A 50,573-nucleotide genomic window follows, 5' to 3' on the forward strand; every position below is an offset into this window, starting at 1 on the left:
ATGGATCTGATGCCGGAGAGTCATTTGTCTGATCCTTAAAGATCGTCAGGCCCATTAAACTTTTTTCTGCGAATACGTGACAATAATCATAAAAACTCAAAAACGATCAGCTCCCGACCATAAGATACCTGCTAAAATTGTTTAACATTTTTCAAACTAAGCATAATATATGTATATAACGAGTCCATCTGAAATTTAAACACCTTTTCCTATTAACTAAATCGGGATTGGTTTTTAGATGATGATCCCTGTTACAGAGTTCTGCTCGAACACAATATACCCTTTGCGCCAGGAAAAGCGGGTGCACGGTCGTAATGCAATGAAACCGGTCGTAAAACTGAGACAGAAGGTCGTAAAAAACGGGCAGGGAGCGTGGGCCTCTGTAAAAGGAAAGTGGACAACAAACAGGCGCAAAGCCAACTCCAAAGGCGATGTGAAACTTGAAGAGCTGTCGGCATGTGCTTGTGTCTTACTTTGTTATGGGATGGGAATAATGTCGGGAGCCACAACTGCGGATGCAGTGTTGGCAGCATAAAATAAAGGATACCAAGGATTTACATTAAGCCGGGAATGCCAAGACATCCTGCCGGAGGGTGCAAAGTAGTTTTCGTCTGTAGGCGCTGCTGTTGCGGTTAGCGAAGCGTAAAACTCATCAAGCCATAATAAAAATTGCAAATTGAAAAGTTTCCCATTTTAATTGAAAACTACTTCCCTTGCCAGCTGTCGCCTCTCATGGGGAAAAGCAATTCATCAAACGTCTGATAAACTTGATATCACAACGCCTGAAACACTCATTTTACAAATTTTGAATTTCCTCAAACCACCAACACATACTATCGCTCGCACAGCTGAATGTCAATTGCGGCTTTTTCCAGGGAAGTCAAAGCAGCCACAATCATTTATTAAATTTTTTACCCACGGTAGTCCAGAAATGGACAGCTATCAATCAAATGGGGTCCTTTCCGGGTTAGCCAGCCTTGAAGAGGTGGCTCAGATCGAGCATAGGATACCCCTCGAATCGATTTCGAGCGTAGGTCCAAAGGGAGGAGTCATTTCTCCTGCCCACTCACTTCAAGTGTCTCTTGGCACCCAAACCCAAGCTAGGCCCCGCCCATTTGCTTATTCTCACAGTGCGTAGGAATCTGCATCTGCCTCCTCACTCAAAACAAGTCGAGACACTTTAAGCAGTGAGCGGAAGTCGACTTAGCAAGCTTTTAGGCGCCAATGCCAAGAAAATTGTTGACATTTTCTTTTGGCTACTCTGCATATCCAAGTGGGGCGTGAAGGATGAAGCAAAAGAACTTAACAAAATTTATGTTTGCAGTATTTTCATTTGGATGTTTTCGTTAAGGGATTTGCTTTATTCCTTGAATTTGTTTGTAATGGCCTTTATAATTTTTCAGTTTATTAGGATATTGTACTTTCTTCTTGAAAGCACTGTTGTCCCTGTTCCCTGATTCCGACAGTAAAAGCCTCACCTGTACTACCTTACTTTCCAACATCCCCAGCTAAAACAACTTTATTAAAAAGTGAATTTCATTATACATTACAGAGAATTCACTTAATTTGTACTTTTTTGATAAGCATAACCAAACGAGTTTATATCGACTTCTGAATTAAATTTTTTACATTTTTTTGACATTATCATAAGCTGCTATTGCAAAATTCGGAAAAATAGCAAATCGAAAATAAAAGATACCTTAGACAATTAAATAAATATAAATATAATTTCAGTCAGAAGTTTGCAAAGCAGCACCTCAGAACCAAATATATTTATTCCCAGTATATATATTCTTGATCAGCATCACAATCTGTTCTCCTATCGGTTTCTATGAAATAACAGAAATAAAATAATAATAATAAATCTAACAGAAATAAAATAATAATAATAAATCTAACAGAAATAAAATAATAATAATAAATCTAACAGAAATAAAATAATAATAATAAATCTAACAGAAATAAAATAATAATAATAAATCTAACAGAAATAAAATAATAATGAGAAAAAATATGGTAAATTAATAGAAAAATCGTCATAACTTCGATGTTGTTTAACCTTTATGTATTTTGTTCGATATATTTGATGTCTGCAAGGATACGAGCATGATTTTAAGAACATCGTGTTTTTTAACTACGCTTAAATTCTTTTAATAAATATGTCAAGGTCGATATTTTTCCAATAAAGAAAGAGGTAAAATGTCTGCTTTTCGGGAAATAGGGATGACTTTAGTCGAAACTGTAGCTCAGATGAATAAAAAAAATTCTAAATGATTGCAAAAATCTCGTGAAAGAACTCGCACCGGTCGGTCTCCGTGTCTTCAAGACCGTGATGAACGACGCCTTGCCGTTAAAGAAAACCAAGGTCCTGTCCTAATTTGTCGCGAATTCACTATTCCCATAATAAAGCGAAAAATAAGTTTCTAAACGTTTTGTGCGATAAAAAGTTTGAAAAATGTCAGCTACTACCTAGACATCAAGTTGTGAAATTTCACTTTTTGTTATATACTCAGTATTCGGGTCTGAGGTGTTTCAATCTGACTGAAATTGTAATATCCTCTGCAAAGATATACAAATTTAGTTAATTGTGATCAATTATGATCAATTTTTCTCAATGTGCAATCCTGGAAACTAACTAACTGATCGATCAGTCAGTCAATAAGTGCGTCAAGAATAAACCACTTAAGCGAGTGCGGAAGTCTTAGTCATTCAATTTGTATGCAATTTTGACCGCAAACATTTGGTAATTAACCCCATTCGGGGAAGTAAAAGCAAGGTGAAGAACGTGTGCAAGCCAACTCGGCCCACTTGCAATCGCCCACGAGCAGCAAAGGACACACTCTCGAGAGCACACACAAATAATTAATTATGTACGCTCAGTTGCATTTGGGAGCTGCAGGAAGCGAGGCTCCGCTCCGACGGCTTTGCTGCCAACTAAATGATGCCAGCCAGCTTGTCCCGCAGTCCCCGGCGCTCGTCTCCTCCAACCTGGCCAGCACTTCCGCTCCGTTGGAGGGCGCCACGCTTAAGTGCCGATAATTGCTCACCTTTGGCTGTCCGGCAAACTGGGAGCCCGAGCTGCGAACCAGAAACTGACGGAGGCAATCTGCTCGATCCCCGAAATCATCTCCAAGCCTCAACGTAATCAAATGACATTCCAGTGGCATTTAGAGCGTGGCGGTTTGCGGACTGCAGCTTGCGGCGGGTAGTTCAATTGTTGTGTGTCCCTACGGGCAGCCAGCATCGGCACACTCATCCGCTGTCGGTAGGTCCGATTTCCAGCCATATAGCTGACATTCACACCAGCATGAATATATTCTTAAAACGTGGAAAATACCTTTTATATTTCTCCATATCCACAGAAAAACAATTGTATAATGTGTTTTGTATTACATAATTTTGGTAAAGATTTGAATTTCTGAGTATAACGGTATTCCAACAATAAATATGAGAATGCTAAATATGTTACATTAAGTAATAAGATTCTATAGCTTATTATACTACACCTATTAAAACTTTCAATCATTGGTTATATTTGCACAGAGGAAAACACATCACTGAGAGCACTCTGAGTACTCCGTAATTTAGCACAGCAGTGCAGCTGCTTGTCAACGCCTAGGGACTTGACACTTCGACAACCGTCAGACTTCTCCACCGAAGCCGTACCTTCCAGTCAAATTTTCACACACCTTCAATAGCACTGGGTGCGAGATTCTAGAAAGGTTTCCCAGCGAACTTTCCTAGCTTTCGTTTCTCCAGCCTTGGAGGGCGTGCCCATAAAACCATTTTCTAAGGCCACAAAATTGACTTTCAAAGCCACACGTCAGAAGCTGCCTTAAATCAGAAGGAAAAAACAACCGCCCAAGTCGGTACTAAAGAAGCGTTGGCCACAAACGAAATTGATTTTCGGGCAATTTGCTCGTTTATGGATTGTTACCCAGACAAGGTGTCCCACCCCAATCTCCCAGCTCCTTCGCCAAATACTCGTAGAAAAAACAACGATGGACAGCTGGTTTTATTTTGTAGCGGATAGGGGATGCTGGTCTTATTCTACACTTGCCAAGGGTATTATAATTTCAGTCGGAAGTTTGTAACGCAGTGAAGGTGACACCTCAGACTCAATAAACTTTATATTATCTTGATTAACATTACCATTTGAATCGAACTACTACTACGTCTTTCCAGCTGTCTGTTTCTATGTAAACTAGTTAATCAGTTGTAAAGCTATCTTGCTGAAACTTTTCCAAAAGTTGTGTAGTTATTGCACGCAGTATTTAAGTCAAATCGAACGACTACATCGGATAGCTCCCATAGGAGAGTTAAAAAAAAAAACCCGAAAAAATTTGTCCGATGTGGTTTTTTATCGTATTGGAATGAATTCTTCCAGATGGTGTTTTTTTTTACTCTTAAATTTTGAATTGAATTTCATGAAAATCGGATGACGATATTACACAGCTGCTATAGAAAGATAAAAAAAAAAGGGTATATAAGCCGAAGCTTACCCTTGCTTACCATACCCTTGCAGTCATAAAATATATCGAACAAAATACATTAAGGCTAAACAACATCAAAGCAATGACGATTTTTCTATTATTTTTCCATATTTTGGAGTATTGTTCATATGGCAGCTATATGATATAGTCGTCCGATTTAGATGAAATTTAATTCGCTATTTAAGAGTCGTTAGAAAACTCTATATTCTAAAAATCATGATTGTTTTATGAAAAACAAAGGTATTATCATTTTATTTCTGTTAATTCTTATAGATTTTTCTATCTTTCCTACGACAGCTATTTGATATAGTTGTCCGATTTTATGAAATTTTTTTCTCGGTTCAAGAGTTGTTAAAGTTGATGTTGTAAAAATCATGCACAACGATGTTATAATATTTTTTCAGTATTTCTATATATATTTTTTGATCTTTCCTATGGCAGCTATATGATAGAGTTATCCGATTTTGATAAAATTTAATCCGAAATTCAAAAGAAGTTAGTTAGTTCTGGAAGAAATCAAAGCGATCAGATCAAAAACAACGGACAGAGAATTTTTTATTTCATTCTCTCGTATGTGAGCTAACCGATATAGTCGGCCGATCCGGGTGTTTTTTAGCACACTTGAGTTTCGAGTTTCATTTGATGATAATCGAATGAAATAAGAAAGATCGAAAAATCTATATAAAATTAATGATACCAAAATTAACCTATTTTTAATCACACAAGCATAATTTTTTGGAAAACAGAGTTTTTTAATTACTATCAAATCCAGTACAAAACTCATAAAAATCTGACTACGGTATTATACCATAGAGCCGTCATAGGAAAGATCGATAAATCTATATGAAATAACTACAACAAGATGCTAGAATTCATCGTTGTTATACCCTTGCAGAGCAAAAGGGTATTATAATTTCAGTCAGAAGTTTGCAACGCAGTGAAGGAGACACCTTAGACCCCATAAAGTATATATATTATTGATCAGCATCACCATCTGAATCGAAATATGTATGTACGTCTGTCCGTCGGTCCGTCTGTCTGTTTCTATGTAAACTAGTCTCTCAGTTTTAAAGCTATCTTGCTGAAACTTTCCCAAAAGTTGTGTAGCTATTGCACGCAGTATATAAGTCGGAACGGGCCGGAGCGGCCGACTATATCGGATAGCTCCAATACAAGAGAATGAAATAAAAAAATCTTACGCCGTTGTTTTTTATCAGATCGACTTATTTTCTTCCATATGGCATTTTCTAACTACTATTGAATTTCGGATTAAATTTTATCAAAATCGGACAACTCTATCATATAGCTGCCATAGGAGAGATCGAAAAATATATATAGAATTAATGGAAATAAATTTATAACATCGTTGTTTTTTATCCCACGAGCATGATTTTTTTAATATGAAGTTTTTTAACAACTGTTATATTGAGAAAAAAGTTTCATAAAAATCGGACAACTATATCTTATAGCTGCCATAGGTAAAATCGAAAAATCTATATAGTAATAACGGAAATAAAATTATAACATCGTTCTTTTTCATCGGATAAGCATGATTTTTGGATAATAATGTTTTCTAACGACTCTTGAATTACGAATTAAATTTGATCAAAATCGGACGACTATATCATATAGCTCCCATATGATCTATAGTCGAAAATGTGGAAAATGAATAGAAAAATCGTCTTAACTTCAATGTTGTTTAGCCTTTATGCATTTTGTTCGTCATATTTGATGACTGCCAGGGTATATAAGCTTCGGCATGCCGAAGCTAGCTTCCTTTCTTGTTTTTATGATACAATCGTACTTTTTTGGATATTTAGTTTTCTGGCTCCTCTTGAATTTTGAATTGAATTTATATTTTCTTTATATTTATTTATATTTTATTTACTTATATTTACATTTTTCATTTCGACTTTACACTTTATATTATAATATCTGATAGATTTTATATCATTTTGTTCGACAATTGTGATGACTGCAAGGGTATATAAACTTGGGCACGCCGAAGCTAGCTTCACTCCTTATTTGAGTATACATTTTTTTAGATGTCTGTTTCATTTACTGCAACATTTTGACAAAAAGAAGATTAGTGAAACCTATGAAAAAACAGGAGTCAAAAAACATTGTATACCACCAACTATTACTCTTACCCGCCTTTAATAATATAAAGGACAGTCTGTAAAAGTTGAGAAAACCGAAAAAACTATCATTGTCTATATTATGTAGTAGTAGTTGTAGTATTATTAAATTCATGAAAATCTGACGACTTTACCAGATAGCTGTTATAGCAAAAGTCGTTGAAATTATAGAAAATTATAAGAAAAATCGTTATATAATGTTATTAAAATCTATAAATACATATATCTTTATAAAAATTAAACAAAAAAAACATTGTTGAGTTTTTTTTTTATTCTTGTATTTAATCATTGATTTTATTTCAGTTGACATCGCAACCTACGGTGGAGAAATAACTTTCGGCCAAAAACCCGTCCATTAATCAAAACGCTGTAGATAGGCGGATAGCAAGTCTAGGAAAAACGCAGTAAAATTGTAAGCCAAATTGACAGAGTGATTGCCTGATTGCCTGCAATTTGACATCAGCATCTGAAGCTAATGCCGGTAGAGACTGATGCGGACCAAAAACAACGTAATGTGATTTTCCTACTGCCAGCACTACAGTGACTGTCGCCGTAATGGAAGTACAGGGGTGGAAAAAGGAAGTAAAAATTCTAAAAATTCTAAAAAAAATATCTTAAATGAAAAAATATGAATCTACCAAGATTCTTGCTTTAACAAAAATTTATTAAGTATCCTACGATTTTTTATACCAGCAATGATTAACATTTTTTCAAGCCAAACTTCTTCTTAAATTTGAACAACTCATCTTATATTTTTTTTCAAACAAAGCTTTTTAAAGTTTAACAACTCGTCGGATAACAAAGCTAGAAAGCTAGGGCTCCCTACTTTTGAAGGGCGACAAGCTGTGGCATACTAAACTTTTAGCAAACAACCAAAACATAAATCAACAAATAGGCAAATAAATGACACAAATGTTATTCTTATGGCTGTGGGGCGAACTAAGCGTTCAAAATCAGACGGGTACGGAGACAGAGTGCATTAAATTTTCTAATTAATAGCGGCATTAACTAAACATAATGAGGACTTAAGCGCGCATTTCCGTTGTCTCCAACCAATTCAACCTTCCTCCCAGCGCGACAGCTAAGTGCCCACTGAAGAGCCGCAGCCTTGGACCGTCCTTGGGGTTCAAACTCTCTGTGGTCACAGGGCTCGACTTCCTTCTGTGACACGCATGGCTTCACAACTGCTTTAAGACTCTCCTAATTTACTGCAAATGCGAAGTCAGTAATGGTGGAACAACAAAGCCGAGTCAGGTCAAAGTGCCTATGCTCTATTTAAGATATGCGAACCTGAGGTTCAACAATGTTTGTACGAGTATATTCTATAGCCGTTTTCCATTCTTTGAACACCAAGGCTGTTAAACCGGAAATATCATTCCCCTCTCTGTGGTTTAAGACACGGACAATTTTCGTCAGGGCTTCCATTGCTCTTTAAAGCTATTTGGACATTTCACGTGACCGAACTGTGTTGCCGCCTTCGGAGGCGTAACTCATACGCCCCGTCGACCATTTGTGCGATCATCGTAAAATGAGTAATTGCCAAGCATGTTTCAACGCATTTATCGCTTTTTCTTTCTGCCGCCCTTTTTCCCATTCAGCTTCGTGTCGTCCTTAGCTCGCATTAATGAGCTCTGTGTGTGCGAGCTTTCATTTTGATATGTGCAGCGTTTTTATGTTTAATCATTTCTGGGCGCCTGCCTCGCTTTTATTACTTTTACATCTTCTCTCGCTCAGTTTCGTCCGTTTTCAAGGATGGCGGTCACTCAAGAGCCATCGTCAATAGCGACAACAAACAGTCGCAAATTACAAAGTCGTGACTAGCGTAAATTTGGCGTTTTGTGGCCCATAAATTTTTGGCATTTGTTGAGAGTTCTGCTTAGTCTTGTTTCCCTACCAGCTTTCTCAGACTTTCATGCGCCGCATAAGTAGTCTGTATGTTTGAAGCGACTTTTTCTTAAAATAGCGGTAAAAAATGATGAGTTACCTTAATTGATAGGCCTAGTCTCAGCAAATTTCGTGTTGATGGTGCCTTGATAGGTTATTGACTGCTTGATTCTTCTCAAAACATTTGCTTATCTTTCAAGTTAAGCCAAGTGAGTTGTGTAATTTTTTGAAAGAAGTATCTATCAGCAAGATCTCAACCAAATATACTCACGCGAAACTTAAAAACGAAAAGGAAATAACTCTGCGTTGTTCGGTGTACACGTATATGGGTACTGAAGGTGCAGGATAAATTGAAACAAAGATTTCGACAACATTCGACAGGAACTAGCTCAAAGCAGCTGGAGCAGAGACAACAAATGAAATCGAAACCGGAAGCCGACAGACGGCAACAGGAGAAGTTTCGTGTTTTCCCCACTTGAATTGCTGCTCATTCAACATTCATTCACATGTTTGTGGGACCGAGGAAGAATACCGGCATCGAGGAACCGGAGAAAGAACCTGACAGGGTCACGTCATCGTCTGTGGCGGAATGCAAACATCCCCTCAGACGACTCACCGTCTCTGCCTGTCCTTGTCGATATTCAAATATTTTTCGTTGACAGATTTCACAATTTTCCACTTTCATACCTTTTTCGCTCTTAGCCACAGCCAAAGACACAAGGAATTCCTTTTACTTATTGCCCATTCATTCTGTCGCACCTCCCTGCTGTCTTTGCCCTCGTTGCTCCGTGCTTTTGTTAGACTTGCTGCCACATTTGTTTGGTGGCCAAATTGGAAAACTCATTGAGATCTGAAAGTTGGCTCAGAACAATTGATGTGTAAACTTTGATTAGATTTGTGAAGTGTGGCCAACAACAGCAACGAGACTCTCTCCCCTAGTCATTTAAACATTTTCAGCTTAAAGTAATTCTTGGGACCGAGGCTGATTTATTCGCTGACAGCGTGGGAAGTCGATCTCCACGAGGAACGGAAGGCAGCTGCCACATCTTTCTGTACTTTCAACGCACCCGTCCAAAACTGTAGTGGTTACAATTCCTTCCATACGTTCCGCAATATACAAGAGTGGAGGTGCCGGTGAGTGCGGAGGGGTACTATCCCCATAATTTCCGTTTTGATTAATGAATGTTGAAATGTCGAAAATTGTTTGCTGACAGTGTGGGCACACACAGAAAACTTTCGGGAGTGCGAAATGAAAGGGTGCGGGGCTAGAAGGGGCCAGGTAGGTGGCTGGCCTTCGAGTCCTAGCATGTATGTGGGAGGTGGAGCGCATAAACGTCAAATATCAATCAAAATCGCACATAAGCAAACAAGGGATCATCGGACACCGAACTCTGGGTATATGCCGTGGGGCAGGGTAATTGCTTGCTGGACTCATTTAAATGCACCTCCAAGCACCATCAAACGTAAAATATGCGAATTCGAGGGCGATGTCTGCTCCTTGCGTAGATCCTGCTCAGATCAACCTGCAATTTATTTAAGCACTACAAGGAGGGCTTTCCACGGTCGGCCAATAAGTAAATGTGTAAAAGCGCATTTTCTACACAAATTACAGTCCATGAAGGTGGCTTTAAATGTGGCACATGGGCTACGGTTGGCTTTAGTATTTTGGGGCTGGCATCGCATGTTAACGTAGCTCCCCCGTGTGCCACACCCGCAAATACTGCCCCTTACCACTCCGAGCATTGTCTGACATGCCAAAAGTTTAAACTGTTTTACCAAGTTTTTTCCTCGAGTTTTGTTCCGGGTTCATGTTGTACTGGTTACTGTCGATGTCGTTGTTTTTCTGGCTGTTGTATTTTGGCTTTTTGGCCAGAAGTTAATTGAACAGCAAACGCCCACGAAGTTTACACGGCAAATAGCTATGAGTTTTAAAAGCTTTCAACCTGGGAATATCCCGAAAATCGATAGTCCAGTCTTGGAGGGAGTATTCGTAATTTATTGTATTTAAGCAGAATACCTATTGATCAGAATAAAAGACAAGGATTCTCCAATGCCCCATCAACAAAGTCGGAGGTAGAATTAAGAAAAAGTAGCATCGGCTGACTGCCCTCCACAGCCAAGTCGCACTCAAAAATAAACCGAGTTTTATCCAGAGAAGGACTGCCTGCAAACATGATGCAAGCCTTAGACTGAAAAATAACTGCAGGCAGATAGGAAAATTATTTTAACGAACGGAGAGAGAAACAGTCGTCCCTATGTGACGGCCGGAAAGAACCCTGGTCATGAATAAAAGAACATGACACTGGGAACCAGTCGGCACGGCATGGGGGACGATCGGCCATGGCAATAGCCATTGCCGTTTAAATGTTCATCAAAAAGCCCTAAAAATGTTTTTATTTTCACCGACAGTGCTCCAGCATATGCATATTTAAGTGCAGTTGCATTTCTCCCAACGGTTTGTCTAGAAGACCTGGCCAAGGAAAAAGGTCCCAGAAAAACTACAAAACTTTATCTGTGGTTCTTCATTGTATGCATATTGTTGGCATTGTGTCCTCGTCCACACACCATCCCCCTCCCACCACAAGAGGAACACGCCGGTCTCGTATGCTTAGTCATTGTCTTTGCGTACAACTTCCGCCTGTCATCCCATCGCGCTTTGGCACTGTCCCCGCCCGTTCCCCCACTTCCGCTTGCGAGTCAGACTCCCCTCTCGATTCCCGCAGAGGTCTGGTTAAGGCTGGAACAAAGCGCCCTTCGGCAAGCCCCACTTTCTATACCCTTGCAGTAACACGACCACTAATTTGCCAGCTTAGCTCTCGGCCAGGTAGTTCTAATATGGAACAGCAGTTTCGTTAAGTCAGCCTTTTTATGTGCACTAGAATTTAAAAAATATGGCTAACTACGCATATTCTATTGACTATATGGCAGGTATGTGATCTTTAGTTTTACCTCGCTACTATTAGTCTCTTTGCAAGAGTGTACACATTTCCATGGCACTTCGTTTTGGAGAATTTAAAAAATTTTTCGTTTTGCTGTGTCGGTTTTAGAAAAAAACAAAAATGTTTTCGCTATTTGCGGTTGTGTCAGGAGGGGACCTGCGCAGTCTGGGCTCCTACGGCGCAAAGCATTAATGGAAATGGTGGCTTGGAAATCCTTATTCACTGGACATGCAGGATATGTAATGTGCTCGAGGTGACTAAGCAGCGCAATCAGATTATGGTTGGGGAAATTGCGCAAAATGGCAAACCTGCGTTTTTTTCCACGCGCGTTAAAGCTGCGATTGGCCGGCGTTATTCCTTGTACGCATCGTTAATCAGTCGCCGGTCAATCAAGCTAACTGCTGATGTCACGGAGCACTGTGGAAAACAATTAAACTGTCCATCACATGTATTTCGTTTTTCGCACCTCTCTGGCTGATGCCTGGCCCATAAATTAATAATTGTCAATACTACACAGAAAGTTCCATGTTCACGTAAATATATATACTACCATATATGTATATTATTAATATTAATGCGCTTCGTATTAACGTGCCTGCTTAATAAATTAATTATGTGAATCCGCCCACTGAGATCTTTTGATGATTTCCCACACACACTCGCAATTTCACGGCATGCGCCACGCCCTACGCCAATGAGTTTCCGGCAAGTAATTAAAAATCGCTGCAGGACAATAAAATCGCAGTAAGACTTTGTAGAAAAACACCAAGCAGCGAATGGGCAAATGGGAATTTGAAATTCATGACTTTTAAGTATTTGTGTTTATGGCACTTAACGAAGAAAAATAGTCACGATTGATAATTTCGAATATGTTTTCATAAAAACTCATTGTTTTCCTGCCTTCTGACTGCAGTTGCCCGTAAAATATGAAAGCAGTAGTTATTTAGTACCATAGTGTTCAAAGACATAAATTGTTGATGATTAGTTAAGAGTAGGTGAGTTATTGACATGAATAGAGTTTTATTTCTGCTTTTTAATAATTCGTATTGCCTCTTTCTAAAAAAAAAACATGTAAAATATTTTGAGACTCAGCTTTTTTCCGCACAGGCGGGAAAATCAAGGGTCCAGAGGCCCGAAGATGCCACAATAGTTACTTTTATTGCAAAATGCGGAAACCGAGGCAAGCCAGAACTGCTAGATAAGCGCAATATTCAGCTGTAGAGCTTCCCGCCCGGCCCTCAGAATTGGCCGTAGTGCTGGACAGAATCGGGACAAGCTGTAAATATGAGTGCGCTGGGAGACGGATAGAGGAGCACAAAGCGAACCATCCACATCGCATCCGAGCCCCAGCCCAGGCCTCTGCCCTTCCTATGCAGGCCATTAATAATACGCTTACGCGCTTTTGTGTTCCCGGGACCTTTGTATCTGGATCGGGAGGAACGAGAACGGAATCTGGGTTCTGGGTTCTGGGTTCTGGATAGGGGCACCACACCAGACACCAGCCACCAGCCTGGTGGCGGCACTTTAAACTCAGCGAGCAGCACCAAGCCCGGGGCATTTGTTGCGGCCTGTCACGAGGTCGGCTGCACCCGAACGTCGATATTGATGCTTTATGGACAATATGCACATATAGTACATACATAAATACTGTGGCTTTTTGTACGCGCACTCTAGTAAACAAGAATGTAGTCTTTTCAATTTAAAAGTTATAGGTTAAATTAGTCGTTACACGTTGTTATATCTTGAAACTGCTTTAAAAGCCCCAATTGATTCGAAATTTCTCAAGTGGATATCCAAAGATAAAACTTGGAAAATTAAAGGTTTTGGTTCCGCTCGGAATTTTAGTTCTTAAAAAACTGGATAAGTAATTTCTCCTTTGGATTGGCGCCTTCATTCTTTAATTCGTCAAGACTTAGTTTTTTCAAATCAAAAGATAAAGTTGCGTTTCATTGAAAATCTTTGTTTCGAGACTTAGAATTTGTGAAGATTTTGAAGAATATAAAGAAATCCCAAAACTTAAGACCAGGGACTGAACACACACATTTTTTGCAGAGGGCATAGAATTTGTCCACATCTTTAACAAATTCAGCCTAGTTTTCCTTCTGCCGATTTAGTGTTTTTCGACCTGCGTGCCAAACTCCATCAATCGATTTGCATGAACAAAAATGTGAAAAATTACAATGCATAAAAAACAAAACTGACAAAAACGGAGTGGGAGCAGCTTTTCGATTTGTAGCAATTATTGGTAGTTGCGAAACACGAATTCCCTCGTTCATGCAACTGCGCCTCCACCCAGTGCTTCAATTATTGCACATTTAAGTGAAGTTTCCCTGCCGTTGTGATCCTGCACGAAACGGTCTCCTTTCTGCCCTTGCGAGAACCTTTTAAGTATTAATAACTGCTATTGACATGCAAAAACACCACTAAACGAGAAAAGACTTCCCCCGCGACCCAAACGACCCAAAGTGACTAAGGGTAGTCAGGGGGGCAAAATAGGACTTTTTTAGTATTCTTTTCGCGGCCGACCGTAATGACTCGTTGTCTCCTCCTACTCCAAGTCCAGTCACACACTTTTCCCAATTGTTTGAATAATTTTAATTGTCGTCGTGGGACGACACCGCAATGTTCATTAGTGCACACCGAATAGTGCTTTAATTTAGCTTTGGACCATTTTAATTTTAATTGAAATTCATGTTGACACTTTTATGGGTTTTCAGCTGTTTGTTCTCTTTAATCTTCCCCAGGCCAAATGTATTGTTTTATTTTTCATTCTGAATATTCCGCTGTTTTTGCATTTAAATTTTTTGAATTTCAAGGGATCGATCTAAAAATTCATCGTTCAAAATTGTTTATAATTTTAGATTAATGGTAAATAAGTTCGACAAACCTTAATCAAAATTCTTATTAAATTAAATTGAAAAACTGGAAACACTTTTCAACTTGGATACGAGTTCCAAGTGGAGTTAATAAAACAAGGACAACGATATTTTAGTTGGCGTTTATTTTTAGATTTGAATATTTGCGTATTAATATTATGTGTTTTTCAAAATACACCATCAGAAATATATCAACAAGTTTTCAACGAAACAAAAACTGAATTTAAAAACCACAATTTCATCTATACCGACGGATCCCAACAAAATTCAATTACGACATACGCAATCACCACGGAAACTGAAATTTTAGCCTACGGAAGTCTACCTCCATACTCATCTATTCAATCAGCGGAAATCATAGGAATCTTAGAAGCAACAAAAATAATTTCAAAAATGAATGGAAAATTCACTAGGTGCAATCGAAGCAATCAAAAACCCTCAAAACAACAATCTTTACCCTACTCTAATCCGATCAACAATCATAAATCGCTACCCAAAAATTAAAATCTTATGGACCCCAGGACACAACAACATAAAAGGAAACGAAATGGCCGATAAAACAGCCAAGTCAATATTAAAATCACCACTAGTTTACACAGAAAACCTTAACACAAAAGACATTAACAAATTCCTAAAAGAACAACTAAACCAAGAAACACAAAGTCTTCTCACAAAATGCAACACATGGTACAAAAACATAAACACCAACAAATCACACACATCCTACCTCTCAAACATAAAACAACAACACATAAACAGACAGGACCAAATTAAATTCACCCGATTGAGATTGGGCCACACCAACATTACCCACAAACACTATATGGACACTAATAACTTAAGAAACTGCCCGATCTGCCAATCCTATTCCCCAGTCACTATCGAACACATTCTTACCCTATGTCCCGCAATAGCCCAATTTAAAAATACTGTTCTTAAGAACAAAAATGCAACATACTACCTCAGCAACCCATCACAAGAAAACATAAAAATAATAGTTGAATTCCTTAAAATTACCAAACTATATAACATCATATAACACATAAAAAAAAAAAAAAAAAAACAAATTGTAAAATGTAAAATAACAATGTAAAAAACAAGAAAGGAAGCTAGCTTCGGCAAGCCGAAGCTTATATACCCTTGCAGTCATCAAATATGTCGAACAAAACGCATAAAGGCTAGACAACATCGAATCTAAGACGATTTTTCTATTCATTTTCCATATTTTTGACTATAGATCATATGGGAGCTATACGATATAGGTGTCCGATTTTGATCAAATTTAATTCGTAATTCAAGAGTCGTAAGAAAATTCTATATTCCAAAAATCATACTTGTCTGATGAAAAACAACGATATTATAATTTTATTTCCATTATTTCTATATAGATTTTTCGATCTTTCCTATGGCAGCTATAAGATATAGGTGTCCGATTTTTATGAAACTTTTTTTCCAATATAAACGTTGTTAAAAAACTTGATATTCAAAAAATCATGCTCGTGGGATAAAAAACAACGATGTTATCAATTTATTTCCATTAATTCTATATATAATTTTCGATCTCTCCTATGGCAGCTATATGATAGTGTTATCCGATTTTGATCAAATTTAGTCCGAAATTCAATAACAGTTAGAAAACGCCATCTTGAAGAATTCAAGTCGATCTGATCAAAAACAACGGCGTGAGAATTTTTTATTTCATTCTCTCATATGGGAGCTATCCGATATAGTCGGCCGATCCGGCTCGTTCCGACTTATATACTGCGTGCAATAACTACACACCTTTTGGGAAAGTTTCATCAAGATAGCTTTAAAACTGAGAGACTAGTTTGCGTGGAAACGGACAGACGGACAGACGGACAGACGGACAGACGGACAGACGTACATGCATATTTGGATTCTGATCGTGATGCTGATCAAGAATATATATACTTTATGGGGTCTGAGGTGTCTCCTTCACTGCGTTGCAAACTTCTGACTGAAATTATAATACCCTTTTGCTCTGCAAGGGTATAATAATGTAAGTGTAATTGTAATTGTAAATTGTAAATTGTAAATTGTAAACCATTATATCACATAATATAAGTACAGACAGTCGATGGCCTCAGCAGCTAGTACTGCAACTTCCATAGTTAGTTCTAGTTTTATAAGCTACTCTAACTACAATATAAATAAATAAAAAAAATTATGTGTTTTTCTTTTTAATACCTACCCCTTTAAAAATTGTAAATCAAACATTTCACTTAGATGTTTGCTAGTACATTGTGAACACACGGGATTGGAAGGAAATCATTGTCTTACTAATTCTTTGTAATGGCTCAAGCTGGTTTGAAAATTCAAGTTATAAAGGCAATACTGACAATACGTACGCGGCTCGTCCCATTGCGCCTCTTGGCATAATTCCCGCTCGCATTTCTGTTTCTCAATTTTCATCTTGCGAGTCAGACAAAAGCATCTGCAGTTTGTTGCCAGAGCCCTTGTGTTCTTGGCTGTTTCTTATTGTACTGGTCGCCGGAATCTTTTGCCTTATTTTCCCTTTCTGTCTGGCGCTTTTCCACTTGAGCAGTGAGCTATTCTTTGGCCGCACTCAAACGGCGCCTCAATTCGCACTTCACCTGAAGAAGAGCACTTGCCACGCCCCACCTCCGCCTGGACTAGCCCCTTCCCTTTCCAGCCCCAAAGGACCAAATGACAATTGATGGGGCTGCAGCTTGAACAAAACACGCATTTCGAGGGCTTCGGCAATTAAAAGTGTGCCAAAAGCTGGCAGCCTTCGTTCGTCAGCTCTCCCTGCTCCAGGCAATAGTTTTCCTTCTGAACTCCCTTTTTATTTGTGTTTAATTAAAATTCTTTTCGTACTTTTCGCACTTTGTGCTTTGTTTATTGTAATGTAGCGAGAACTGTTGTTTTTGCTTGCTGATTGACTGAACGGCTCCTGACTGACTGACTGGCCAAATAAATTGCCAAACTTTTCCCAGTGCTTTTGTGCATTCCGAAAAGATCTGCATACTTTTCACTGCCTAACAAATATGTACATTTTAATACTGTCTGTGTGCCTGCATTTACTCTATGAGGTGATCAAATTCGCATTTGACCTGCACTAAGCTTAAAAAAGAATATTAAACGTATTTAGAATGAGAGAACTCAAAATCGACAACATTCAAAAACACAAAGGTTTATCGTAAAGAAAATACATTTTCAGCACTTACCCAATATTTCTGGACTGCTCTTTTTGGGTCTTTAAGAATCGATCCTTGCTGAGGTCATCTTCCCCGAACCGGAGGACAATACTCCACACTAGGGTTGGTTAATCAGAAATGTACTTTAGGTACAACTTGTTTCCATACGCGTCTCGGTAATTATGGTTCAATGAAATCTATTTATCCCTTTTATATTTATTTTATGCCAATGATACGCACCGCAGCTTTGAGTTTATTTTTAAGAAATCCAAGATTAATATTTAATGGAGCAGTCAACGAAGCCCACTCCCCTACCAGGATTATAAACCCATTACCATCAATCTGAACAATTATTACCCCACCGGCAGCACCTGGATGTGAGTCCGCAGGACTGTCAAAGTTAGGGCACGTGCCATAACTTTGCAACTAAAAAACACAATCTTATGGCACTTTGCCGAGTTCAACTCCTTTCCCGTTTTGAGTTGAAACCATTCGAATGAAAACCTCCTTTGGTATTCTGTCCCTTGTGGGTCCCTGCTACGACCGAAAAGAAAAATCAAAAATTCTGATCGAATTCCCCGTGCTAAGCGAGCGTGAGTATGCTTAGAACCGCCGAGCCCCCGCGCTTTCCAAAAAGTGTCCCTTTTCGGAGTTATTGGGTATATTTTCCGTGTTCCCGTTACTTGGCGGGGCAACGCGAATCACTCTGCATCCACAGCAGCTGGCGCTCACCGAACGAAGCCGACACTCCAAACCGGATGCAGGCACGCGGACGGAATCGGCGCCGTGGTCGAAATCGAAGTGGAGCCGGAGGCGGAACCTACTGCGCTTCAAGGACTACGGCCCTTCTATTTACGCCTGCCACGATTGATGTACTGCAGTTTGCACTTGCTGCCCGAGCGAGCTTCGAACTCTGCGTCTGAATCGTCCTTTTGCAACTGAACGCAGCCCCGGAGGTCGGCAAGTGCACGGCTCCTTTACAGCGGCTGTCGGGAATCGAGTCCTCCGTCGGAGTCGGGCGGAAAGTCAGCCCAGCACTCTTCCAATGGGAGCCGAGCGCCTATGCAGCCGGAAGCAGGGCCAGAGAGAAAGCAGCAGAAATAGCCAGAGAAGGAGCCGGGACTCGGCATACAATGCCTTTGGCATGTGTTTCCGATTCTTTGGCTTTGATATTAAAGTCGATGAAGCACTCGAATTGTCCCTAACACGTAAAGAGCCCGGCAAACGCGAAAAAAAAGGCCAAGTGCACTGGCCAAAGTGCAATTGGACTTTCTCCACACTCTACACACGCTGCACACTCAGGTTAGTTTCATTGGAAAGCGGGAGAGAAATGCGGAACCGGGCCGGGGCTATTCGCGAGAATTCCCTGAGCAAGGACTAGCCCCCGTCCCTCTGGCTCGCCCACAGCTTTGACGCTCTTAGGTAAACAAAACGCTCTCTTAAATAACGTGCTATAAACTATACGGGCTCACTTCCAGTTGCTGAGCTTGGTTTGTCGGCGAGACGGGGGAGGTTCTGCCGCAGCTCTGCATATGTAAGAAAACGTTCTCCCTGGTAATGTTAAGCATTTCTGTTACGCATTTATTTTAAGCATTTCTGTTAGCCCACAGCATTGGGCATTTTAGGTCCCACACTTTATTGCTGCTTCTTTCGCACTTACCAGAAAACAACATTTTACTCGCACTCATTGTAACATTATTAACGGACTAGCGAACCCGATGAGACTACCTCACAATTATTTTACCATGAGTACGTCGTTGTCTGCTATTTACTACTTGGAAGACCTTCTAATGTTGATTACCACCTACACAGGGGTTTTAATTATAAAATGTTATAATGTTATTTAAAAAAACATTGACCTTGCTCAGATATATGCATCCATAATACCGCAAGCTCTCATTACGCAGGAAAACTTAAACAAGAATTAAGAGCTGAAAAGAAGATCATTGTTAAAAGTTGAACGTTGCTTTTTTTCCAATTTTGGAAATACAAATTGAAAATAATAAAATGAACTTAATGTCATTGTAATATTAGGAAATAATAGAGGAAACTTTTATTAGCATTCTTTGAAAAATAGCATTTTTTATGGTTTTTAATAAAGAAAAAATTGCCTAAACTTATATACTCTTGCAGTCATCTTAAGAATATTGTAACAACATTTCTCCCTTTTGTTTTCTGTGGTCAGAAAAAAAAAGTAACTTTTTAATATCTAAGCTAAATATCGAATGCAAAACGCATTCTTAAGCCCTTGCTTAACCGTATACAAATATAACGGTTTTTTTTATTAATTTTTTATAATTTCACCGATTGTTCCTATGAGAACTATGTGACAAAGTCGTCTGATTTTTATTAAAAACGAGTATAACAATAGTAACTAATTTAAACAGTAAATTTTTTTCGAATAATTGGTTTATTTTTTTTTAGTTGGTCAATAACAGGGCAAAAGGTCTCTGTCTTTGTTAATAAAGTCAAATCGAATTTTTTGAATTGTGCTGTTTTTTTTTTTGGATTGCTCTCTATGGGTTCATATTGGGAAAACAAGCTGGGCAAACCATAGCTTTAACATTATTCGGTTTATTCGTAGTTTTCTTATTATTAATAACCAGTTTTGAGCATTTCTTTCTTAACAATAGAGGGAATTAATTTCATCCTGATATCCCCTTTTTGTCCTGTTAAATTCACTCGAATACATGGAAAGGTCAGCTCTAAGCAGTTTATTGGCTGCTTAAAGCTCCCCAAATCATCAATTATCCGCCGCATAATCTTTTAGCCGTCAGGGCCAAAAGAGAAAAAAATTGCCCACAATATAAAATATTTGAACTTTTTGCAGTACAACCATATTATCCCTAAAAAAAAAATGTAGGCAAGAAGTCATGCTAAGTTTTAGTATTCTTGAAGCGGTCTTCAGACTTTGCTTTCAAAGTCATGGATAATTTTAGTGATTTTGATTATACTTAGAATGAGCCAGACTTTAAAGAAGACCTGTACACAATTTCAGCGCTGAGTTCCAGTTAAAAATCAATTTCTTGTCGAGCCAAGAACAATATGAGGGCGTTTTTCAAAAAAGGTGTTCTTTCATCTTGTGGGCCTAATATAAAAATACTATCCAAGTAATCTACACGATTCAACGATCATTTTTTTGTTCTAAAAATCCTCTTTATGTAATCCTTCATATGGCTGCCATTGGAAAGATCGAAAAATATATACATACAAAATTGCAAGTTTTAAGAACATCAAGTTTTTCATAAATACTGGACAGCTATATCATATTGTTTCCACAGGAAAGGTCGAAAAATCGAATTAATGAAAATTGTTTAACATCAGGAAAAAATTTGTATCGAAACAATCTGTTAACGTCTCTCTAGATGGCCGGTTCCCGTAATAAAACTTGTTAAAAATCGTACTTTCGCTTAGCAAAGTCTACATTCAAGGCAATTCGGTTAGCTAAATTCACACTGCCTCTGAGAAATGCGTTTAATCTTAAACCTCTAGCCCTTATGGTATCCAAGATATACCCATTCAACAAGATCAAAATACCCTTTTACTCTAAGAATCATGGGTGTGAATATTTAAAACAGTTGGCAAGAATACAGTTTCGATCAATTTTAAGAGGAATTTCAGAAATTAAATAAAGCTACCGTACCTCCCCGTCAAGTGCGATTCAGAACAAGACCCACGCTCAGCAGAAACTGCCATTACAAGCATCACCTCCCAATTTCCCTAAAATCTCATATAGTTTTCATGTTCATCCGCTTACAAATGACGCAACGCAGCGATTGCTCCCATCCCGGGGCCGCGACTCGCCGGTTCCCTGCTCCTCGAGTTCGGCATTCCCTCAAGGGCTTGCAGCAGCATACTAGTTGTCCGAATCCGGGCTCGTGTATCGGCTTCTGGTGGGGTTGGGGCTGGGGCTGGGCACGGCAAATCAATTGCTCGCAACACGGCTAAATCTTGTGGATACACGAAATTTGGTTTGTGAGTTCTGCTCTGGTGCCTGCGGGGCTTCTGTGCAGAGATAGTGATAGACGCGGACATAGAAATAGACGCAAATGCCGGACTGGCGATTGATAGAACGGTGGATGGGGAAGCTACGCTGGGGAACTAGGGCAGGCATTGATTACAACAGGCAATTTTTCAGCTTGTTGCACAGGTCGCGTGTTAATGTTGCATGCCACCACCTATCCGACCACAGCCCAGAAGCACGGCGTTGTTTTTCTAACAATATCAGGAGCTGCTAGTTAAGTCCGAGTGTCAGTAAATCGCTTACAACCGTATCACCAGTTCGGATTTGGCAAATTAATCCATTTATAAGGCTTCAACTGCTTGTAGTTTTGCTATATAACGTAAAAACAGACTATATTGCGAACTTCGCTGGCGGTGTTTGAAAAGGTCTTTGCACCCTTAGTTTTCAATCAGATGTGTGCAACGGAGTAAAGGAGACACCTCAGACCCCATAAGGTATTAATAATGTTGATCACCATTCCCATCTGACCCGATCTTTATGTTCCTATGTACACTATTCTATCGGTTGCTGAACTATATCGCTGTATCCCATTACCAAAAGTTGTGTAGGTGTTGCAGGGAGTAATGTACAAGTTGGAACGGCCCGGATCGGACAACAATTTAGTATAGCTCCTATAAGTGAGAATGAACAAATAACAAGAAACAAGAAAGGAAGCTAGCTTCGGCAAGCCGAAGCTTATATACCCTTGCAGTCATCAAACATATCGAACAAAATACATAAAGGCTAACAACATCGAAGCTATGACCACTTTTCTATTCATTTTCCATATTTTCGACTATTGTTCATATGGCAGCTATATGATATAGTCGTCCGATTTTGATGAAATTTTTTTCTCGGTTCAAGGGTAGTTCATAAAGTCGATGTTGTAAAAATCATGCTCGTGGAATAAAAAACGACTCTAACGACTCTCTAGTTTTCTGGAATTTGCCATTAATTATCTCCTTTCTATGGTAGCTATGTATATGATATATTTCGAGATCTTTATAAAAATAATTTTTTTTAAAACCTATTATCGTAACGAATCGTTTAATGAATTTTTAATACATGTATTATTCTACTCATTTCTTTAATATCTCCGATTGTTATGACAGCTAAATGATTAGTCGTCGAATTTTTGTGAAATTTAATTCAAAGCAAAGGTCGTTAAAATTGTTTTATTATAATTACCTTATATGTAAATATCGAAAATTAAGCAACAACCACCAGTAAAATTAGTACCAGGAGTCAGCGTCAAGACACAATATGGATTATTGGTGACGCAACTAACAATACCAGTCGCACAGTAGCAGATGCAACAGTAAAACTGCTGGCCAGCTAACTACATATGTCACCCATCGTTTCACCGAACTAAATACTGAACTTTTATCTGTAGTACAGGTTACAGTGGCATAACCGTCACAAATGAGATCGCCAAAATGCATTAACTCTTCATTCATTTTAAGCTTCCGTGTTCTGAAATAGCTTGAAATATAAGATTGAAGAATAAACCAGTTATCAAGTATCAAATGTCAAGTAATCAGTTATCAGTCACAATAACTGTAGCGAATAGGTAAATAGAAAGCAGCTGATCGCAAGCATTCCTGCGCCACCTAGAGGAGGATAATGGTACTAGATGGCGTGAGAGGTAATCTATGTTAGGTACAACTGCATTTTTGGAAATGTCAGTGGTGGTTGGGATATCGGTTTTAGTTGGCAACCGTGTACCCGAATAGGTACACTCGAAATTTTAAGTATTCCCTGCGCGAAGGCGGGAATTACGATATCGTCAGCAATCACTGCTTCCCGAAAAAGGGGGCAGTTCAGTCTACCGTCTGCAAGCAGTATCTTCAAGTTTATTTCTGCGGCGCATAGGAGCAAGGATTAGGGATTATTTTGACCAGCTAGTTCCTGTCGGGTATCCTAGGATTAGTCGGTGATCTCCGCCAGAAACTTGGCAATAAATGGCTGTGTGGCTTTGGGTGGCCGAATACCTTAAATGGAGGTGTTTTCTTTATCCTTTTTTTTTGCTGTCGGAACTTGTAGACCCCCTCAAATGTGTTAATTCAAGTACAAGCAAAGTATAGTGGTCCGAGATACCTGTCGCAGTGCAGTGCAAAATTGTCGTTGTGGCTCAGCAGACGCCTGCATGTAATATCAATTAAACTAAAAGAAGTGGCTAAATAAAGAGGCGTACGCCAAATCAGTGAATTGTATAAAAATGTTAGCCAAAAAAAACAGATAATAATTTTGTTAAAATTTGAGCCTCATGAAACTACCGAAATCATGTGAATTTACAAAGCGTAGATTTAAAATAAAATCACTTAAGTTTAAAAATAAATAAGTTAGGTTAAAAACATTGTAGGTTAAATGCAAATATAATGTGAATATTAGGAAAGCTGAATTTTAACTATCGTTAGCCGTAATGCATGACTCTATGTAATACCCAATTTGGCATACAATATGTAATTACTGTTTAATGCGAACCTACATCTGATTTTTAAAAACAATATATGACACTTTTTGATTGGAAACTTAACAATCATCTAATAAAAAATCATTAATTAAGATTAGGGCGCTAACGAATAGTTGTCAATATGAATCAAATTTGAAATTAAAAAAAAAAAAAAAAATTAATCTAGAATTAAAGGATAGAACCAAGTATTCATGAACATATTGAAATTATACAAAAATTAAATTAAAATTAATTCTTAATCATTTGTAAATTTATCTTGTAGGTTATTTATATTATTTTATTATACTTTATGAAGTCATACAAGTTTGCAAAGCCAACGAGAATTTTTTATGGATTATATTATCTTTAGCCTTTATATTTAGGAAATAAAAACAAATCATAATGTCTGAGTAGATAACCAATCTTATTAACTCCATGCTGGATTTTCTGGCCAAACAGAATCTCCAACATAGACCTCTGGAATATGACGGGTGAAACAGCAATAAGACTCCAAATCAGGAAGAAAAAATGGAGATGGATAGGCCACGCACTGCGAAAGGACCAGGATAGCATAGTTAGAATGGCGCTAGAGTGGAACCCACAGGGAAGCAAACGTGTAGGCTGTCCTTAAGCAACATGGAGACGAACCGCCCTTCAAGAGTTGTCCCAATACAACATCACATGGGACACAGCGAAATAGAGTAAGATGGAGGAATCTAGTCGAGGCCCTATGCTCCCAGGAGGAGTTATAAAGAAAAAAAAAATTAACTCCATGTAGACCCGAGAGCCACCTTAGTTGCCTTTTTCTAATGGGGTCTGTTGCAGATCTTGTTCGGAATATTGACATGGCCAAGGAAGGGAGGGCTAATATCGCGCCCGCATACATCTTGTGGCGTATGTTGAGGGAAATTCTATTCTTTTCTGTCTGTCCGTTTGTCATGCTATTTCTATATCCGGCCGATTTTGGCTCGTTGTTTTATTTTTGCACGCAAGAAAATTTAATTATTAAGGATTTAAATGAGCACCTGCAAAATATATATTACAAAAGAACACCACGACAATTGCCGACGAGTTAAAGCCATCAGCTCACCGTTGTTCGTTACATAACTCCGCGATCGTCTGCGTTCTACAGGAATCTCGTTTCGTCAAATACTTTCGGTGAACCGCGTCTTACCATGCGCAACACGGCTTATACTTGGCCAACCAATAACTTTTACTACGCCTCCCCATCGTAGCTTTATGATAGAGTAGTCCGATTTTAGTGGATTTTTTATCTGGTTTGAATTTTCCCTAAATTCATTTTTGAGTGATAAAAGAAAACGAAGTTTTAATTTTTTTAAATAAATGTTATAAGATTTTTTGTTTTTCTTAATTGAAAACTGAAAGACTAGTTTACATAGATACAGAAAAACAAGAGACAGACGTACGCGTCTAGTTTCTCTCAGGTGTTAATGATGATCAAGAATGTATATAATTTATGGGGTCTAAAGTGTCTCCATTTGCCATCTGACATCTGACAGATATTATAAAACCTTCTCCAAAGGTGTAAAAAGTTCAGTTTTTTGTCGTTCAAGCTAGCTAATTTTCTAGTTTCAGCAAGATAGTTTTAAAACTGATTCAGATGGTGGTGTTGATCAAGAATATTATTAACAATTTATCTGGAGAATATGCCAGAATTTGCCACTTGCCTGGATATTTCAACAGGACAACGACCCGAAACATACCAGCAAGATAGTCAAGTCGTGGTTTAGCCAAGAGAAAATCAATGTTTTGCAATGGCCACCGCAGAGCCCCGACTTAAACCCTATAGAGAACTTGTGGGGAATTCTTAAACAAGTCGTTGGCCAAAAAAAAAACAGCAAATAAAAACGATTTGTGGCGAGTTTTGCAAGAAGAGTGGAAGAAAATCACCCCTCAACAGTGCGCACGTCTTGTGGGTTCAATGCCAAAACGTTGCTCCGCTGTTCTTAAGCAGAAAGACCTTTCCACTCAATATTAAAGTAAATTTATTTAAATTATAAGGAATATTGGGCCAATTTTAACATTTTCAACCATTTTCTTCCAAGTTTCTTAAGTATGTGAGCAGGACATTTTGTAGATGGTCTCATATTTTTTAAGTTTTTCGTTAAATATATTTTTATAACTTGGTTATTCTTCGATTAGAACACTGATATATAGAACTAATGTGACACAAAAAATTGGAGCTGTGAAATAAAAACTTTTCTTAATTTTCGTTTAAATTCTTGGTAGAAGTCTTGTGACTTAAGTCTATGAGCACCACTGTATACTTATGGGATCTTCGGCAAGCCGAAGCTTATATACCTTTACAGACTTTAAATTTAGCGAACAAAATACATAAAGGCTAAACAACATCGATATAGGGGAATGTTGTCAGGGTTGGGCCATTTTCAGAGTTGGGCCATCTCAATATTTCGAATATTCGTTCTAGTACCTTCTGTTTGTGGGTGTCAAGAAACTTCTATCGGTCACTCGAAACTTTCCACGTGACTACTTATTTCGGGATTTCATTTTTCTACGTGTCGTTGTTCTTTGAAAAAAAAGTGCTCGAAAAAGTTTTTTTAACCTGGCCGAAAAGGTGGAATAACACAAGATTACAACATGTCATCCGCAAAGTGAGCATAAAAATACGTTATATAGGTGTTATACTACAAAAAACTAAGATATAGTTTCATTGATAGATATAGTTTGGCTATATCATACCATAATAGATTAATACCGCATGTCGTCAGGGTTGGGCCACCTTTGTAGTCAGGCTTGAGCCATCATAATTTGTACATTTTATTCGTGTATTTTCGATTTTTGTTGTAATATTTAAGTTTTTTGTAGCAAAAATATGCACAATAAAATAAATAGATTTCCTTAAAAAAATATTTTGATGGATTGAAAGAAGATGAATCATTTTTATCTTTTTCTTTAGTGTTTCTCGAAAAACAACTCTGAATAATTTGATAATTTTACTGTAAAATCCCAAATAATTAAATAAATAAACAAAATAATGTCAGATTTACCTGAATTGAATTTTATTCCACCACGTTACGATATTGTCAACGATTTTCTGAAGGTGGCCCAACCCTGACTACATGGCCCAACGCTGACTACATTTTTTTTTTTTTTCAAACGCCTATAACTTTTTTTGTTTTTGTTTTTTTATTCTCTATTTTTGGTGAACACTTTCTCTTGCTTGTACCTTTCCAAAAATGTATAAACTTATTCTGAATTGTCATTCGTTCAGAACTTATGGACATAGGTCAAAATATGGCCCAACCCTGACAACATTCCCCTATATGACATATGACAGCTATTTGATATAGTCTTCCGATTTTGATAAAATTTAATTCGAAATTCCAGACTCGTTAAAAAACTCTATATTCGAAAAATAATGATTGTCTGATGACGGACAGACGTTCAGACGTATTTCGATTTAGATCGTGACGCTGATCAAGAATATACAAACTTTATGGGTTCTGAATTGTTTCCTTCACTGCGTTGCAAACTTCTGACTGAAATTATAATACCCTTTGGTGTGCAAGGGTATAATTGAGTGTTTAAAAAATATAATGTTTTGTGTCAATAACGCTTGAAAAGTGTTGCGTGCATTTGGGAGTCAAATTTTGTAGATTTCATTGTAAAAACGATGGCAGCAGTTATATGTGGCGTTAATGGTGCTGATACTTAAAAAATTTAATATTCATACGCTATTAAACACATACAAAAAAAATTTTAAGTCGATATTCCTTCTAGAGGTATTTTTGGCCACTTTTTCCAAACAAGATCGACCACTGTGTATTATATCGTTAGCAACAACCGTTAAAATAAAATAACATTTTGTACTTCTCTTGATTAATAAATAATGTTTTGTGTTTTCTTGTAGGTGGGTTTCAGTGGGCGAGATATACATACAGTAGAACCCTGTTATAACGACTCCGCTTATAGTGTCCGTCCGGGTATTGCGACGAAAACTCGATGGCTGGATTGGTCCCCAGACAGACTTATACACTTATATCCTTTTGCTTAGTGCGCCTTTCGGGTATAACGACGAAGACTCGTCGGTCCCTTGAAAGTCGCTATAAGCGGATTCTACTGTATTTCTTTACAGAATTGGTCAGCCAGAGTCAATGATGCATGCTGCAATCATAAGAGGTATTATTTGTCTGTCAAAACTAATTTCAAAATACCTTATATATTTATTTTCAACATTTCCTTTCCTCTCCTTGCGTGGGACTACAAAGTGGGCGAACTTTTCACAAGCATATTAGGATCCCGGTGTTCTCGCTGACATCCGACATTATTTTTTCGGCTTGCGTAGACGGATACCAGCAGGGGCACGAAGAATTTGCATCGGGTCTGTAAAATATCGGTTCCGAGCTTCACCTCGAAAATTCTGTGCTGGTATTCCCTCTGATTAACAAAATGTATCTCCGAAAGCTAACATTAGCGGTTCCAAGAGATTTTCTGATGATGTTAGTTGGACGATGGTCACAATTACAATTTTGCACACATGCAGCATACAAATTGTACATTTCAGCAATGCTTTGCACTGGCCGGGTCCCAATGCTTGCACACGACAATCCCTCATGGCGCATAAAGATTACCTTGGCAAAATCGATTCGACAAATTGGGGATGTTTGACTCTGTTATAGAGTTTTTGAAAACTAAAGAAACAGAATTGCACGACAAGCTCACAACATCAAAGAATGATATAGCTTACATGACAGACCTGTATAAATTGGTCAACGAAAGGAATCTTCAACTGCAAAGCGATAAACTAAATTTAATTAAAACAAAAAACGTCGTTGCTGCTTTCGCAGCCAAACTGCTTCTACACAAACAGAATCTGGGCAGACGTGTGTTTCACAATTTTCCAAATTTGTCAGTATCATGCAGTAACGACGAATTGTTTGCCTACTGACGTACAGACGTATTTCGTGATGCTGATCAAGAATGTGTATACTTTATGGGGTCTGAGGAGTCTCCTTCACTGCTTTGCAAACTTCTGACTAAAATTATAATACCCTTTGCAAGGGTATAATAAATATATTTATAGTTTGTACAACCCAACTCAAAACAAAAATGCTGTGCTATTAAAACCCCAACTTAAAACTAGTGGTCGTGGCACTTTTTATCAAAGTTGCAAGTTTAATGCAAATGTTTAAGCTCTTATAGTTTTCGAGATATATCATATCACTATGTCATATAGCGGTCATATAAACAAACGTCGAAAATATAGAAACTTCATTAAAACATCGACAAAGCTTCGATGTTGTTTAGCCTTTTTTAGCCTTTATGTATTCCGTTTGACATAACTGATGACTTTTTTTTTTTTTTTTTTTATTTTTATCAGTTGATATACAACATAACATATTTTTATTCCTACGTTTCAACTAAGGAGAGATTGACTTACTTTTGCACGTGTTACGCTCAGGGGATAGGGAAAACGAATTAACGTATGGGAGGCCCCAAAATGTATCTGTTTCCCCAGGGCCCGTGATTCTTTGTCCACGCCCCTGTGGTCGAATCCAATATTGCCAGAACAAATGGAAGGATCTAAAAGATGTAAACACTGTTTGGTGACATTCAAAAGATTTGATTACGGAAAATAAAAATATTTTGGTTGCTTCGAATAACGCAAAAACATCGAAAAATGAAAGTACCCCAAAAAAATAATAGAAAGATAAATAATAAGAAAACACAACTGCCTATTCTGAGGATAGCATACATACACACGCACTTACAAATAATTATTTCTGCAGTGATGTATTCCAATAATAAGTGATTTTATTCTTTTTTATTCTTATAAAATAGTAACGCGTGTGCGTCGCCCAGCTTCACTGAAAGATTATCAGTCCCTTGAAGAAGGCCATGATTTACTAAGCTCTAACTTCACAATGTAAGTTTTACCTCTAAAAAAAATTGGAATTATGACTTTAAACGTATGTTTTTAGGAAAAAGAGACCAGAAGCCAATTTAAAAAGCTTTCCACACATGATAACTGCAAACAACATTGAAGGAAAGAAGGTCACTATATCAGAGGAGACAGTTTGCGCTTCAAGCGAGTCGTTCGCAGAGTGGCCCGGAAATGAACGACTGTACACGGAGCTTGATTCCAAAGGCAGCATGGTCAGCAGAGCTTTGACCCCTTACGAGTGCCAGCTTGAGGACTACGTGGAGCAGCTGCAGGAGGACCTCTTCACGATCTCGTCCCACTATGCAAAGATTCAGTTTCGTCTGCGACAGATATCCTCGGCCTCGGCATGCAAAAGGGATGACTTGCTGAAAGATCTGGAACTCCTAACGACCCAGGGACTGGATGATTCTGTTCAAGGACTGGAAAACCTACTCTCCCACTCGACCAATAATCGTGCCAAACAGAACAAGATACTCTACCAAATGCGAGGTCTTCTCGAAAATTTGGCCGGAACAACTGAAGTATGCTTTCAGGCGGGCTCCCAGTGTCACATCAAACAGGCAGGGAAGACAGTTATGAAAAAGAAGTGAACAAGCCTCTCTGTCAGTGTATAACAGCTTCCTGGAATGTAACACAAAACAAGAAGTTGTTGCGTGAAAAGCTTAAAACCTATAAGAACATAGGGAGTTAGGGAAAACACTATAAGCATGGACACGTTGCTGACGATGGTAGGACATCCTTCCGAACACCAGGTAAAGAGTTTGAAAAGAGGCTAAGAGTGGTAAGCTCATGGATTTGGTGAAAGGACAACGAAACAGCCAAAAACCCATCCAAGATATTCTTATTTGGACATTATGTTCTTACTTAAAATAACAATTCGGATAAAGTTAAAAAATCTTTATCCTCCCCAAATATTTCCCTGAACATAACTGATTTTGCTGTGTAGTGCTATATGATTTTTCAGATAAACGGAAACATCAAAAAAGATATATGCTACCCTAAAAAAAGAAAGTTGTATTAGTTTCAGTTATCGAAGACAACTGTATTTATATTTTTACAAAATAAAAGAGCTAAATAAAAAAATTTGGTCTGCTTTTTTTATAACAAAAACAGTGTTTCGGAACCTAGTTCCAACATGATATTGATTGCAAGTATGTTTCTAGTCAAACATGAAAAAAAAAGTATAACGTCGTTATTGTAACATATATTGTGTTTCTTAGCGACTCGTGATTTACGAACTAGAACAAGAAAGAAAGCTAGCTTCAGCAAGCCGAAGCTTATATACCCTTGCAGTCATCAAATATGACAAACAAAATACATAAAGGCTAAACAACATCGAAGCTATGACGATTTTTCTATTAATTTTCCATATTTTCGACTATTGTTCACATCGAAGCTATATGACATAGTTGTCAGATTTTGATGAAATTTAAATCGTAACTCAAGACAATTTGGCAAAGTTTCAACAAGATAGCTTTAAAACTTAGAGACTGGTGTACATACAAACGGACAGACGTACAGACATATTTCGATTCAGCTCGTAATGCTGATCAAGAATATATATACTGGGGTCTGGGCTGTCTCCTTCACTCCGTTGCAAACTTCTGAATGACCCTTTGCTCTGCAAGGGTATAACTATGTCATGTAGCAACCATAAGAAAATCGAAAAACCGATCGAAACAAGAGGGAACGCTTTGGTCCCGTACCTGGACTATCAGATACCCGTTACTGAGATATAAAGCCAGATAGGGTGCCGGATATGGAGCCGGAAGGGGTACCGACACTTAGCCCTCCCGTTGCGGAGGTGGCGGCGGTTGAGCCTTATCTATTAACTTAAATATATCATCCAAATTATTCTAACATAAAACTTGTGGACGCCACAGATTTTCCCGGTTTATGGATGTAATAGTGGGCGAGGCACGAGAATATATATATTTCTGATAAGCATCAACATCTGAATTGATCTTGACGTGTAGTCTATATTGAAAAAATTACGGGAAATCTAGAAGGGAAGCTCAGTTCGGCGAGTCGAATCTTATATACCCTTGCAGTCATAAAATATGATCCACAAAGTAACAAGAGGCTTAACAGCATCAAATGAAGGTTTTTTTAATGTTTCTTATATAATATTTTTGACGATTGTTCATAAGAAAAAAGTACTATTTGATTGAAATTGAATTCAAAATTCAGGAATCATTAGAAAAGTCTATACTCCAAAAAGCATCCTTGTCTGATGAAAAACAACGCTGTTATAATTTTATTTCCGGTACTTCTATATAGATTTTTCGATCTTTCCTGTAGCAGCTATATGATATAGTTGTCTGATTTTGTTTTGCCCTTATTTATGTTGTTTGGCTAGAGGTAAAGGCTTATTTTTTTTGTGAAATAAAAATATATCAAATACCAACAAACAAGTCGAGTTTAATCTTTCGGTTGCTTGCTTATCTCCGACTACAAACCATGGCCGTTGAACCCAATTCATCACAGGCAAAATCCTAACCAGCATCCCTCAAGCGGCAATAGAATATGGTTAACAATGATCAATTCAGCCATAAATACGCTGAGAAACCAGTTTTAGGCTGCGTCGTTTTGGCAATTTTCCGCGCATGTGCGACGCTGTTCCTCCCGTTCTTAAGGGTTTGGGACTCTTAGCTTGTTTTGCCCGGCCGAATCTTTTAGGGGTTGTTTGCGTTGGGTTTGGATATGCCTCAATCTGTTGACTGAGTTGCTTCTGGTGTTCGAGTTCCATTCATATGTAGCACTACCCGAACCCGATTTGGCTCATATCAGTTTGGCATACCCTCATCTTCTGAACGTGGGCCTCTCTATGAACAGGAATCTCTTGTGGCGCATGCGCTATTCTTTTTGTTCATTGCTTTCATGATGGTATTCCATTAATCCCGCCAGAAGAGTTTTTAAAGCGATTTATGCATGTCATCTGGCAAAATGTGTGAGTCCTGCCATGGCCTATGCGGGCTATAGAAGAAGGGCTGGTAGAAATAGGGCTATTAAAATATTTTCAAGGTAAGTACAAGTAAAGTTAACAAGCTGCAGCTTGACTAAAAACACTTTTTAAAAACTTTAAGTTATTAAAGCTATGGGCAAAACTATATTTATTTACCGTATGTGGTGTTTTATTTAAAAACGTAAATATTGAAAAATTATAGAAAGAATTCTGGTTTTCAGAAAAATATAAATATTCACTTCGTTGTTTAGCTAAAATTATGGCGATAGCTTAATCATAGAAAGAACTATCCCAGTGGGTGTTTTTTCTTCCCAGTTGTTTAATTTAACAAACAGATCTATTACGTCATGACCTAATCTGGTTGATAGAATTGCTAATGTAAAAGGTAAGGTTCATGTGATGAGATGTTTCCATGAGTATAATCTACAGTTAATAGACTTAAAACGAAATTAACGTTTAATGTTTAACTAACCTAAGTCTTTTTCTTGACCTATTTTCTTTGTTTTTGTCTTTGTGTCTTTTGTTTTCATTGAGTTCTGTTCTTTGTTTTAAATGAGGGCAAAGGAAATACGATAATTTTTTGCAAACCCATTCTTATAGTTGCATGAAAGATATTTTTGGTATGGCACAGATTTGGCATTGGCAAGTAAGTTTATAATTCTTATGGCAATAAAAATCAGAGCAAATGACAGGAATCAATCCGCTATAAGTGCTTTCAGCAGCTCCTTCAATCGATAACGAGCTTTTCTTGGCTACTAAAACTAACCCCTCCCTCGGACAGCCTATTTTGTGGACCCCTCGCACTGCTGCACTTGAACCAATAAAAGAAGAATGCGGTTCATAAGGTTGTCCGCTTCCGAGTCCTCCATGCTGTTCAGCTTGGCCGAGATGAAGCCGCAGAACTTGGAGTTAAGGACCTCACGCACTGTTTGCGGGGGCGGCAGATCCAGCCCTCCGCTAGTAACAGCACCCTGCTGCTGGCGAAGATGACGGTGCTGTTGCAGCATCTGCTCCTCATAGTCGTCACCATCAATGGCAGCATCGGCATCGCCATTGCCCTCCTCTAGTCCGACCTGCTCTACGTTACGGCGCCGCTTGCGTGATGGGGCTACATCGTCCACGCCCGCATTAGTGCTCCCGCGAGAGTTGAAGTCCAGAATCAGGGGGTATGGAAAGTCGGCGTCTATAGCATCCAGCTCCTCCACACCGTCAGATGCGTGGCCGGTGTCCTCGTCCCCGCTGTGATTCGAGCTGGCATCGATGTCGTCGTAGCAGTGCTGAACGTGTTGGTTCTCGTTTCGAGTAGAGCTCACCCGACTGTCGTTCTGAGCCTGATGCTGGTGTGCCGGCAACGGAAGTGGCCCTCCGGTGAAACTACTGCCGCTGCTGTTGCTTCCGGCCCCATTGCCCGCCGAGAGATCCAGCTCCGGCTTCACGTAGTAGTCGCTGTAGTAGTCTTCGCCGCTCATGTTCTGCGAGGAACATTTGGAGAGATTCAACACTGAGGTTGACTCGTTGAAAGATGTTGAGAGCTTGAGGGCCCCTGCCTTTCCGCCTGATCCCAGGCTGTTAGTGTTATTATTATTATTGTTGTTGTGAATATGGCCATACGCAGCCAGGCTAAGATCGGTGGCATGCGAAGCCCCCCTAAAAATAGAAGCGTGGAAAAAATGCGTTAAATTGTTATAACTGACAAAAGAAGTATATATTATAAGAACTTAAAATATTGCAAAAAATTAAATCTATATGTAACCCATTAACACTGTAAACTACTGTTAGACCAAACTAAGTTTTTACAGCTTTTTTGTGAACTAAAATGTATCTTGTCAAATGATATACACTTCGTCATTTTTGTTGGGCCGCCTTTTACAAAAAAAAAAGTACATGAATAATTTGTATTTATTTCTAAAAAACGCTAATCGCTTTATTGTATATATATCTATATACTATACTACTGTACTACTACCACACTTTGCAAATATACCGAAACCTCTTACGGATTTACTAAAGCTAGGAGGTCTGTTCCCCTTAAATGAAGAACAATTAAGAGCGTTTAACTTGTTAAAGACCGTTTTATTAAATCCACCAGTATTGGCCATCTTTAATCCTAAACGTGAGACTGAACTGCATACAGATGCTAGCTCATGCAGAGACAAGATGATGGCAAAATGCACCCAGTATTATTTTATATATATATATTATATATATACTTATTTTATATTTTATATATTACTTATTGTAAATGGTGCCCGATTAATAGTTTCTTAAGCCATATCCCCATAATAAATGTAGTATAAAGTGATTTTAACTTTAAATACGGTTAAAAATAAGTGAGCTCAAAATAAATAAATTTCAAAATTTGTTCGTAATTTTGATGTTGCCTGTGACCAATTATAAAAACATTTTCCTTCGAAAACAGGCCATATTATTAGCAACTCCACTTTAAAAACGTGCTCAAACAAACCCCAAAATCCAGTTCAACGCAATAATAAAATCTGCAGAGAGGAGGAAAATATTTCAATGTCCCAAGCCAGTAGTCTGGTTTCCTGTCTCTCCCTGAACGAGTCTCATGTTTCAAGAGCATTTTCCCATACAATGCAGCTGCCTAGAGCCGGGTGCTCGAAAACGTCTGAACGTGGCTATTTTTGGCCTTCCCCATCTCTTTAGGTATTTGCCAATGCCGCGGATGGGCTCAGTCGGCTGCTACTCGCAGGGATATTCCGCTTTTCCACTCTTCGCTGACGTCCTCGCTTCGCGGCTTATCACATAAATCGGCCGCAGGTAGTTGACAATTGGAAAATGTTGAAAACTGATACCAACTCGGCTGACAAGCCCAACCAACTCGCAGGACTAATCACGGCGAAATACATTTTCACATGTTCCACAATCACGAATGGCTCTATTTGCTTGCGGCTTTTGAGGTCTTGACTCTAAGTTGGTTTCGTTTCTTTTTCGGGTTTGAATCACCCGGCTTATCACTATTTGCTTCCGCTCGGGCCCAGGTCCCAAACCAATTACTCTAGTTTGTGGCTTAGTTTTCGCTGGGTTTTCGAGGTTTCTTATCTATAGATCTTGTCCGAATGCACTTGGAAACCATTTAAAGACGTCTTTATTATGATCATGAACCTACCCTTGCGCCTAAATTTGGATAACAACTAAATAAGTCACTGCAAATCAGGCGTCTGCTTAGTACGAATGGAAAAGACCTCCTTAAAATCCACCGATCTGCCTTAGTCCCGAAAGATCTGGAAAAACCCAAGTACCGAAAAGCAAATGCGGGATAACGCCCACTTTTTTTCCGTGACGCATTGGCTAAAGCATTCCAAGACGAATTTCGCCGGACAGTGATTTCGGGGCGTGGAGTGCGACCCGGAGGATGGGGACCCAGGGGAGCCCAGCAATTTTAGCAATTTCGCAGCTCATTTGCTTATTAAATCATAAGCGTGACACAGACAGAGCTCGTCAGAGCACTCACGCCCAAGCGGCCTGTGTGTGTGGGTACATCAGACCCAGATCGAGAGAGGACTGATGAGAGTGAGTGCGGGCATGGGCGCGGGTCCGGGTCCGGGAGAGGGGTCCAGACCCCGTCTCTGGGTCGGAGCAACCCCTTGGTCGGGACCGACGTGGATGGCTAATGGTCGTGGGCATATTTTTAACCCTGGCCGAAGCCGAGCAGAGCCGAGCGATTCGTTCAATTGCTCACCCATACACTGGCGACACATATTTTCTATATATGTATGCATGTGCATGTATGTATGTATATTGACAAAGCCTCGTTCATTTTCCCTCGCCACCCCCTTTCCCGTTCACGAACTGCGAATCTTTCCTAACTTGGTCCACTCGCAAGCCGTATTCTTCAGTGCTGATTGTCATTTTCGTAGTGCTCTCATTAATTTATCGCTCTCGCGCCGCCTTCCCTTTAATCCCCGTCCACATCGAGCGGCTCTTTCCGTCGGGCTTGCGTTTGCAGCTTCCCTCAATTTCGTTTTTGGTTCAAGTAGCGACGATGCTGCGCCGTTGAATAATATTCGCTGCTGGGCGAGATCTGTTTTATGGCTATGGCTATAGCTGCGGCTGCGGCTTCGGCTCCGGCTCAAGCGCTGCCCGACTGGCCGGGCCCGTTGAGCTGTCTGTTATCAGCTCAAAATAATAAAAATTTAAATATATACACACACCATGGGTGAGTGTGCGCGGGCATGTGTCGGGGCCGTCGACTGCTTGTTGCCCATGTGGGTACAGTCAATTGAAAGGAAATGGCCTTATTTCATATAAATATGTACATAAAGTACAACACACACACACACACACACATCGCAGCTCGAGCACGGCTCCATATGAGCCAGAACATTGGACGGGGCAGACTCTCGACTGAGACCGTTTGCGGGTCTCTGGCCCGGTCATTCCTTTGTTCGAATTGGTTTTTTCCACATTACCGCTCCTTAGTGTCCATATGCCCCTGTCCGTTGTTTGTGCTATTCTTTTTCGCTGGGCAGATGTTTTCTTAGAGTTGAGATTTGTTCGACGGGGCTTTTATGCAAATCGACAGGGCTCGGAATAAGTTGCCCATAAAATGGCTTGCGGATATTTACAGGGTTTTCCTAATTAGGTTTACGGTAATTTATCACTACCGAATATAAGATTGCAAGCATATGCTTATATGTGTAAAAAAAATATATGCATTTCTAAATTGTATATTTGATCAGTTATTATGAGTGCTAGCCTGGGATTTTTGTAAACGTTTATATTATACATTTATTATACTTTCTGACCTTGTATGAAATTTCGATTAAATTAAATGCATAACTCCAATAAGATCTTCTGCAGTTGATTAACAAAAGAAGCTACTCCCCGAACTGATAAGCTACTTGGTATTACCCTGAAATCATTTTTGATTAAGCTCCCGCTAAGCAAGGTTCGCTTCACTGATTTCTGAAAACAGCAAACATGCATAAATATATATGTATGTATGTATATGTGAAAACGGCAACATTTGGGAAAACCTTTAAAGGCACGAGCACAAATCTTCTAAACCATCGTTGCAACTTATGTACAAGATCGGTGTGCGGAGGGTGACTCATCTATGGACTTAGTTTACAGTTCTCAGTTCAGCATGAATCAAGCTCTCTCTGACAAACCCCAAAACAGAAAAAAGCGAAGTCCGAGCCAAAACGGAAAGCCGTTATTCACGATTCAAAGTGCACTTTGACCCTTGATCGTAGCTCATGACTCGATCGATGGCTAGTGGCTTATCGCACGCATGGTAATACAAGTACATACACAAAAGTACTCCTGACACAAATAATTTCTTGAGTGAAAGACGATATTTTTCATCAAGAATATTTACATAGAAAAAAACCAATCATAAAATAAAACGATTCTCTCACACATGACGAATTTAATAAACTCCCCCCTGAACTTTACCTCGCATGTCTTAAATACGTCAACCTAAGTTTGCATAAGCAGATAACAATATTTTATATGAATATAAATGGAATTCCACGCACAAAAATTATTTCTGAAAGCCTAGTTTTATATAAACCCTACATTTTGTATAAACTTAATCATCAGACTTTAAAACTACTTAAAAGAAATTTGCTATAGTTTTAAGAACTACAATTGACTTTGAAATTATAAACTATAACTTTTGACTAATGCAACCGCTAGTTGAAACATGTAGACATGGCCATCATACAAAAAAACGATCTTAGAACTTTATGCAAGATATTTTCATAATGAACTCACTTTCTCTCTCTGATGACGTCGCGCAAGAAGTCCATGGCCTCATAGAGGCTCCACTTGGGTTTAAAGTCGGTACCCATCAGCTTGACGTGGGCTAGCTCCCGGCGGTAGGATTCCCGCAGGGACTTGAAGGCCCTTGCCACGCGTCGGCCGGGGGCGTTGAACTCGCGTCCTATATGCTCCCAGGCGCGATTTTTCTCCTCCTCCGCGCCCTTGAAGTTCGGAAGGCGCGAGTCCCAAAGGATCGGTTTGTCGTGGACCATTCGAATGAGCTTCAGCTTGTCGGAGGCGTTGCGCCGCACCACTGTTCGAAATCAGAAACGAATAAATTAAGTAGGAAGAAATGGCGGAAAACGCAAGTTCTAAAAATGTATTTTTCCGATTACGGGCAGCCAATATCCAAAATTTTATCGAAGCTCTGTTTCGACAAAGCCCAGTGAACACAACACAATGAAAACTTCCCGAAATTGCAAAAGTACACACATACATATTTATATTCTATACGATCGATGTAGATATGCAGTCCTATTGGCAACAAAGAGAACAAACAACTTCACAACCCGTTTGACCTATTCACGTTCGGTGTGCATATGCTTTTTGCTTTTTACTAATAGGGCACAAATGTGGGTACGCACGTTTCTTGGCGGGGACGGCGGCCAGGGGGTGGGGCTCCCCTTTGGGCTTCATGTCCAAGGCGATGGCCGCGGCAGCGGCGCTCATATCCTGCAGCGAGTGGGTGGCGGTTGGCGAACAGCCGCTCACGGGGGCCATGAGGATGTGCTGAAGGATCTGAAGGTTGGAGCTGGCCAGGGCTCTCGATTTATCTTACTTTCGGAACGCGTAGTGGGCGGCTCGAATCGGGGTTCCTACCCTTTCACAAATAAGTTAAAAGGGAATTTTTAGGGCAGGGTAGCTGCTTTTATTTCTACGTTCCGCTTTTCTTTTTGGTTTATTGCGCGAGGAGCAGACGAGAGCCGCACGACCAATGCGGCTACAGCCACGAAAATTGTACGAATAAGTGGCAACTCAAAACCAAGACCAAGACAACAACCACCGCGCCGAGCGGGCAGCGCTGCGCCGGCGTCGACGGCAAGCCGGCAGCGCTGTTGGCAGCAAGCCCGCATTTCAGAGCCAAAAAATCACGCGCACACGTCATGAGAGCCAGCTCTCTGCGCTCTATCTCGCTCTCAGACCACGGCCTGCTGCCACCGATCCCGTTATCTGCGACGGCGGCGCAGCCCTCTGCTAGCTGATCCAGGCATGTCGGTCTAAAGCGCTCTCAATCGGCGCTCCGGAGAGCGGGATCGCGACTCTCCGGACGGAAAACGCCGTTTAATTGCAATCACAAGCCGCAGAAAGTAAAAGCGAGCGAAAAGCAGCGTCGCACGCACACTACCATGCAACCGTGCAGAACAAAACAAGAGAATGTGTAATACAAAAATCCGTTGACGCGTTCGCCTTTGGCTTCCAGCGGCCGACAGAGTGAATTGTTGAGGCGTTCAATTATACCTATGTATGTATGTATGTATGTAAATATGTGTGTATGTGCTGTATGTTTTGATCGCCCTTCTTGACGACTGTTTGCCAAATACCCTACACAAATGGGCTTATTAGCTGGCCCACTTTCCGTAAAATCATTGAACGGAGACACTATTATTTTAGTTAACAAATAAAGTTGTTTGTGTACATACTATATATATATGTATATATATTGGGGCTTGGGTTCTGAAATACGTACCTCCTTAAAGCGCCATCCAATACTCCTTAAATATAAAATTGTTAGTACATACATACATATGTACATATGTATGTACATGTATGTATGTGTAGTGCGTCGTTTGATAAATGTTATTATTTTTTTTTTTTTTTTTGTTGGTATGTACAAATGTATGAAAGCATGCGTATATGTTTTTACATGTACATACATACATATTTACAAACTCGTAATACTTTGTAATAAAAGGAAAATTAGTTGTTATTGCACACTACATACATACATATGTAGATAGTACATGTTTATATGTGCTTTAGTTTAATATGAATATGTACATATTTATGTACATATGTACATACATACATATATATAAAAATTTCGGATTGCCGAATAATGTTTTTGAAGGACGGTTTTCAAGTGCAGATCCGTTTAATTTTAGCAAACAACTATGCAAGTATGCATGTATGCACATATGTATGTATGTATGTAATTAGCTTTCCTTGGCTTAATTACTGGGGCACGCTGAGTTTGTCAATATATGTATGTAGTTACATACATATATTGTACATACCCAGAGGCCCCAAACGCTTGCAGTCTTCTTTCATACGGATTCTAAGTTATTCGGGGAGGGGACTTCCAGCAATGAACAGTGAAACGGGGAGTTGAGTTTCTGGCGCTGAGTGTTTTTGTGTTTTGTAGCCTCCGTCTTTCGCGGTCTTCGTTCGCTGCATTTATAGAGGCGAAGTTCAGTTCATTATCGTATTTCCTCGTTTGTAGAATTTACAAACGAACATTTGGATCACACATGTTGGTCTTGCCAAAGAGCGACAGGAGGGCAAAAAAGAGGCAAAGAGCGAGAGGGACTGAAATCTGCGTGTGTGTGAGTTGCAGCACAGATAAGACCGTCTGATGTTATCTATTCTGTCCCCCGATCATTTAAGCCGCTGAAATCCAGTAACTGCAATTGCCAGGGAGGGAAATGGCGAATAGAAAGCCAGAGGAGAATGAAAACGCTTGTCTGTACGTAATTTATGCCTAATGAACTATTTCCGGCCAAGTGTCAATTAATGTATTCTGTTTTGGGGCAGCACAACGTGCCCGCACAAACGTTGTCACGATCATTTTTCTGGCAAAACTCTGCGATCCCCGCCCTACATATGTACATATCTGAGCCCCCACCCTCCTGACCCGGTCAATAGTCCGCTTCCGCTGCAGTTCTCTTCTCCACCGCGAACGGCCCTGTTTTGACGATTTTAATCGGTAAAATACAAGATACTATACATATGTACATACATATGTAGGCAGGCCCTTCTTGTTAAATTCTTACAGCTATGTACATACGTTTGTATGTATGTATATTAAAATTTGTTTTCTCCTTGTCGGTGATTGCTGATTAAATTTGTACATATACATACATACATACATACATTGTCCTTAAGTTTTTATGCCCATTATTCAGAATATTGTATGTTGGTACTTTAAATTTGATATATGTACATATGTATGTATGTATATAGTATGATATAGTATTTACATAAACGTGTGTGTGTATATGATCCCAAACTGTGCAAAGATGGTCCTGTTGGTCTAAACTAGAGTTGCCGCGAATAGTGATTTTGCCGAATACCGAATACCGAATGTTCGGCCATGCTGTAAGCCGTAGCGCCGAATATTCGGCACAAAGTACATGCTACATTGTTGCCAGTTTAGCTTATTATAAGCTTGTAATGATGATGAGAATAGTAGTACAGATGACGATTCTTCTCCACCTCGTAAGAAAAGGGATTTGAACGAAAATGATAAGCGGTTTGAAATACATGACATTTTTTGGAACTGCTTTGAGGAAGTTGCTAAAGACAATATGCGAAATAGTAACACTAATCATGAGGAGAAAGTGGAAAGGAATGCTGTGGCAAATGAAATAGATTTTTATTTGAAACCAATTCGCCTAGATCGGAAAGCTGATCCTTATAAGTGGTGGTCAGCAAATGTAAAACAATACCCAATCCTCGCGAAATTTGCCAAAATTTATCTTTCCTCTCCCGGGAGTAGCGTCTATAGTGAGAGGTTGTTTTCCGAAGCAGGTATTATTTACGATGAAAAGCGGAATCGGTTACTACCGACAAATGCAGAAAAACTGGTGTTCGTTCATCACAACTTACCGCTAATTAATTTTACTTATTGACATATTTTAATTTAATAATAAAAAAAAGTTTTGATAAAAGTGATGTGTTTTTTTCATGATTTGGCACTATTCGGCATTCGGCCTATTATTCGGCCGAATGCCGAATACCAAAAAAAGTGGCCGAATACAAAACTTTACTTTGAACAGGACATCAAAACCAATCTTTTTTTCGAAATTAAATTGATCAAAAGTCGACTTCGTTCGAGCATTAAAAGAAGATCGACTGGTTCATTTGATACTTTTGATGATATTGTTAAGAATTTTGCGATGAAAAATGCCGTAAAAAGTCTTTTTAATATAAAAATTCGAAAGTACGTTAGTTTTTACTGTATACATACATTGTAAGCAATTTACTTATGTTTTACTCTACTCGTATACGAGTATTAGATGACTAAGCTGTATTAGATGACTAAGTTAAAATTGCGATAAAAAATAAATGAAGTGAATTGAAGATTCTTTTTGCATAATGTAAATATTTTCTGACCGCAAAAGGCCCCCACACATTCATCGACCCTGTGGCCCCCACCATATTTATCCGGTCCTGAAGAAATATATTAATGTGGTAGAAAACTTAAATTCGGAAGAAAAATGAAAACTGCTCATTTGTGGATAGCTAATCGTTAAAATTAATAGTAGGGGAGAAGTGGGGGTTGTGGGCATGGGTCGGTTGTGGGCACCCCTACGTATATTTTCACAAAATGAAGATTGAATTTTTTTGGTAATGTCATTCGCAAGCAATTACCCTATGTATGATTTATGCCAAATATCAAAGTAAACGAACGCGTTTGCTTTTTGAAATTAACGAATTGGTTTTTCTTGTGCTTGGAAAAGGTGGTGAAACTTTATTCAAAGATTTTCAATAGTGTATCAATTAAAGTGAATCGATTAAAAAGGTAAGTGTAATGCATTTTTATTTACTCAAAGCAATATACTAAATGGAACAATATCGATTTGAACCAAAAAATTTATGCAAACACATTTTTTAATTACTTCTTAAAATGCCTGCGAAAGTTGGTTGTGGGCACCAAAATTGGGTGGGTTGTGGGCACCCCTTTTTTTTTTGGCCATTTTTTTTATTACCTACAATTTTTTGTTAAAATTGTTTTCAAAATTTGTTTGGAACCCTCTAGAACATTATTGTAGAAATCTTAGGCTCTTGGAAAGGGATCCTCTCCCGCTGAGAGAGATTATCACTTAGATTTTAACACTTTATTCTTCATTTTTCATCCGAAATGTGTGGACATGCGGGGCAGTCATTATACATGTCAAAATTGTGTTTCCGACGATGAATAACGCCTATGTAGTCTTTGAAATAAATAAATTGTCATTTTGTTGATATTGGTTGCGGTTTTTTTTTTCATATTATTCCATTTGCAGCATTTTATCCCAGGGTGCCCACAACCCCCCCAAAAAAAAATTTTTGCTGAAAATTACGATTTTACAAAAGTCCATATGAAATTTTTTCGCATGACTAAATCAAGTATCTTTCTTCATAATTAGTTAGCTTAGGTCTCTAGCTTTACACAGATACCCATATGTCCAAATAATATGCACTAGTTCGGTAATTATAAGCCAAAAACAAAACTATGCCCACAACCCCCACATCTCCCCTACATACATATACATATGTTATTAGAAATATAAAAGCATACATACATATATGTGTCAGTGATTGTGGATTTCGTACGAATATTCTGATTATTCCTATATAAAGTCCCATGATAGCCTTACTTGTCTCCATGTAATCACTAAATTAATGCAAATAAAGTATTGGCTGTAAACAGAAAGCTTATAAATATTGACTCAGGTCAAAACGTCAGGGAAAAGGCCCTGACAAGGGGAGTTCTTAAGTGTCAACGTATTTAGATTGCCTTCTTACCCATCGATAAGCCCGAAAACGAACCCCAAGTGTGCACTGTTCGCAAGCCAACCGAACCCAAATCAACTCAATAAAGCCATTAAATTCATAAACGGTATCAAACTCCGAAAACAGAGTTCGGTGATGGGGGATCGCGGTTTTGTAAACAGCGCATGGAACAAATTTAGACCATATTGAGATCATTTAAACCAACATTTTTCTGAAGAACCAATCGACTGAGACGTCAAAAAGGTACGCTGCGTTTGGAAATTTATATAATATACAAACAACATACAGCAAGCTGTTGTAAGCTTTGGAGCCTTGAATAGACAAATGGTTTGGGCCCCTCGCAACTCAAGCAAAGCGAAGGCAAAGCCGAAACCGAATCTGTTTCTGGGTCCGAGTCTGGGTCTAAAATGAATTCTGAATTTAAGTCGATCGGGTCCGGGCAAAAAGTTGCCGTTTAATACATTGCTGTTATTGTTGGCTGCGCGTTGAAATATTTAAATTTTGACCCAACCCCATTCCAAATGAATTTGTGGCGTAATTTTTAGCTGGGTGTGTGCGTTTCGGTCTCAGTCTGTTAGGGAACTGATTTTGTCTTTCTTTTTCTGTTAACCCAGCCCTTTCGTTGACACTATCTTGGGGTAAAAACTACTAAATATAATTAAGAACCAGTCTGGTAACCCGAATATTAAAATTGTTTGGTAAAATAGATCAAATAATTATTATTTCGCATCCTATGGAAATGCTTAAACCTACTAAGGTATTATAAATTCAGTCATAAGTTTGTAACGCTATGAAATAATTACCCCAGACCCCAAAAAGAAATTTAATTCTGAATTCGAAATTCACTCAACTCTGCATTCCAAAAATCATGATTGTATGATAAAAGAACAACGGGGTTATAATTTGGTTTCACAAATTTAATGCAGATCTTTTGATTTTTCCTACGGCAGTTTTATGACGATTTTGAAATTTTATTCTAAATTTAACATCAACTGCGTTTTAATTTAGGGTATACAAATTAAAGAGTAAAGGGTATTATATAATAATTTTAGTCAGAAGTTTGCGACGCAGTGAAGGAAAAACCTCAGACCCCATAAAATATATACATTCTTGATTAGCAGCACGATCAGAATCGAAATACGTCTGTCCTCCTGTTATTGCTCACAGTACATATATAGATAAGTCACAACGGGCCGTATATATAGTCAGAACGTCGATGTTTTTAATCCCTCGAGCATGATTTTCAAAATATGGAGTTTTTTATAACCCTTGAATCTAGAATTAATGGAAATAAATTGATAATGTTGTTGTTTATAGTTTCCCATGACTCTTAAATTTCGAATTAAATTTCATTAAAATCGGACGTATATCATATGAACAATAGTCGAAAATATGGAAAATGAATAGAAAAATCGTTATAGCTTCGATGTTGTTTGGCCTTTATATATTTCTTTGGACATAATTTATGTCTGCAAGGGTATTTAAGTTTCGGTTTGCCGAAGCTAACTTCCTTTCTTGTTGCTCCACTAATTTTAAAAAGATTTTTTTACCCAAGCAGGGGGTATTATAATTTCATTCAGATGTTAGCAACGCAGTGAAGAAGACACCTCAGATCTCATAAAGTATACATATTTACATATATAATATATAAATCTTTGATCAGCATTACGTTGAGAATTGAAATACGTCTGTACGTCTTTCCGTCTCTCCGTCTGTCTGTTTCTATTTAAATGAGTCTCTCAGTTTTAAAGCTATCTTTCTGAAACTTTACCATGGTTATTACACGCATTATATACATAAGTAATTATAACATCGTTGTCTTTTATAAGACAAACTTGATTTTTGCAATATAGAGTTTTTTAACGACTCTTGAATTACGAATTAAATTTTCAATTAATTAATTAATTAAATTTTGTCAAAACCGGTCAACAATATGAACAATAGTCGAAAATATGGAAAATGAATAGAATAGATGTTGTTTAGCCTTTATGCATTTTGATTGACATATTTGATGACCACAAGGGTATATCAGCTTCGGCTTGCCGAAGCTAGCATCCTTTCTTGTTTTTATAGTTCTCCCGAATGAAATATCCTAAAAAGAAGGCCGGTTTTGCGGCCTCTAGATTGGTTCACCCCTTAAACGCTTGACTATTTAGAGTTTAATAAAAGACTAAAATATGTATATTACTGAGAAAACCAAGACGCAGTTCTATTCAGCTCAGTGTTAAAGCTCTGTTAGCCGGAAAAAGTTTAGCCCGTTTTGCTAATGTGGTTTCCACACGTCTTACATAGAATGAGAGCAAATAAAAAAAATTAATTAACAATTTAGAGCATCATTCGTGCCACCAAAAGCAAAGACAGAAAGCCGACGCGGCGGTGCGGATGGCGACCCAAAAGTCAAGCACGGCGGGTGTGGCGAAGTAGAGTTAGTTAGCAAGCAGCGAAGAAGGGAAGGGGGCACGGTGGATGCAAGTGAAGGACTCTCCGTTCGGGGAAAAGCTGTCATGTTCCGAGCCGGCAACAGACAACAGACAACAGACAACTGCAACAACGACTTATCACTCAACAATCGGAGGCAGGCCCCAGAGCAAGAAGGACCTCCCCCAGCCAACTATGGGAACTGGCCAAGTAATTACAAGAGGACATGCCAAGAAGGCGAACACTCGTGTGAAAGGGTTTGGGACGTAATGGGACAGTTGAGGCGAGCGGGGTTGGACTGCGGTTACCATCAACATTCAAATGCGGAAACTGTTGGACGACGCAACTAGGGGAATCTAAATTTCTTGGACGCCTTTCGGCTAACATGCGTACACGGGAATCATCCGAAGATTTATATATTTACATAAGTGCTGTGTAAGCTTGTGACTTGTAGCCAAGAAGCCAAGCAGTCGTGGCACATTATTACATTGGCCAACCCGCAACAACAAGAGCCCAGCTTGTTCTGGCCGAGATGCTGTTGTGGCAGTTGTTGTTGCTGCTATTGTTCCTGACATGTAAACCCGCCTGTCATAATCAAGGAAAGTTGCCCGCGGGGACGAACTACAGCGACAAAACAGAAGGGAGCACGAGAACGTTGAGCAGGAACTATGGCAACATGTGCCGACTACTGTTTTTGTAGTTTTAAATTGGAAAAAGCTTGAACGGGGAAGTTATTTTCAGAATTCACAGGATCTTTCGCAGCTGCAATTTAGCTCCTTGTCAATACTGTAAGCCTAATTATAATCGCCTTCCGAAATGATTCCCGGCGTAGAGTAGTAATTTCGTACCTATTCTACTGCTTCCTATTTCTCCAAGAAAATCGGTCAACTGAGAGGACAGGAAGCCTACCTCGGGAAAATATTTGGACCCGAGATTGTTGTGTTAATGGAGAAAAGGGTCCTACGGGATAGTAATTGAAGACCTTACACCTCGACCTTGAAATAAAGAAGACTTCCTTTAACGATGAAGATACTTTCTCTTACAAATGTGTTTTATAAGTTTTCTCCTTGGTCGCTTTTCCCTTAGTTGCGAGTCTTGTTCCCTCATTTGTGGCCCCTGTTTTTGCACATTTGCCCTTTTGCTCGTGATTTTTTGCTACAACTCGCAAAAGTAAACATGCACCCAAAGCGCAATCTAATTAAGTGGAGTGTGGACGAAGGAGTAAAACAAGAAAGGAAGCTTCCGCAGACTACCAAGTCCGTATCCCGCATTGGTTTGTCTCAGTCTCCCCGCGCTTAGAATCCGTTGCGTGGATCCGTCTCCGGACGTCCTTCCCGTGCTGCCGCATGAGGTTTGCTGCTTTGCTGCTTGGCAGTAACTTTTACATTCTATCCCTCGCTTGAAGTCCCTGGTCTCGTTGATTTTTGGGTTAGTCTATTGCGCTGGGTTTTGTATCCTGCTGCAGCTTGTTCGAACATCATTTAAATTGGCTAAATGGTTTTCCATTTGCTCAACCCCGAACTGCCAACATGCTCCTTAATCACACACTCTTCCCCATCGACTGGAGTCCAATTTAAGGCAATGGAAAAGGAATTGCGATTGGGAATTTTGTTAACTTGCCGGCATGTGGTTAGTCGTTTATGGCGGAAACGCAGGAGACGCAGCCTTAGCTTTATAAATTTTTAACCATGGTGAAAGACCTTTGCATGAATCGCTCGAGCATGACATTCGTAAAATGGCGCTTCTAGAGCTGTAGGTACAAATTTTATTGGTTGCACCGGCCATAACATAAGGAACTAAAGCGACCTGATAGTGGCAGCAAGCACTAGTTATAACCTTATGTCCTTTAGGCAATGGGATTCGCAACTCAACCGAAATTAAAGCAGTACTCCGATAGAACAGCGACTACTCTGCCACTGTCCTTTGTGAAATATTGTCATTATCGTATTAAATCGCCTACGGTTAAATGGCCATGTAAAGTTGTATTTACAACCCAAAAGAATAACCAACAAGCGGCTGGTCTGTATTCTTCGCAGTCCTTGCAATCGCTTGCCATGCATAAATTATGCATTAATTATATGGCGGGTTTTAAACAACAGCAAGGATGATTCTCAAGCAATAAAAAGATTGCAAAGTGCATTGCACTTTAATGAGTCCACTGTAAAAAAGCTTGACAAAGATGCCCGTTTGACGCTCTCCTTTCACCCGCATCCTGAAAACATCCAGATCCCACTCGGAGCGGTTGTGCTCATTGAAAAGGATGCAATTTATGGCGCAAGTTTATTTACCGCAAATTGTTATAAATCGAATTTTAAGTAGGAAAAAAGTGCTCGCCGTGGCAGAAAATACAAATAAAAATGCGTGTAAAAATATGATAAATTACGCATACGCCGTGTCTGTCTCTCTGCATGTGTGTGCAAGTGTAAGAGAGTGAGTATGCATTTAATTGCCATTTTTATCAACATTTCGGTCGATGAAGTTGGTATCATCGCCGTCATAGTAATGCCATAAATGTTTGAGTTGTCCGTGTGTTTTTGCCGGACAGTTTTGTTCCAACATTACTGTGAGCTGCAGACAACTGGCCGCGCCCCACTCGTACATGGATTGTGCATTACTAATATTGAAGTCTTTAAGCAGTTTATGCGTTGTAATCGGATGATAACGCTGCAAATAAAATAAAGCCTTGGTGAAAGAAGATATATAGCCACCCCAAAAGTTTGTAGTGGCCGCATCCCTATGCTATAAATTATGGAAATAATCATGAAAGACCAGGGCGAGCACTCCGCTGGTCTTTGGGATTTACTACCCGGCTAAGCCTTTCATCAGACAACGCCGAATTAAAACCAGACCTTCTCGACTCCTGGCCCCTTTTGCGGAAATTTCTCACCAAAAACTTCCTTGCTTTGGCAGCTATAAATTGTAAATTTAATATGCCCGGAGGGGTTCCTAGGTCTCTATCCAAATATCAGAAAAGCACACAGAAGGCACACAAACACGGCCTAAAATGCTCGCCAGTCATTGAGTTGTCAAACCATTTTATTGACTTTCTGTGCAAGTTGGGCTTATGCCCAACCACACAAAACTTCAGTTCCATTCCACCCAGATGATAAACAGTCCGGCGAACCTGTTATATTAGTGGGAAAGAAAACACGTGCACGTCCAACAAAAGGCCTCGGATCAATGCCCAGGGTCGTTTAAAAAACACAATCGAAAATCAAACTCTGGCATGCGCCTTTCCGCACCTTCAAGGATAGATTAGAAAACTTCGTTGGCTGACCGACCGGACGAGGGATAACTTGCTTGTAAGTTTTCACTCTACTACTTTTGGACGCCAGTTCCAGAAATCAAATGCGTCTTTAAAATTGAGTGCGGAATCCGCAAGCGGGAAAACTTCCAGCTCTATGCGCTTCTTGTCGTCGTCCCACTGAACGAGTGGTAACGGCAAATTGACATATGGCCACCAAAGTTGAGCTTGGCCCTCGAAACTTTGAAAACTTGCCGCCTGCCAGTTGTCAATGCTGATTTTTTTCCGCTTGTCTACTTGTCTGCTTTGCTTATGGTAGTGGTCAGGGAAAGAGTTGGATAAACTTTTTGAGCGGGTAAATGCCAATCTCTGCCGTTTCTATTCCTTTTGGTTGATCTTTAAAACCCCGTGGTGCGAGGCTTAAATCTCAACTCCAGTGCGGCCTTAAATGTGTTTGGCAAATGTGATTCGCCCTTTTAATGAAATTACACATTTTAGCACGTCTGTCTGGGATTACTTAACACTGCAAGTGCCTGCTGCATCAGTATACT

General features: G+C 39.2%; 2 protein-coding genes across 2 annotated transcripts; one reads left to right on the plus strand and one right to left on the minus strand.

Annotated features, from left to right (window-relative positions):
* The first annotated feature begins 29,792 nt into the window (after positions 1-29,792).
* On the plus strand, positions 29,793-30,966 carry LOC108088756. The gene is made up of 2 exons (XM_017186703.2): positions 29,793-29,872; positions 29,928-30,966. Coding segments are annotated over exons 1-2 (555 nt in total). The 5' UTR covers positions 29,793-29,870; the 3' UTR covers positions 30,481-30,966.
* Positions 30,967-32,970: 2,004 nt separating this feature from the next.
* Positions 32,971-39,618, minus strand: LOC108088802. Its single transcript, XM_017186771.2, has 3 exons — positions 39,230-39,618; positions 38,598-38,898; positions 32,971-34,502 (listed from the first exon to the last, which is right to left on the minus strand). The coding sequence occupies exons 1-3, from the start codon at positions 39,363-39,365 to the stop codon at positions 33,638-33,640; spliced, it is 1,302 nt and encodes a 433-aa protein (XP_017042260.1). The 5' UTR covers positions 39,366-39,618; the 3' UTR covers positions 32,971-33,637.
* Positions 39,619-50,573: the final 10,955 nt, after the last annotated feature.

Source organism: Drosophila ficusphila, unplaced genomic scaffold (assembly GCF_018152265.1).
Source record: "Drosophila ficusphila isolate 14025-0441.05 unplaced genomic scaffold, ASM1815226v1 contig_106, whole genome shotgun sequence".
Lineage (NCBI taxonomy): Eukaryota > Metazoa > Arthropoda > Insecta > Diptera > Drosophilidae > Drosophila > Drosophila ficusphila.

Bases quoted from the DNA above. Each gene is read 5' to 3' on its own strand.
- LOC108088802 (XM_017186771.2), bottom strand. From the start codon at position 39,365: ATGGCCCCCGTGAGCGGCTGTTCGCCAACCGCCACCCACTCGCTGCAG. The intron at 38,899-39,229 runs GTGCGTACCCAC...GATTTCGAACAG, and splicing joins CGCCGTCCCCGCCAAGAAAC to TGGTGCGGCGCAACGCCTCC. The intron at 34,503-38,597 runs GTGAGTTCATTA...TTCTATTTTTAG, and splicing joins GACGTCATCAGAGAGAGAAA to GGGGGCTTCGCATGCCACCG.